At 39.5% G+C, this 63,052-nt stretch overlaps 1 protein-coding gene across 2 annotated transcripts; it reads left to right on the top strand.

Moving 5' to 3' along the window:
- Nucleotides 1–23,421: 23,421 nt before the first annotated feature.
- On the top strand, nt 23,422–42,689 carry axin2 (axin 2 (conductin, axil)). Of its 2 annotated transcripts, none has more exons than XM_079842876.1 (11): nt 23,422–23,638; nt 24,778–25,694; nt 29,071–29,211; nt 31,742–31,844; nt 33,629–33,769; nt 34,510–34,985; nt 35,081–35,248; nt 36,396–36,608; nt 36,697–36,777; nt 37,524–37,691; nt 41,375–42,689. In XM_079842876.1, the coding sequence occupies exons 2-11, from the start codon at nt 24,865–24,867 to the stop codon at nt 41,499–41,501; spliced, it is 2,448 nt and encodes an 815-aa protein (XP_079699002.1). In that variant the 5' UTR covers nt 23,422–23,638; nt 24,778–24,864; the 3' UTR covers nt 41,502–42,689. The 2 variants fall into 2 exon arrangements, with proteins under 2 accessions (XP_079699002.1, XP_079699003.1); XM_079842877.1 differs by lacking the exon at nt 23,422–23,638 and adding an exon at nt 23,734–23,988.
- The last annotated feature ends 20,363 nt before the right edge of the window (nt 42,690–63,052 follow it).

Below are 63,052 nucleotides of genomic sequence, written 5' to 3'. Positions count from 1 at the left end.
AATTAAAATCATTAAAAAGCCCTTCTTAAACTGGCTATTTCATGAGTAGAAACATAACTTTTTCCAGCCAGCCACCTCCAGCATTTTTGTATAATTTTCACAAAACTTTCATGACCTCCAGAATATTTAGTTTGTATGCGAACATGCAATATATCAAGAAAAAAGACTGCTTTTAAACAAAATAATGATTCTAGCTTCATGCTTTCTTTTTTTGTAAGTAGAGTAAGTTTCATGAAAAAAAGCACTTTATATACTTTGCTATATTACTGCAACAATGGAGCTGCGAACTTCACATACTTTTGAAAATCCAGCATTTAGTTGATCCTGTAAGCGCTCATTGTCACAGTTGTAAACACAACGGCGTTCTTCTTCCACAAGGGAGTTTGGCATCGCGGCATTTGTTTCTAGGCAGACTGTTAAAGAACGTGACATACGTCTCGCGGACATCCTGTAGAATTCAACCAATCAGACCATGACTTCAAAAATCCGGAAGTGTTTCCATTTAAGTGTGCCGTATACATCAGACGTTCAGCCAACGGTCCGTGCGAGTGACGTCTGAGGCTGAGACTACACCTAAACCTACCTAACTCCACCCCCTGGATCCGGAAATTTCCATCAATTGCAGGGAAAGAGTTAAATAAGAAAACAAATAATGAGCTCCAAACTCATACGTTCCTGCATCTTCAGGGTGTAACCTGCAAACACAAAGATGTCCCAAAAAAGACTCTGGCTGCATCAAGACCATCCTAAACTTAAATGGATTTGAGCTTGACGGGTTTATGCAGTGTCAGTCTCGTTCTGTAAACGCCTCACAAAACTTTGGGTGTGTTCAGAACTGTCCAATAGAAAATCAATTTTGTCTCACTCATTTTTTAATTCAATGAAATGAATTGTGTTGCATGGAAGGAAAAAGTAATAGGTTTGAAACAACATAAGCGAGAGAAAGTTATGACCGAATGTTTGATATGAGTTCATCTCATATATCTAATAGCTCTCACTATAAAAACATGGGATTTGTAAAAGTAATGGGACTACTAGAGGCATTGACTTTTCTCTCTCTATTGCTTCCCACTCATCTGTTACTGTACAGCACAGAACGCCAAGACAGCGGGATATCTGTTAAACAATAACACAGGAACTCTCTGCGGCCTCCATCATGCTCCAATCTTGCCCCGTACCGCAGTCACCAAGTCCATCCAAACAAGAGGTCACATATTTAACGTGACCGCGCTCTACGGGACTCCACAATGGATCCCGACTGCAGCCAGAACCAAAGCTATTTTCAACCTTATCAATATTTTTCATCTTTGGAGTATTGGGAGGATCAAAGGTTTTTCCGCACACTGTCTCTGTCTTATCTGCTGATCAGGAGGGTGTAGCGCTGTGTGCCATTACCTCATAAAGTCAGATTACAGCCCATGGAATATCCCGTATATCCCGGCCCTGGAACAGGAGGTGGCAGTTGGGTTTCCATACCTGTTGACATTATAGGAAACTAGCTAGCATTCACTTTGGTCAAAGTTAGGGTTTGTGTTTGGAAAGCCCGTCTAATGCTGCCTTCAAGTGATATCAGAATGATCGTGTTTATGGAGATGAACGCACCTATACTTTATTGCCCTCCTCAGGGAAATTGTTGTGGACTGCATGTTGCTTCATAGCCATATAACAGACACAGAGACAAATAGAAAAATACTGATAACAATAGTAATGCTGAAATTGGCTCACCCTGGGTATTTTCTTGCTTACAGTTCCCCCGTGACCAGTGACAAGACGAGAATGGATTTGAGCAATTTAACAATCTCTCTTTAATGGACAAAGACTGACAAAGAGCTTTTTTTGCATTAATGCAACAAAATGAAGAGCAGATAAATTGTATTTAACTGATGCTTTATCTGCATATTTGTGCGTGCGTGCGTGCGTGTGATAGAGAACAAATGTGCGATTGCAATTAAATTAAAAATACAACTTAAAAGCGATTTATGCCCAAGGATATTACCAATTAACTGCCATGTTTCTTGATGTGAAAGTTTGACTGTACTAAAGCATAAAAAATACTATAATATGTTTGCAGATATTTAGGAAAAATTCAATTAAATTCGCCTACTGATTTCTCTGAAAAACAATGCTCCAGCCAGTTATTCTGCTTTGAAATGTGTGTTCCGTGTCTGAATGTCTGTTTTTGTTTTGGTCTGTTTGATCCCGCCCGCTGCCAATTTACCCAATAGAGGGTCTGCATTGACGTCACTTTCCCGCCGGAACACGCCCCCTCAGCCGGACTGAGGGGCAGAAGAGCTGCTGATTTAATAGGATTTAATGTGAAAACGTGAGTAAAACAAATGGTGATCAGTTTAAACTAAAGGTTGGACTCCATATAGTGTTCCTTACAACTAACCAAAGATCCAGTGATCCATGGATATTGACATGCAGCCAGGAATCGTGTTTTCCTGACATTTATATGAGTCTGATTTCAACACCGGGGAAATACATAAAGCAAATTTGCCTGTGAACACTTTATATAAATACAATATAGGTAGGTCTAAATCCGGGTGATCATTTTTATCAATGTTATATATATCGTCATATCGTCCAGCCTTATAGTTTTTGTCAGTGTTTAAAACTGTGTTTTAAAAAATGTAAAAACATCCAATTATGCAGAAAGATGGTAAATATTTAATTGATGAGTTGTCAATACAATGTAGGATATGATTTTACCCCAAAATTCAACATGTTGACACAAAATGATAACTGCAAATCCACGTTTCACTGCCTGGAATCCAGTTGTTTCTCAATTGCAGCGATCCGTTTGCGTCTCTTTTCTATAGTGTTCAACAGTCTGTAAAAATACACCTCTTTTTCTTTTTAAATCTATTTGTGCTGTCAATCTAATGTGTTTTGTATGTTTTTCGCAGCATTCACGCTGAAAACTAATGTTGCCACTCATTGGGTGTAACCGCAGTCACTCTGGTCGACGGTGGCATCACGCACAGTATTTCAACAGCCCGGGTTGCCAGTTGGTGGAAAACACATCGGACAGAGATTCAACCCAACCTAAAACGCCTTGGCATCCATCTAAAAAAGTAAATGATCAGAGGCATATTAAAACACTGATTTGCTTACAGTGTGTAAGTCTCCTCGCCTTCCATTGTAAATTGCAACTGTTCCTGTTGCGTGTCCTCAATCTGGCAACCCGTGTGAGGGCTGGTGAATAACTCTCCAATATTTTGAATTTGGAGTGCAATACCCATTTCAACCACTAGCTGTCAATATCACATACTGCACCTTTAGGGCCCTATTTTATCGATCTGAGCTCATGGTCTGAAGCGCATGGCTAAGGTGCATTCAGGGTGTGTCCGAATCCACTTTTGCTAGTTTAACGACGAAAAAAGGCACATGATCAAAAAGGGTTGTCCTTAGTCTCTTAATGAGTCATGGGTATGTTTTGGGTGTAACGTGCAATAAACCAATCAGAATCTCATCTCCCATTCCCTTTAAAAGCCATTTCAACCACTAGCTGTCAATATTAGCTACATACTGCACCTTTAAAAATATATTTTAATCCATATTTTGATGAATTTATTGATGAACATGGATAAATCATTCATCATAAATACAGCAATATTCCACAAAAAATAAAAGTTGTCTATTTTGATTTCATAGAGACTTTAACGTGTCATGCATTATGTGTTCATCTATGCTTATTCTGTAGTGACTTTAAGGCAGCATGACTTTAAATCATGACTTTAATAAGATAATTAAGCTGTAATTGTGAATGTTTCCTGTATTTTTCCATATTTTGTGTACTGCAAGGACACCATATTTTGTGTAACCAACGATAGGTTTGTGAGGCTGATGCACAACCTTCTCTCTTCAAATAGTTGCATTAAATCTATGCCAGTAAGGATAAAAGAGGACAATAAATACGATATTCTCGTCAAAGTCATGCCATGATGGCAATTTCTGAATTTGTAGTCATAAAATCCCCATGAGGACAGTAAAAAAGTAACTCCAGCCATTATTTGGCTCAGTCGAGCAAATAAAACAAGAAAACAGACGTGTGATGGCATGTTTCATTTGGATCTGAACCAAATATGATCTAAGTTAATGAACTATTCATGCTTTCTCTTTATAGTTGAATATTTCTCATGCATCCCTCAACATCAATTCATCCGCCTTTTTATTAAAGAATAATATATTCATGTAACTTTCACTTAAACTGATTGCCATCCAGGTTTCCAATTATTGTCATTTAACAGCTGAAAGGTGAAACTACACCAGTGTTTTGTTGATGTTTTTATGAGTCGGATCATTTGGAAAGATTCTCACAAAGAAAATATTATTTTGTGGTGTGGTGTCAGTCCCACCCTTATTTAGGGCTTTAGGTGGCTCAGTGGGTCCCGGCTCAGCCAGGAGACCTTTTTCTGTGTGGCCCCGGTTTCCCCGACAAGCCAAAGACCTGCAGCGTAGCTCAAATGGAGACACCAAATAGTCTGTCGGTATAAATATGTGTGTTTTGTGTGTGAGCCCTGCGATGGACTGGCCATCCATTCAGGGTGTTTCCCCACCCTTAGGCCCAAGACGCTGAGTTAGGCTCTAGCCCCCTCTGACCCTAAGGATAAAGCAGTTTAGATTATGGATGGATGGACACCCTCAATCTCTCACACAGTAAAATCCCCAGAGTTAAATTAACACTGCTCAGAGAACATTTGGTCCCACTCTACAGAGTGTTAAAGTAACACTGAATCAGTGTTAAAGTTAATGAGATAATTGAGAGATTAATTAAGTGATGATTGGCCATTAGTGATGAACACCTGATGATAATGAGTAGAATCACTGAAGGAAAGAGAAAAAGAAAAACACAAGAACTACGAATGACTATAAAAAAGACATTAAATCTCTGAAGATCTCAGCAGAGGAGGATTAAACAACTCCACAAACAGCATTACCAGCTTCACACATTACTAACCAGACTGACTTTATTTCTGTCAGACGTCTCTTATTGAGAATTAACAGATTTTTTGTTTGATTCTGTTGTGAAAATTGTTAGTTTTTAATGTGACCATCATGGTGATCAGTGTTTTCTTTAGTTGGGCAGTTTGATGACGTTTTAACGTTAGTGTTTCTCTGGCTGCTGTAACTGAGTTTGTTATGGCAAGAAAAGCAAGAGTAAACACAATCAGATGCTGTCGGCTGCTCGATGTCGAGAATATGATCATTGTATAATGATTTAATTCATTGATTTTACGACTGAGTTTGAGCAATATCCTATTAACTTTTTTTATTGTGATTTTAGAGAAGATCCAACACTGTTTTAATCAGAAAAGCTGAATAAATTTTGAAATCGATTGTACACTAATCACTTCTAACTCCTGCGAGGTGAACTCACACACAGACATCAAGAATCTGCCTATGAATCTCAACAATGGTGACATGCTTCATGCCACAATGCATTCTGGGAGCCATAGATGAGTTTTGCGTGATGCACCCAGAATGCATTGTGGCATGTCACCATTGTTAAGATTCATAGGCTGATTCTTGATGTCTATGTGTGAGTAAAACTCGCAGGAGTTAGAAGTGCTTATTGTGTGATGTGTTAGTAAACCGCAGTACAAATCTTATGTAAAAATGTTTTGATAATTGTTTAGTTTCTCTGATGATAACATTGCTGGATCTTCTGCCCTAGAATCACAAGTCTCCTATAATCAATGACTTTCAGGGGATCAGCAAATAAGGCACTATATGATGATCAGGGCCGTGCAGAGAGTTCGTCAGGGGCAGGGGCTCAAATGTAAAAAAGGGGCAATATGTAAATATATATATATATATGTAAATATATATATAAATATGTAAATATTTATATATATATAATATATAATAATATTTATACATAACATATATATTATATATATATATATATATATATATATATATATATATATATATATATATATATATATATATATATATATATATATATATATATATATATATATATATGTTTATATATCCTTATGCTCATCAAGCCTACATTTATTTAATCAAAAATACAGAAAAAAACAGTAGCCTAATATTGTGAAATATTATTACATTGTGTTCTTTTTAACTTTTTATTAATCAAAGAATCTTGAAAAGAGTATCACAGTTTCCACCATTGACATTAAATCCTCATATTAGAATGATTTCTGAATGATCATGTGACACTGAAGAGTGGATAATATTCAAAAATAGTATAATAAAGTCCTTTCACGTAACCATTTCGCCAGTCTACACTTCACATAGCCTAATAGTAGATGCCGGTGGCACTTGGGTTTTGTTAACTTTGATAGTTTCATGAAATAGTAAATTATGTATCAATATAGGCTACATAAATACAAGTGAAATTAACACTACTTACCATTAATGCGACTTTTGATGCTGTGGTTTTGTGCAGGAATTTGTTTGTCTGTCAAAATCCATTTTGTCAGTGATGCAATTTATAAAATGAGCCAAACCGCAGGAAATTGTTCCACAAACGTTAGTTTGTCTGTCCATGTAATTTTCAACCGATTTATGAATAAGAACAGAAAATTACCGCTTCACATCGCCCAATGGAATTTGAACTTGCTTTGCCAGATCACGATTGGTTGGTGTAAAGCCTATACATGACAAACGGACATTGGTGAATTGTGTAATACTTTAAAATATATAGCTAATATATAGCTTTGTAATTAAATCAACACATTAGCTCTGATTATGGATGAAAAAAAAATATTGGTTTACTTTTTTCCCGTGAGGCCACACACTCTCTGAAAGGACCATATTTGGCGCGAGAGCCGCTTCCGAACAGTGGAAAATCAGCTGTCAATCAAAACGCACGCGACCCATAGCAACGCGACGGCAACGCCTCAACAGAAATTGTCCGACTTTTGAGCCGTCCGTTACTATTGTATGCATTTTCATGTTATAATAATCACATTTATTTAGTTTTATTGACCACGATATTATCATTGATATTTGTCTGAGAGGGGCACTTTTGATTCATTTTGAAAAAGGGCAGGGGCTCGAGCACCCAAAGCCCCCCCCTCTGCACGTGCCTGATGATGATAACAACTGTATCATAAACAACAAGCGTCAAGATTTTCTTGCCATTTTCACCGTAACGAACAGTTACAGCAGCCAGAGAAAATCTTATGTTAGTAAGTCAAGGGTCAAGAGCCCAATTAAAGCAAACACTAATCACAATAATGGTAACTTCAAACAACTTTAATTTTCAATAAAACATCAACATCTAAACCTCAATAAGAGCTTCTGTAGTCGTCTGATAGAAATAAAGTCTGTCTGGTTAGTAATGTGTGAAGCTGGTAATGCTGTTTGTGGAGTTGTTTAATCCTCCTCTGCTGAGATCTTCAGAGATTTAATGTCTTTTTTATATTCAGTCGTAGTTCTTGTGTTTTTCTTTTTCTCTTTCCTTCAGTGATTCTACTCATTATCATCAGGTGTTCATCACTAATGGCCAATCATCACTTAATTAATCTCTCAATTATCTCATTAACTTTAACACTGATTCAGTGTTACTTTAACACTCTGTAGAGTGGGACCAAATGTTCTCTGAGCAGTGTTAATTTAACTCTGGGGATTTTACTGTGCAGTCTGTTTGTAATATGTGTCTGACTTTAACACAGATGTACACTGATCAGGCATAAGATTATGACCACCTTCCTAATATTCTGTTGGTCCCCCTTTTGCTAACAAAAACAGTCCTGCCCCGGTTCACCACTGTTCCTTCCTTGGAGCACTTTTGATAGATACTGACCACTGCAGACCGGGAACACCCCACAAGAGCTGCAGTTTTGGAGATGATCTGACCCAGTCGTCTAGCCATCACAATTTGGCCCTTGTCAAACTCACTCAAATCCTTACGCTTGCCCATTTTTCCTGCTTCTAACATGTTCACTTGCTGCCAAATATATCCCACCCACTAACACGTGCCGCGATGAAGAGATAATCACTGTTATTCACTTCACCGGTCATAATGTTATGCCTGCTTGGTGTATTTCTTGTAGAACTGAATGGGTTTGAATTTGAACAATTACGTGAACAAAAGACTGGAGCCACAGGATATTAGAGAGATAGCTAGAATAGGAAAGTCATGTATTTCTAATTCTCGCTTATAATTCTCGTATACATACTCTTTCAGTCCTGACATGAGTTTGATGGACTGAACATGATAACATTATGTGTGAGCAAGCCAGCAGTTCTGTCACACCAAATCAAGAAACTACAAAAGAACAATTAAAATGATAAGAATTAGTCTATAAGTCTGAGATCCTTGATCAAATCGATTTACTCAAAACTGCATTAGAAAATGGCATGTGACACACTAAAAAGTGTGAAAGTGGTTCATCACACTAGTCTCGGGCTAAAACACAAAGGAGGGCTCATAATTGTCATCTGCCACTCACATGGATCATATTTAGGAGATTAAGGGTTGATTCTTAGTTTGGCCTACTCTTAAAGGGATAGGAACAGTGGTGAACCGGCGACAGGGTCATGGGCGGCTCATTGATGTATGTGGGGAGCGAAGGCTGGCCCGATAAAAATGACGAGCTCCTGTTGCTCATATTGCTCAAGAAGCTGGTTCTGATTGAAAGGTGTCAGAATACACAGTGCATCTCAGTTTGTTGCGTATGGGGCTGCATAGTCGAGACCAGTCAGGGTGCCCATGCTGACCCCTGTCCACCACCGAAAGCACCAACAGTGGGCACATGAGCATCAGAACTGGACCACAGAGCAATGGAAGAAGGTGGCCTGGTCTGATGAATCACGTTTTCTTTTACATCACGTGGATGGCCGGGTGCGTGTGCATCGCTTACCTGGGGAACACATGACACCAGGATGCACTCTGGGAAGAAGGGAAGCCGGCTGAGGCAGTGTGATGCTTTGGGCAATGTTCTTTTTTGGGGATTTCTAGGCATTGCATTTCATGTTGCGTTTTTATTCAACTTGATATCAACTTTTGTGCTTATTCTGGGCGAATCTGAGTGTCCTGCGGCGCTGATAGAGTCTCATGAACGCAGTCGAGTACAGAAGACCAATGGCCAAGGTCAGGATTTTAGTTAAATAATACATTAAATATTGTTTGTTTTTCACCAAACCCTATCGTATACCCTCAGAACACCTAAAATATACAACACGTCACATGGGATCATTCTGTAATACTTTTGCGTCTTTTTTTCTTTTCTTTTTAAGCTTGATACTGGCCGCTATTCACTGCCATTATAGGGATGAGCTTTTTATTCAGAGTTTTGTTGTTTGCTTGTGTTACTTCCAACACCAGCGTGTTGTCTACAGGGCTACATAGACTTCTTGAAGTGTGGTATTATAAGTGAACCTGCCATTGCAGCCTAACAACGGCAGTCTGAGTGTAAATGTGTGTGACAATCTCTTCTGTTCCTCTGTCTCTCTGTCAGAATAGATTCTGTTCCATGTACACAGGACAGGTTTCCTTTTTTTCCGCTCTGTTTGTGTTGGGCCAGACAAGTTCACAGTTGTCTGTTTCCCATCGTTAATATTGATGTGTTGCATTATGAGTCTGACAGTCATAGCACTCTTGTGAAAGTGGAGTGTCTGTCTGCTGTTGTCAGTATGAGCGGCGTATATAAAATGACCATGTTTTTACATTACTGTTTGATAATGCTGAGGCAATGAGCCACATCATGTAGCTGGTTCACGTAATTACCCAGTTGAGGACACTTTTATAGACAAGCCTATTTAAATGAACGTGATGTCAATTCCATCTTCCCACAATGCCTTTCTGTCCGGATGTTACTATACAGTGCAGAGAACACATTGAAAATATGACATTCAAAGTAATTTAAAATGAACAGAATGCTTTGAAAAAAAAATTCACAAACGGACAACTCAATTAAATTCTTAAATTCATGCACATTTTCAATTCATGCCATTTTTGTATGGAACTGTGTAAAAAAAAGTCTTCATTAATTAATTTGTAAGTAATTTGTGGGATAAAAATGATTGCCGTCTTACTGCCTCTAGTGTTCATTTCAGCTGGAAACTGTAGGGAACGTAAAGGTGCTTTTTATTTTTAGTTTTACAGAAATGTAGCCATGCAGGGTCACATTTTTTCCAACAAGGTTGATTAATTTATTTACTTACTTACTTATTTTGTGGGGGTGGACCATCACTACAACACACACTGTGTTCTGGAATTGATCCCGGTAACATTAGGGTCTAGTACCGACATCATTTTTTGCATTGACGCAGAAAGCTCATTTGACAGCAACTTTCTGGACTCAAAGCGCACTATGAATGTAGATCAGAGTCGGCATGAAATAAAAATTCATCCTGTCTATTTTCCTATCTACATGTTATAGATGTTATTGTGAAAGATTCATCCGTGTATATGTTTGTCATAAGCATGTCCTTTTGTTTGTCTGTATAGCTATAAAGATTAATAGACCCAAAACTGACTGATCTTGACTGTGGCCATAACCCTTCCTCTCCCCCAGACAAATTAAGAAACAAAGAGGATGGGGAAGAACCTTTAGGATGTCTTCATCTTCTGCCCACCACTGACAGAGGAAATGAAAATCATTTCTACAGATGTGCTCCCTTTCATGGCCAAAAAGGGATTAGAGAAAACATCAGACATTGTTTCTATGTATTGTTTGACTTTAAAGTCATGCGCAAAATGGGATTAAAACAAAACAAAAAAATGCAGATAAATAACCTTCAGTACCCCACCCCTCCTCGGCAGAAGACTAAACCAGCTTCAAATAGCAACCGTGTTCGTGACAGTGTCCCACTGCTGCTATCACCTCAAAGGCCATTTTCTTCAAATCTTCCGTTTCTAACAAGATCCTCTTAAAAGCCCATAACAAGCAGCTGAATTGTTGCTCTCTTCATCTGGAGAGCTGTAAGACACCATGTCTAACTTCAAAGTCCATCTTAACGCCACACTTTAATTGTATCTTCTCCGACACCCTGCATGCCATCTGATTCTGCTGACTGCACTTATTGCACTTAACACTAAGAGTTCTTTCTCTTTTTGGGTCCAGTCATCCCTTTATTTGAGCCATGTACACTTAAAGGGTTAGTTTACCCAAAAAATGAAAATCCTCTCATCATTTACTCGCACTCATGTTGTTCCAAAGACTTTTGTTCATCTTCGGAACACAAATGAATCTTTTTGATGAAATCCAAGAGCTTTCTGTCCCTCCATTGACAGCTACGCAACTACAACGACATTTCAAATAGTTAATAAAGAGATCATAAAACTAATCCATATATGAATTGCATTGTTTAGTCAAAATTTTCTATAGAGACCAGATCACTTTAAATGATGAACCTCATTGGTTCTTGCTGAAGCTCAAACGTGCTGTGTAACACGAGAATGAACCTGATTGGTTCTTGCTGAAGCTCAAACGTGATGCGTAACACGAGAATGAACCTCATTGGTTCTTGCTGAAGCTCAAACATAATGCGTAACACGACAATGAACCTCATTGGTTTCTTGCTGAAGCTCAAATGTGATGCGTAACACGAGAATGAACCTCATTGTTTCTTGAGGAAGCTCAAATATGATGCGTAACATGGGAATGAACCTCATTGTTTCTTGAGGAAGCTCAAATATGATGCGTAACATGGGAATGAACCTCATTGTTTCTTGAGGAAGCTCAAACGTGATGCGTAACACGAGAATTAACCTCATTGGTTCTTGCTGAAGCTCAAACGTGATGCGTAACACGAGAATGAACCTCATTGGTTCTTGAGGAAGCTCAAACATGATGCGTAACATGGGAATGAACCTCATTGGTTCTTGAGGAAGCTCAAACGTGATGCATAACACGAGAATTAACCTCATAGGTTCTTGCTGAAGCTCAAATGTGATCCGTAACACGAGAATGAACCTCATTGGTTCTTGAGGAAGCTCAAATGTGATGCGTAACACAAGAATGAACCTCATTGGTTCTTGAGGAAGCTCAAACGTGATGCGTAACACGAGAATGAGCCTCATTGGTTGTTGCTGAAGCTCAAACGTGATGCGTAACACGAGAATGAACCTCACTGGTTCTTAAGGAAGTTCAAATGCGATGCGTAACACGGGAATGAACCTCATTGGTTCTTGAGGAAGCTCAAATGTGATGCGTAACATGAGAATGAACCTCATTGGTTGTTGCTGAAGCTCAAACGCGATGCGTTACACGAGAATGAACCTCATTGGTTCTTAAGGAAGTTCAAACGCGATGCGTAACACAAGAATGAACCTCATTGGTTCTTGAGGAAGTTCAAATGTGATGCGTAACACAGGAATGAACCTCATTGGTTCTTGCTGAAGCTCAAACGTGATGCGTAACACGAGAATTAACCTCATTGGTTCTTGCTGAAGCTCAAATGTGATGCGTAACACAAGAATGAACCTCACTGGTTCTTAAGGATGTTCAAACGTGATGCGTAACACAAGAATGAACCTCACTGGTTCTTAAGGATGTTCAAACGCGATGCGTAACACGACAATGAACCTCATTGGTTCTTGCTGAAGCTCAAACGTGATGCGTTGCACGACAATGAACCTCATTGGTTCTTGCTGAAGCTCAAACGTGATGCGTTGCACGACAATGAACCTCATTGGTTCTTGCTGAAGCTCAAACGTGATGCGTTGCACGACAATGAACCTCATTGGTTCTTGCTGAAGCTCAAACGTGATGCGTAAAACGACAATGAACCTCATTGGTTCTTGCTGAAGCTCAAACGTGATGCGTAACACAAGAATTAACCTCATTGGTTCTTGCTGAAGCTCAAATGTGATGCGTAACACAAGAATGAACCTCATTGGTTCTTGAGGATGTTCAAATTCGATGCGTAACACGGGAATGAACCTCATTGGTTCTTGAGGAAGCTCAAATGTGATGCGTAACACAAGAATGAACCTCACTGGTTCTTAAGGATGTTCAAACGCGATGCGTAACACGTCAATGAACTTCATTGGTTCTTGCTGAAGCTCAAACATGATGCGCATGTAGCAAGTGGCTGATTTGTAATGACTACGCCACCCCGAAAACGGGGAATTTATCAAAAAGATCACGCAAATAAGCTCCACTTGGAAAGGGCAAGAGGCGTGAGTTTCCGTTTAAACAGATATCTTTATTAAAGTTAAAAAGAGTTTACAAAATTTAAAATCCCAAACACAGCATTTAATTGTTGTAGTCAGATGGAAAAGAAAACAAAACAAATTAACCAATGCAAGGGAGGCTGAGGCTTCCTTTATGAGAAGCGGGCTAGTATGGTACACCCAGTGCACAAAAGAAATCTCACCAATCAAAATCACATCCACAAAGAATCACTGCAAATAATGACCAGAAATAGTGACACAGCAATAAATGACAACCCGTACTAAAGTGAAGCCTGTGTAACCCAACACCAGCCCGCTCCCAAGGAACACTCAGCTCCTGCAAAACACAGAAAAGAATTACATTAAAAGACAAACAAACCAGAATCAAAATACTGAACAAATCGTACAATACTCAAATTAGCAAAACGTAAAAGTATTAATTAAAGAAGGCAGCGTATACTGTCACAGCAGCAAAGATCAAACTCAGAACTGATCACGGCTCAAGATTGCAATATCACCGAGATCATTGATACCGCATAGCGGTAATCACTCCAATTAATAGTGACTGTTAACAAAACAGTCAAAATCACAAAAGGAACTGAGAGTTGGTGACAGTAATACAAAATAACTCAATACAAATAACAAAAACAAATTAAACCAACCAAAATAACGACCACAACAAAAATAAACAAATATCCAGCCCACTTAGCAACTGGACTAGAAGTGTTTGATGACCCAAAGCAGCAGCGCGGCCCAGAGCGCGGATTGGAGAGAGAGAGGAGGGGAGAGAAGGCGCAATGCCTTAACGAGGACCCTAAACGTAAACATTTATTACACTTTCACCTTAAAACATACACGATTTACAAGGGAGAAACAAACTACTCACTTTATAATTAGACGATGGGACACTCACAACCACACACACACACACACAGTCATACTGTAGCTCCTTTAGTTGGTGGGTGAACAGCTGGTGCACCGACCTGTCTACTGTGCTGCCCGGACGCGCAGGTGGGCACCCTGTAAACACACCACGCTAAAACGCATAACTATAGGAAACTCAAACTTCTCACAACACCGAATGTACAACATTAAAACGGACCTGAGGGTAAGCAGTACACCACGCACACACAAAGCTCTGGCGGACCAACATCACACTAAAGTAAAGATCGCATGATATCACTACATAGCATTCAACTCTAACAACAAAGCTACATTGCTACAAACACATACCTACGATCCACAACAGTGCAAGGAAAAAGGGGCGGGCCTTCGATCAAATGCACTCCAGGGGGCATGAACAACAAACTTATATGCAAAAGCGGAGAGGCACCAAATTGGCCACGTACTTATTGATGGTGACGTTTCAAACACGTCACAAGCATCACTACACGTAACACGACAATGAACCTCATTGGTTCTTGCTGAAGCTCAAACGTGATGCGTAACACGAGAATGAACCTCATTGGTTCTTGCTGAAGCTCAAATGTGATGCATAACACAAGAATGAACCTCATTGGTTCTTGCTGAAGCTCAAACGTGATGCGTAACACGAGAATGAACCTCATTGGTTCTTGCTGAAGCTCAAACGTGATGCGTAACACGAGAATGAACCTCATTGGTTCTTGAGGAAGCTCAAACGTGATGCGTAACACGAGAATGAACCTCATTGGTTCTTGAGGAAGCTCAAACGTGATGCGTAACACGAGAATGAACCTCATTGGTTCTTGAGGAAGCTCAAACGTGATGCGTAACACGAGAATGAACCTCATTGGTTCTTGCTGAAGCTCAAACGTGATGCGTAACACGAGAATGAACCTCATTGGTTCTTGCTGAAGCTCAAACGTGATGCGTAACACGAGAATGAACCTCATTGGTTCTTGAGGAAGCTCAAACGTGATGCGTAACACGAGAATGAACCTCATTGGTTCTTGAGGAAGCTCAAACGTGATGCGTAACACGAGAATTAACCTCATTGGTTCTTGCTGAAGCTCAAACGTGATGTGTAACATGAAAATGAACCTCATTGGTTCTTGTGCTTGAGCTTACGTTCACGATTTCTGATGTGTGCGTCGATGAATGTTTATAAGCGAATAAAAATCTAAATTCAAACTTGTGAACAATAAAGTGATCATGTCTCTTCAGAAAATTTTGACTAAACTGCTCAATTCATATGGATTTTATGATCTGTTTATGAACTTTTTGAAGCAACAAAGTGTCAGTTGTGTTCCTGTCTATGGAGGGACCGAGAGCTCTCAGATTTATTAAAAACATAATTTGCGTTCTGAAGATGAACAAAAGTCTTGCGGGTTTAGAGCGACACTAGGGTGAGTAAATGAGTAAATGAGTAAATGAACTAGCCCTAAAGGGATAATTCACCCATAAATAAAAATCTGTCATTATTTATTCATTCTCATGTCGCTCCTAAACCCGTAAGACTTTCTCTTGCTGACAATACCAAAATGTTAGATCGTATGGATCAGATTAATCATATCCAACCCCGGACACCAAATCCCTTCCAGAAGATATCCTGTTTCGTCTCGTATCCAAAACTTTATTAATCAGCGTGAGAGTTTGACTGAGAAAGCCTGGAAAGAGCAGAAGCAGGAGATGAAGTGATGATAACAATAAGAGTTTATTGAATAATCTTAGTTGCGTATGTTTCCGGGCTCAGACTTCATCTGACCACTACAAATCCAACAAATGTCATTGTGTATACCAAACCAGTTCTACACAAAAGGAGACGTTTAGCAGAATGAGCCCAGATGGTCTTGTCCATTACACAAAAAAGTCACACAAACAAAGCTAACCTACAAATGCAAAACACTATAATGATTTTTTTTTATTCTTTTGAACTACATCTGGGCCAAACTCGCCAGTCACATAGATTATAATCTCAGAGACCTGATTTTGACTAAATGTGTAGTTACCGTGGTATGCCACAACACTTGAATAGATTTGAATATGCAGAAGTGTGAATGCGGCTTCAGTGAAAACTTTGATCTGTTCCTCACACAAAGCTTTCAACATAACTTCAGAAGACTTGGGAGACATTGTAATAACTATTTTGTTATACTTTTATGGTTCTTTTTAGAGCTTGACAAACCCTGCTCACTTTATCCTTTGTGCATCATAAAGGACATTTTGCAGTCTTTTTCAGTTTTGATTTGTTTTGTTGATAATTTTCCTGTATTAATGCTAACTACATACATTTTGGCACAGGTGTGTATTTTTATTGGAATTATACTATTTTACCCCCATTTCCTTTATTAACTCTATTTTACACTATAACACAAAATAATTCCTCTCAAGCCTGTTTGGACTGAAATGTCCCCTTAGAAACCAACTGTTTTTTGTTTTTTTTTTATCCCAGGTCCATTTACCTATAGCATGATGCAATCTTTGTTTATAGGCTTTCATTCTGTTGGCAAGGCTTCAAATTTAGAATTTTTACCAGATGGTGCCATTTTCTCAGGTTAGGCCTATAAAGCAAATACTCACTTTATTCCTGTTTTTCTGCTTCTGCATATTATAGAGCCAGTTGGAAAAATTATGCAGCTATAATTGTGTGGGTGTGTTGGTATGGATATCAGAGTGTGGTGTGTATGCGTTTAATAAAAAAAATGGTGTGTGTGTGCTTGTATTTGAGAAAAATAACTCAACTGCAAATCACTAATCCAAACACTGTGTGTACCAGTGGAGTTTTGCTGGCATCCAATAGGGAAAATATGGCGCATTCGTCCAAACAAAATCTGACTGAAAGCTATTTTTTTGAGATTTCAACCTCAAATTTGGAACACAAATTTTTTAGATTTATGATTTTCTTGCAGTTTTAGAATTCAACATGTTTAATAAAATATATATTTTATATAAAATATTATTCATAAATCATTTTCATAATCTCTATAACTTTTCTGACTTTGGCAATAGTCTGCCAAAAGGTCTTCTTTAAAATGAGACCAAACTTAAGTCCATGCTTCCAATATTAAATTGTTTTATGACAGTTTTTAGACATGGACATTTTGTGTGTAACTTTTTATTTAAATTGATGCACAAGGGTTATGTTTTCATTGTGAAACACAATGATGATAAATGGTATCAAAACTATTTCAAAACCTAATTTAGAGTTTGCGTTCTCAAGCCACCAAACACTGTAGCCATGCAACTGAACAACCAGAACGTGTTAAAAAAAATCTATTTTGGTTGAAAATGGTGTTGTGTAAGTCGCCCCAAAGTAAATACCTAATGATTTTTTACAACGGAAATGAATCAATCAAAAACCTACTTTAGCTGGACAATAACTTTTTTCTAGAGCTGCTGTACAGCCACAACAATATCTCTTCCATTGATCTCCTATTATCACTGTCAAGCTGCTTTGAAACAATTGTGAAAAAGCGCTATATAAATGAAGGTGACTTGACTTCATTGTATGGGAAAGAGCAGCTTGGAAATGCTTCTTAACATCAGTCATATGGGTTTGGAAAGACATGGGATGAGTAAATGATGGCAGAACTTTCATATCTGGATGCACATTATCTTTAATGATATTGTCCCAGACCGGTCTTGTTTATTTGCCTAAGCCATCATTTCCTCCAAAAGCATGGTCGTTGCTCTGTGCATGCCATGCAAATCATGATCTGTTTCATTTTCTTTTGCCTCCCTACGTCTATGCCTTCCTCCTCCCCCACATTCACACACATTCACAAAGTGGACATTCACACTTCACTCCTGGTGGACGTCTGTGATAATTGCCATAAGCCTCCTACTTGCTTTCATTTTCCATTGTTCTCCCTTAAGTCTTTGCTCTGGCTTGTGATAAAGGGATAATCACTTCAAAGCAAACTGCTGAGAGTTTAGCCCTGAGCTGAAAGAGCAGGCAGACAATACAGTCATTGAGAGCAGTTACTGATCACAGCGTTCATCACGGAGCAGCAGACGCTCTTAGACGCACTCAGTTTAGGCCGTCCAAAATGAATACTCAGCAACTAGCAAACAGGAATTATATATAAATAAAATGGCTTAGGCCATTGGTGGTTCACTTTAAAAAGGTACTTATAAAGTGGGTACAGATTCCACTGAAAATTGATTAACAGTAATAACATTTTCTTCTTTATAAGTTATTAAACAGGTTTTGCTGGGTCTAATTTGCAGTGTTGTCCATGAATCTCTGTAAATGGTTTGATTGTGCCTGGACAATGATTTCCTGTCGTTAGGATTAGAATAGAGCATCAGAATGGATGTTTTATTTGTGGACTTTTTCCACTATGGACAAAACATTTGATAAATTGTGAAAGATTGCCCGTGAAGATGTGCTAAAAATGTGTCCTTTTCTAAAACGTACTTTATGTTCTGCTCACCATTGTATGACAGCAATGTACACAGAGCTTCACATCTGCTCTTTAAATTCCTCTCATTTAGCACTAATGCATGTATTTTATAATATCCTGCTCCTTAAAGTGAATGTAGAACATCAAAGGAAGCGCTCAAGCCTTTGAAGTATCATAAGTGGAATCAGTGGAACGTCCTCCCTCACTAGTTCAAAATGCAGGACAAGCTTTTCTGGTAGTTTCACTTTTTTAGTTGAGAAGGACTTCTAACTATACTGCTACTGTAAAGTAACCTACTTCGAACTTTTGTGCTGTTATAACTAACCTCGTCGGGTCTTAAAGTAGTTGATACAAAAATGTATTTCTTTTCGTCATTTACGAATTCCCCCGCCCTTATGTTGTTCAAAACCTGTGAGTGTTTCTTTCTTCTGCTGAACACAAAAGAAGAAATTGTAGCGACTAAGGAATGCCGTTGTCTTTCGTTGTATAGTATTGCATTGTATTGTATAGAAAAACAACGCTAAGACATTTTTCAAAATACACTAAAAAATGCTGGGTTGGGTTGAAAATGGAAAAACCCAGCGACTGGGTTGTTTTAATCCAGCGATTGGGTTAAATGTTTGCCCAACGTGCTGGGAAGTTTTATTTAACCCAACTATTGTTTAAAAAATACTATATGACTGGCTTAAAATGAACCCAAAGTGTGTTGGGAACTAAAAATCAGACAAATGATTACTAGAGGCAACAATAATAATCAACGGATGAACATTTATTAATAAGCATTATTGTTTAATTATTATTCATTGAACTTATTAATAATGTTCATTTATTAAACACATTGATAAATGTTCATTTACAACATATTTTTTGGGTTAATTTTAAGCCAGCTATATAGTAATTTTTAAACAATAGTTGGGTTAATATAAATGACCCAGCAGGTTGGGCAAACATTTAACCCAACCGCTGGGTTAAAAGAACCCAATTGCTGGGTTTGTCCATTTTCAACCCAACTAGGGTTGTTTTTTAGTGTAGATCTTCTTTTGTGTCATACAGATTTGGAACAACATGATATGATGATATGAATTTTTGTGTGAACCATCCCTTATGAAAATAAACCATGGTTTTACTACAAAAAAAACGTGGTTATTATAGTTAAACCATGGTAACCAAAAATAGACCCTGGCTTTGCTACTCTAACCATAGTTTAACCATGTGGTAAAACTGGTGTTATATAAATGGTTATCAATTAGCCAAAAAAACTACACTTTTACTATAATAAAACCATGGTTAATTTTTGCAAGGGCCCTTTAATCATCAAGTCATGTCTGCATTAGGGTTTTTCTCTTTAAAGGATTTGTTCACTTCAAAATGAAAATATCCTGATAATTTACTCACCCCCATCTCATCCAAGATGTTCATGTCTTTCTTTCTTCAGTTGAAAAGAAATTAAGTTTTTTGAGGAAAACATTCCAGGATTTTTCTCCACATAATGGACTTCAATGGCAACCAACGGTTGAAGGTCCAAATCAATGCAGTTTCAAAGGAAGGGCTTCAGAGGCTCTGCACGATGGAATAGGCTCTTATCTAGACAGACCATCGGCCAAAAAATAAACATTTATATACTTTTTAACCTCAAATGCTCGACTTCTGTGTTCACGGCATATGACATCACGTCGGAAAGGTCACGTGGGATGTAGGTGGGAATACCGACCCAGTGCCGAAAAACTCCATCTCATGTTCTCCTCCAACTTCAAAATTGTCCGACATCAGTGTTTTGTACAGGGTGTTTGTTTTAGTCTTTGCACATTCGTTTTAACACTGGCCTTTCCAACGTCATCTTGACGTCATACGTCGTGCCAATGCAGAATACAGAAGTCGTGCATTTGAGGTTAAAATGTATATAAATGTTCATTTTTCTTGAAAATGACCAATGGTTTGTCTAGATAAGGCCCTATTCCTCGCCTGGGATCGTGCAGAGCCTCTGAAGCCCTTCCTTTGAAACTGCATTGATTTGGACCTTCAACCGTTGATTGCCATTGAAGTCCAGGAATGTTCTGGAATGTTTTCTTCAAAAAACTTAATTTCTTTTCAACTGAAGAAAGAAAGACATGAACATCTTGGATGAGATGGGGGTGAGTAAATTATCAGGAAATGTCCATTTTGAAGTGAACTAATCCTTTAATTCGTCATAACAGCACTTGAAACTCAGCACTGAGTTTTGTATAGATTTTAGAACAGTGGTTATGGATTTATAAAATTAGTAAATCAATGTCAAGAGACCATTTTGTTAATAACATTTAAGCAAACACAAAGTGGCATTCATTAACGTTTGAGGTGTGACTGTGTCTTTTAAGTTGTAGAAAGATAACCACTGACATTATTTAACTCATAAGTCGAAAACTGCCATTATTTAAAAGCCCAAAGGATTCCAACGGGCTTCAATAAGGCTTATTCTCCTCAGGTTTTGGGATTGCAAACTTTACAGCTCTATTTCGTTTAATTCTTAGGTCCATATCAGACAAAGAAATTAAAAGAATAACATAGTAACATACATTAACAACAAACATTATTTAAGACATACAAACTTGCATTCCAGTGCTTCCAGAACCAGGAGGAATACCTTGTATCGCTTAATGTTGGATCGTTTATGCCCAGTATGATTGTATTTCTTGAGTCACTTAATCGACACATAAAATATCATTCCTTAACACAGCGTGCAAAGTAGGAACATCACTGAGACAGCAGAGAGTGACTAGCGCACTGTAGAGCAGTTTGTATGTTTAGGGCTACTGTAGAAACATGGCGGCGCAAAATAGCGACTGTAAGGGGACCTGCGGTGTATGAAGATAGAAATGCCTCATTCTAAGGTAATAAAAACATAACGACTCATTATGTAAGGTCTTTATACTCTGAAAACATAGTTATGTATCGTATGTTGCATTTTCTGTCAATAGATCCTCATAAATATTACACACTACACCTTTAATACTTGGTCACCTAAATAATATGAGGGAAATGTTTGCTTAAGAGCCTCTTTAGTTTTAACAATCATAACCACACTCTTTTTTTGTATTAAATTGTAGTAGAATACATCAAATGATTAATAAGACTATCACCTATTACCATGGGCGTCGGAAGCAAAAAAATTTGGGTGGGTCCTCTCTCAGAATTTTTTTTTTACTGGAGTAGATGCCTTGTTTGCTAAACGTCTTGTTGGGTAAGACAAAATCACGGAAATCCCAGTATCTTTGAGAGTGGCAATAGTGTAGAGGTAAGATACAAGTTTTGACGCAAATCAAACCTCGGTTCGAATCCGCCTTTTGCCGAACTCATTCTACTCCCTTTTCCCATCACATATCAGATCGGAAAGGCATTTATTTTCAATAAAAATGAAGAAATTATTAGAAAAGTGGAAATAAAGCATCTAACAAGTCTTTATCGGTTAGGGGTAGGTAAACAGACGTGCTGAATTAGAGACGATAAAAGTGAGTGGGTCCAATATCATTGATCGTAAAAAGTGGGTGGGTCCTGTCCCACCCACATACAATGGTTCAGACGCCCATGCCTATTACACCTCCGGTCTTAACTCAATTTAAAGGTGAACTATGTAGGATTTTTGCAGAAAAACATCCAGAAATCACTAGGCCAGTGTTATATATTTTGTTCAGTTGAGTACTTAGAATATCCCAAATGTTTTCAACTATTTGTTAATCGTGAGAAAATGGCTATTTTAACCAAGGAGCCGGGACGTGTGAGCTATGCGTTTGAGGGAGTCGCCTGTCGATTGCGTCATATCTGCGTCACCCTCGGTCTCCGGTTTTATTCAGTGAAACACTTTACTCTCACTGCATTGTGAACAAGTGTCATAGCAGCCGCTGAGCGAACGTCATAACTTCCTTTTCAACACACTCAGATATATCTAATACGATAAACAGAGCTGCGTTACCTCACACTCAGCACTGGAGAAGAGGAAGTGCCGCCGGCAACTGTGTCATAATAAAAGTCCCGCCGGCGACTATAACATAATAACAGTCCCGCTCTTCAATCGCTCCTGCGGCCTTGCTCAGCTCCACAACACTTGCTCCTGCTCTGCTTCAGACTACAGTAATGTTAATAATCGCATCCATGAACATGATTTCTGCCCGAGTCCTATCCTGACTGTTTCCCACCGGCTGTGAGGTGAAGACCACATGTCCCGAGATTCTGCGCTCAAACGTGGCGTCATCAAACTACGCCTTTGTTTTGAACAGGCGACCTCTAGTGGACGGAAAAGTTACATAGTGTAGCTTTAACTCAATAGAAAGATCATCCATATACAAATTAAAAAGAAGAGGTGACAATATTCCACCTTGCCAAACCCCATTTGTCATATAAAAGGGTGCTGATAGATGGCAACGAGGGGGTTAACTGTGAATATGGCAACGAAGAGGTTAACAGTGAATATGGCAATGAAGAGGTTAACTGTGAATATGGCAATGAAGAGGTTAACTGTGAATATGGCAATGAAGAGGTTAACTATGAATATGGTAGTGAAGGGGTTAACTGTGAATATGGCAACGAAGGGGTTAACTGTGAATATGGTAGTAGTGAAGGGGTTAACTGTGAGTCCTCAGAGGAAAAAGCGGCCTGTGTCTTTAAAGTTTCTGTAGCAACAGCAGGATCGCGGCGCTGCAGATCACTTACTCCTGACGCTCCACAGCTCGAGGGGAGTCGGCTCAAGATCTCTCTGCTTTGATAAGGTCCTTGCGCCTCGGTTGAAACTTTTTCATCACGGACTTTTGTGAACGGGCACTATACGGCGACTCATTAAGCACATTCGGGTCAGAAGCATCGAAAGGGCTTATAGAAAATAAATATGTGCGTTTAGACCTTTTTGGAGCGATCTGTGATGTTTTAAAGCGGGACTGAGAGGAATAGTGCTATATGTATCTTTCGGGACCGTGCGGTCGGCTGCGCTCTTTGATGTCCGCTCTTAAACCCTGAGCTCAGTCCACACTGGAATAAGAGAGCAGAGCGCATTCAAACACACACTATACAGGGGTCTAGTGTGCGCTTTACTGGAGGAAGTGTGCGTTTATAACCTCAAATCTGCGTTTGACACTAAACAACATCAGAGGACTGCGTGCAATTGGATATATTTTGGATTATATTTGTTCTATTGTTGGAAAACTGGGACTTTGGGGACTGAACTCATGGATGGATGGTGAGTTAGAGCAGTGTGTGTTCGTGTTCGTGTGTGTGTGTGTGTGTGCTCTCCCAGCGCTGGCCCCATGCTATTGCTTTGATGTGCTGTTTACCGACTTTGAAGTCATGTGTCGCCGCGAAATGAAGCATTTCTCACAGACATCGCGTTAAAACGCGCGTATTCGGTTTGGGTTGTTATTGTGTTGTTTTGAGGTTAGATTAGAGTCTCTTGACTGTGTTTAAAGAGCATTCATGGTGGTGTTATGGGACTCATCGCACACTTTTGATTTTCTTGAGGGGTTTGAAGTTGAATGCAGTATGTTTTTTGGTTTATTTCCCACGGAATTGATTCGATCTCTCTTTATACCGGTAAGGAAATACTTTACGCGTTTCTTTTTAATGCTTTAAAACTGAACGAATAGTTTAGAGACGCATCTTAATGTGTTTTTAGCCTTGTGTGTGTGCCATATTAGATATATAATGCATTTGAGAACCTTTGGCATCAAAAGTGTAGATTCTACTTTGCTATATTGATGTTGTTTTTTAAATAATTGTATGTAGTTTTTAATATGCATTACGCAATTATACTTTCTTGGTGGTATCTAGGCTAGTACAAGTTTCTGTACTGTATGTACTGTAAGTAAGCATGCTTTTGATTAAATGTGTTTGCGTTTCATTGCGATTCGATTTCCGCGTAACGAGTCCAAATTTCTGCAACATATATTTATCGGCATAATCAAACATTGTGAACAGTAAAGTGAAAATCTGTTTTCTTGTGTCGCCGTTTTGAGTTTCTTGTTATTTGGAGTTTAGACAGTTATAGGTGTTTTTTTTTTCATGGAATTGAGGATGTGATGTTTAATCGTTTTATTTTTCTTAAAAATTGACAAACTGATTGGCTAAGCGCAGTTTTCTTTGTGTTTTTTCTCTCTCGTTTTTTGATACAGATGCAGAAAAAAAATAATGCAAACCGTTTTTTTTTTTAAAAAGTTCTAAATAATAATGCATTGAATTGAAACCAGGTCGCTTTGATTGTATTCGACGAAGCCGATTGTACACCGCAAGCGCGCACAATGTAGATATGTGTGTGTCTGAAGTGACTCTTTTGAAGTTTTGGGGCGGATCTGGTTTTGATGAGATCAATACTTTGTGTTTCAGAGAGAAGCTCCCCTGCTGATTTAAGAGAGAGAGGAGATTACAGCTGAGCTTCACACTGAAGGCTTTGCTGCTGGAGCTGCAAGAGCCATGAATAGGACACTAACAGATCCTATGGTCAGTAGCTTCAGAGAAGATGACCCACGTCCACCGGTCCCAGGGGAAGAGGGTGAGACGACATGCCACCATCCCAGCAAACTGGCCATGATGAGACCGAAGGATCCTGTGAAAACCATTATGGCTGATCCTCGCTGTTCTACAGCCAGGAGGGATGAGGATGGACTCGGGGAACCTGAGGGCAGCGCGTCCCCGGACTCCCCTCTTGCCCGGTGGACCAAATCTTTGCATTTCCTTCTTGGGGACCAGGATGGTGCTCAACTTTTCCGGGCATATCTTGAACGCGAGAAATGTGAGGACACTTTAGATTTTTGGTTCGCCTGCAATGGTTTCAGGCAAATGGACCTCAAGGATACCAAAACGCACCGAGTTGCCAAAGCCATTTACAAGCGGTATATTGAGAACAACAGTGTTGTGGCCAAGCAGCTTAAACCTGCCACTAAGACCTTTATTAGGGATAATATTAAGCGTCAGCAGATTGACTCCGCAATGTTTGATCAGGCTCAAATGGAGATCCAGACGGCCATGGAGGAGAACGCCTATCAGATGTTCTTGACCTCAGACATATACCTTGAGTATGTCAGAACCGGGTGCGAGAACCCCAGTCATGTGAATCCCAATGGACTAGGAGGCCTAAAACTGGTGTGCGGATACTTGCCGATGCCGACTCTAAACGAAGAGGAAGAATGGAGTTGTAATGACTTTAAAGCCAAAACTTTGGCCACTGTAGTGGGTCTGTCTGCCAACACGCTACGGTCACCACCTTCCCTTCGTGCAGCGGAAGCATTGGAGAAAAGCTACAGGTAAGACATCCAAACAAACTCTTTTGCACTCTTTTGCACTAAAAGTATAAGTTCCTACTGCTTTTTGCTGCCTAGTGATTAAAGACCCAGTGTGGGTTGAAACATCACAAAGAATGTTTAATCTATGAGCTATCACTGTCCTTGAGCAAGACACTAACTCTTAGGTTACTCCAGAAGGATTAATTCTTTGCATGAGTGTCACTTTGGATGAATTGATCAGGTTTGTGGGAAATTAATAAATTGTTAATGAGTGTATTATACCGTTTCATGTTGCTATTTCACTTGAATTCTTGCTTTAAACATGAGAGGCCCTTTCTCGCAAGTTTGGGGCGGTTTGCTCTCACCTGGCTTGCATTACGCCGAGAGAGAGAGAGAGAAAGAGAGAGAGAGAAGGGGGAAAAAACATCAATAGAGCAGCTCTTCCTTTCATGTAAATATTGTCTAGCACCAGGCCCTCTGCTGGCTCCACACTGTTTCCTCCGCTTTGAAATTCTTCCGCCGTTAGAGGATCATCTTCAAGGATCAAGGCTAGTTCACAATGCAAAATTGGTTTCAGCCGTCAAATAAGATAAAACAAGTGGCACACATCAAAAATGTCACTGATTCAAAAAGGAAACTGTTTTATTAACAATAACAAAACGTACCAAACTCACAAGATTTCGCTTATTTTGATTGAAAATAACACCAGCTCTGTTAATGCATGTAATGTGTGTTTGACACCTTTAGATGTCTTGACGAGCGGTTGGATTGGTTGTTCAAAGTATATTTTCTGGGTTTGATGAATTAATATCCGTCACAGCACTTGAGGTTGTAAATGAGGTGACCCATCAAGGTGTGGTGCCAGACAAATGTTTATCCGTCTCATTGGGAGTGTGATCTTGAAGAAGGTGACAGAATGTTTCATCCCTGCTTATCTTTGTCTGGTTGTTTATGTAGGAGATGATTAAGAACCAGGCGAGAGTAAGCAAAGTCTTTTTTGATGCTATTCCCTGATTTCTGTTTGAAGAATGCTCCTTGAGCAGTCTGTTTTTCCTCTCTCTCTCGGGGCACTTTTTTTTTGTTCATCTGAAGCATGTGGAACTTATTTCTTTTCTCTTTCTGCCTTTCTGAATCGAGTTATTCACAAAACAACACGCTGCAGCGGCTCCTCTGTGAGTCACAGAGACCGTGGCCTTCATCTCCTCCGCTTCTTATTTACCACCGTTCTCCTCTGATTTCAACTGCCTCTCCTCGCACTTTTATCTAGGAAAAAACCCCGACGGATGGAGAATAAGCACACTTTTTGAGTGAGCGGAAAAGAAGGACAGAGGGGGGGCGAGGCACCTCATGAAAGAAAGCATGAATGAGGGGGTGAGCGAGGGAAGAATGTGAACCCAGCTGTGCTAAATACCTGACTCTGAGCGAGAGCTTCCAAAGGTCAGGTTTGAGTTGGGGCCGTAGGCTATAGTCCTGCTGGGTCTCCCCTCACAGCGCTGCTGGCAGTAGGCATTCTCATAAAGAGGAGGCCCTCCTTCCCCCTTCTTCTCTTCTTTCTTTCCGCTCTCTCATGTTCTTTATTTCTCTCTCACTCTCTCTCGGTCCGACTCAGGTTCTCTACCTCCTCCTCCTCCTCCTCCTCTTCCAGTGGAGCAGGAATGTGTCACAGCAGGAGAGAGGGGTATGGAGAGCGAGAGAGATCGGACGAAGGGAGGGGTGGGTATGTGGAGGAGGTGCCCTAGCAGAGGAAACAGCACAAGAGAAGGAATGACATGAAACGGGAAAGTTTGGAAGGGGGAGGTAAAGTGAGGAACGGGGTGCCTGGCCCAGACAAAAGGCCCCAGATATGCTCCACTGAGGGGAAGTGGCATTGGCAATTCACACAGATGTGCTGCTCACTTAACTTTCCCCCTGATCAGCCCTCACCGGGCTGCCCCAGGGGGGAGGTGGGGCAAGGGAGATGAAAGGGAAGAGGAGAGAAAAGACAAACTGAGCTTGAGTTCCTCCCCCCCACCATCAAGAAAAAAGACTAGTAAAAATAGCTGGACCCTTTTCACAAACATAAGGGGAGGCAATGGTGGAAGCTTTTTTATTTTGCTCCAAATGGCAAAACTAATATGTGACCCGGGACCACAAAAGTCTCACGGGTATATTTGTAACAATACATTGTATGGATCAAAATTATCCATTTTTCTTTTATGCCAAAAATCATTGGGATATTAAGATCATGTTCCATGAAGATATTTTGTCAATTTCCTACCATAAATATATATAAAAAAAATATTATTAGTAGTAATATGCGTTGCTAAGGACTTCATTTGGACAACTTTAAAGGCGATATTCTCAATATTACGATGATTAAATAGTTGCCAATATTGTCCTATCATACATCAATGGAAAGCTTATTTATTCGGCTTTCAGATGATGCAAAATCTCCATTAAAAAAAAATGTGACCCTTATGACTGGCTTTGTGGTCCAGGGTCACATATTTGGATGATATCGGAACATTTTTATTTTTATTTTCTTATTTATCCGATGTTTTAATCCAGCCAGAATTATAGTCTACGCAAGTGCATAACACACTTTCTTGCTTTACTGTGGTGGTGGTGGTGGTGGTAACATCCCCTGAGGTCAAGATGGCAAACCTTCAAATGTCTGTCCCATTAACTGGATGCGTCACCTTTTTTTTAAGGTGGCAAAAGTTAGTTAAGCTATGCTAAGTTTATAGCTAGCTAAATTCCCTCTTCAAACTGTTGCTCTGCCATGACACTAGTTTTCCTGAAAGAGAAAACGTCTCTACGTTATGCAGTTCTCTTTAGGGCAAGACTGAGAATGCAGAGGAACACATTTATGACCCAGTCATAACAGTCAATTTTTTGAAATTGAGATTCATACATAATCTGAAAGATGACTAAAAAAGCTTTCCATTGATGTATGGTTTGTTAGGATAGGAGCCGAGATACAACTATTTGAAAAATCTGGAATCTGAGGGTGCAAAAACATCTAAATATTGAGAAAATCGCCTTTAATGTTGTCCAAATAAGTCCTTAGCAACGCATTACTACTACTAATACATTTTTGATATATTTACGGTAGGAAATGTACTAAATATCGTCATGGAACATGATCTTAATATCCTAATGATTTTTGGCATAAAAGAAAAATTGATAATTTTATATACCCGTGAGACTTGGTTTTGTCTGGTTTTGTGCTTCAAGGTCACGTTTCGGGAAGCGATACACTTTTGGGATCAGTCCCTTTCGAGTAACCTGGGGTTAAGTGTCTTGCTCACTTGTGAATTCATGAATTAACCAAGCAACCTTCCAGTTACCAGCCTTGAGATTTAACAACTACACCATCCTTTCAACTAAAAACCAAAATATATTGTGTCCCCTGTAGGTCCTACAGACGCAGTGACCCTGGAAATCCCTATCGTGTTGCGTCCGGTTATAGTTTTGCCCCTGCCACCAGTGCCAATGACAGTGAGGTCTCCAGCGATGCCCTGACAGATGACTCTATGTCCATGACAGACAGTAGTGTGTAAGTGTGTCTCATATCAACCAAAGAAAATGTTTGAGCATCATATACCAATTTGAACGGGATACCTTGAGATATGCATAGTACAGTGCATCTTTAAACTGTGGTCATCTCCCTCGGGCTGTTAGCAGACATTAAGCATTTAGTCATGGTAATGTGATGGTACACATTCAGGTGATACATTGGCATTTAAATGCGTTTATGAGATGTTTTAATGCATTGCTAGAGGGGCTTTGAATGGACCCAAGAGAAGACCCCTCAGATAATGTGCTTCCTCTATCCGTTAATTAAAGCTAATGTTTGCAAATTCATCAACAGGAAATGACACTGGCTAGTTTGTCCTCCTGTTTTGCTCGGGTTTTTCTCCTACATGGCTTTGATCTTCAAGGGCTTTCTTTTCAGACTTTGCACAACATAGTCACCAAAGACATAGTCATTATTTATTGGTTTTGCCATTGTCCCAGGAAAAAAGGGAGGGGTTAACTCGCCATGTGGACTATAAGACACTCATCGAGGTGCTTTGGCAGTAAATTAAAGGAATCCCAACTCGCAGGGAGGTTTGGTATGAGCCCACCGCGGCTGGAATGGAAGGATTCGGTTTCAGCCAGGCCTTTGAGAGGTTAGCCATTTCTGGAGCACAAGAGCAGGTCACCTGGGATTAGGGTGTTTGGGACCCCCATCCCCCAGACACTCACGTACACCACCCATTCAACCCCACCTCCGCCTGAAAGCAGCCCCCCCCCCCCTCTGTGTTTGTGGCAGAGGCAATTGTGCGAGTGCATAGCTAAGTGCAGAGAGTGAGAAATAAAGTGCATGCTGGATGAAAGGCTTAACTGAATCGCTTTCAGCCCATTGTTAGGCCCCGGGAGCTTAGAGGGATAAGAGGGTGGCTGGCTGCTTTGAAAATTACTTGCACAAGTGAATAGGAGATTCCCATAAAGCACAGCCAGCCTGTGACACCCCAAAGCCCAGAACAGAGAAAGTGTCTGTGGACAGTGGGCTGATTGAACCAAAGATTAATATTTTGATAGGTGCAACCATTCAGTACTTGAATGTGCAACAGCTTTTTCTGTGACTCGTCCTCATACTAAACTCATTTCCCGTTTGAAGTATGTCTTTAATAGTAGAAACTGCAGACTTCAGGGTGAAATGAAACTTTATCAAACGTTTACTCCTGTCCAATGATTTTACCCATTTTTAGCCTTTGCATTTCTAATTTTATTTTTATTCACGCCACTTTGAAGTAGCATACGCAGTGGGAAAAACAGCCTATGTGCTCTTTATTTAATATAGAAACTGCAGACATTAATTCAAATTAATGAGTGAAACAACTTTTTCAAACGTTTACTTGTTCTGAATTTTTTGATCTCCATGCTCCTGTCCAATGATTTTACCCATTTTTAGCCATTACATTTCTTATTTAATTTTTTGTCCCTATTCACGTCACTTTGAAATATGTCTTTAATAGTAGAAACTGCAGCAAAGATTACGATATTAATTCAAATTGAGTGAATCTAAACGTTACCAAACATTTTCTGAAAACACACATTTTTACTGTGTTTTCTTTTTTTATCTCCATGCCACTGTCCAATGATTTTACCCTTATTTAGCCATTGCATTTCTTATTTTATTTTTGGTCTCTATTTGCGCCACTTTGAAGTGGCATACGCAGTGGGAAAAACAGCCTCTGTGTTCTTTATTTGGAGGCTGATTTGATTGGAATAGCTGCGTTTTTATTTGAGTTAAAAGGCACGGCGTTAAATCAGAATCTGAATTCCAGATAAAGGGAGGGAGGGAGCGAGGGAGGGGAGGAGAAGTGGGGGAAATTTTGCTTATATCTTATTTATGGATTTACTTGGACGCTAGGGAATGCCGCTGCGCCGACTTCAAACATTACCTTATCTTACAAACCAGCCTTTTGATGTGCGCAAGATCAGAGGCTGACTGCCGAGCGCTTGCCAAATGAAGATTGGAGCGACGGCTTTATGCGCATGACTGTGAGCTTTCAAAGACGTGCTGGAAACTGCATTTGGGCTAGGTCATACACTTCAGAGTCAGAACAGAGCAAAGGAAACCGGCCTGGATGAGAAAGATGTCTGGCTTTAGAGGCAAGAAAGGGCGAGATTGAAGAGGTGGAGGTTTAGGAACATTCTACCATGGATTTAGATGGATTAAGAATGTTTATGGAAACACAAGCCGTCTTTTTATTGTAATTGGTAACGTCATATAGATGTCAAAAGCGCTTGATTGTGCGTTGGCATTAGTGGCAACATTTGTTTTGCTGCCCTTTGGGTTTGAGCGTGCCCCCAGGAGAAAGACCTGGAGGAAGAGTGTGGGTTCTGGATGATGACACTGAATGGGGCTTGTGGTTTTAGTTTGGGTGTGTGAGTGTTTTCTGGGCCATTACTTCAACAACAAACTAAGTGTTGATCTGTACCGGTTTTGAGTTTCTTTGAAACCCTCTATTGTGCATGTATGTTTGTGTATGAGTATGGACAGTGAATAACCTTCATCGTTCTCTGTGTCCTGATAGAGATGCCATCCCTCCTTACAAGCTGGGAAGTAAAAAACAATTACAGCGAGAGATGCAGCGCAACATGAGGATGAACGGCCAAGTGTCTCTACCTCCGTTCCCTGTAAGTGTCCTTGCCATTCTTCTCAACTACACACATAACTCCAACATCACCCCCAATTAAAAAGCATTACCCTCTCATGCTTGTGGACCGTTCGTGTTGTGTTGTGCTCTTTCTCGGATAATGACTCTTAATAAACTGCCACACCGCACTAAATGAGTCTGTTTTATCCCGGGGCACCAAAATCAACTGTCTATCTCTGAGAGCGCTTTGATCAGTGGATGAATGGGGCTGACTTCAAGGGAAGTGACAACTTCCAACTGAGCTGCACCCTTTTTAGTCCTCCAACTGCACCCTCCATCCCCCTCTCCCTCGTTTCCTCCCTGAAAGCGGAAAAAAAAGAGATGGTCAGTTTGTGTTTGGAAAGAGGTTTTTGGAAAGACAACTTGTTAATCAAGTCAAAAAAACCTGTATCCACACTCCTGTATTACGCTCCTTTTTGTTTCTTTCAGGTCACTCTTTGTGCACTTTTACTCCCAAAAATGATTCAGACAGCAGATATAATGTTTTACTAGTGGGTACAGGACACTATAGTTCATTTATGTAAGTGAGGATAGCAAAATACACTGTGACATATTATACCCAAAAATTATTCATACAGTGACTACCATTAAAATGTAAAACAAATGTGGGTCCAAAATGATTCAGATACTTTGACCTGAGCATGTTTTGCTGAGGTGTTTTTTCTTTAATTGCTAATGTGACTTTTGACACCACAGACTGAACAAAATGAAGCATTGCTTGGTTATTGGTTGAGCTAAATTGGTATTTCTAATCCAAATTGGAAAATCGAATTGTTTTCTTAAATTTAACAGCTGCTTGGTTGATTTCTATCTGACATTATCAAGATTAATTTGTTCTTGTCATATTTTATTACCAACTATAGTGAATAAAACCATAGTGATCATGTGAGATGTTGAAGGCGTCTGAAAGCCTTTTGGTTTGACTGTCCATGCAATTTCAAGTTCTGTTGAAAAAACGTCCCATTTTCTGTGTCGTCTCTCTCTCTTTCTCTTTCCTTCCTTGTAATATTTCCCTTCTGATTTGGTGATGACTGGCTGCCTCTCCCAGGATGTTACTTTTTAGGCGGCAGGGGCCCGGAGCTGCTGCAAGTCTCACCAGCAACTCGTTTCGCTTTCTTCTCTCTTTCGTCTTTCCCTTCATCTTCACAAAGAGACGGAAAGCCAAATCAAGAAAGGCAGGGCACAAAATAATAATAAAAATAATAAGAAAGTGATAGAAAATCCTTGTGTGAGACGCACACATGGGGAAGGAGGATAATGTGGCTACTGTAGCTCAAAGGTGCCCGCTGTCGTTGGGGGGGAATAAATTACCTCTGTGCTTCTGATCTCCCACCGCTTGACTCCTCTAGTGGCGGCGCACATCTCGCCATCTTACTTTCTCTTCTTTTAATCCCCCTCTCTTTCCTTTTTTCTTTGCCTCCCTCCTTTTTCCCCCTGTCGATATGTGACTTTTATTGCTAGATGTAAAGCCAGTGTCCCTGCCGCCCCTGGTGAGCGTTTGATATTTGACGAGGGCTCTTTGAAGCTGCCTCACTTCACAGGCCGGGCTGATGGCTTGGTTGCACTACAGAGGGAACAAGCCGAGGCTCCTTAGAGCGTGACCAACTGCTCATGCCGGCAGCGGCCCATGCCAGTGGTGTGGGGCATGTGTTTGTGTGTGCATTGGATGGGCAGTGGTCTTATGCAGGGCGGGCAGCTGTAGAAATCAAACCCTCCTGTCCTGTCTGGTCTTCTGCTAATCTGTATCTCTCTCTGGTTGTGCAGAGGACGCGGCGGCCACCTAAGGAGATGACTCCTGTGGAGCCAGCAGCCTTTGCAGCACAGCTGATAGCCAGACTGGAGCGTCTGAAGCGGGAACAGGAAACCATGAGCTCCCTGGAGGAGAGACTTCAACAGATTCAGGAGGTTTGTATTGCTGCAATTCTCTAAAAATTGAAGAGCATTTTAAACATTACTTCCCGCGGCTGAACAGCAGCGGACGAAACTGTGGCTCGTCTGCAAACAATGTGACGCACAACCTGAACGAGTACTGATTTACTTCTACAGGAAGTAGAGCCGCAATATCAAAAGTCCGCCCACACTCTCGCAGATGCAGAACGACTCATTATGTCGGTGTGAAATAAACAGTTATGGAAATGTAGAAATTCAATTTCCTCCTGAAAATCCCGAAAAAAGTCTGTTAGTACCTCATTGTCTACTTCACTCAGAGAAGCTGTCAATCATGACGTCACACCCCCGTTTTTATAGCATCAAATAACTTAAACCGAACTTATTTAAAAAACAAACACTTGAAATGAAATCAGTGATTTAAAAACTAAACCAACAAAAAAACAAATATTTTTAAGTGTAATTTGATTGTTTAGTTTGTCCCACGTCTCATCGCATTACACGGAGAGGGTGGGGTTTATGAGCTATACTGGGTCTCACCACCAGGGGGTGATCGAAATGCTTTAGCTTCACTTTTCAGGACTCGTGCGGCACACTTAATTTGTCGGCGATTTCGCAAAACCTGTCGGTGAGGCTAAAATTGTGCACTCGGCATCACACTTCACTGTACATTTTGAGTTGTTTCCGTAAACAGTTGACCTAAATTGGCTGTTTGTAAGTATTTCTTTGTAAAACTGCATTTCTGTGTGCGTTTATAGGAAGAGGAGCGGGATGAATCGGAGGTGTCTGGAAGCAGTGCATCCCACTCTCTGCCTTTGCTCCCTCCTGGCTCTTGCGAGGAGGACCCCCAGGCCATCCTGGATGAGCACCTTTCCAGAGTCCTCAAGACACCTGGCTGTCAGTCTCCAGGAATGCTTCGGCATTCCCCACGCTCCCGCTCTCCTGAACAGCGCCCCCTGCCTCGGGGAGGTCCCAGCACCAGGTCGCAGTCTGGCTCTGTGAATGGATACGTGCCAGCCAAGACCTTCATCTCCAGACAGTCAACCAAGCACATCCATCACCACTACATCCATCACCACGCTGGGCCCAAAAGCAAGGAGCAGATCGAGGCAGAGGCGACCCAGCGGGTGCAGTGCCTGTGCCATGGGGCTTCAGAATGCGGCTCCACCCCCTACATTCGCAGCCGGAGTCTGGGCAGAGAGCAGTGTGGCAGCCCTTCAGAAGTGGCCTTAGGGTAAACTCTAGACTTTAGGCTTTTTTTCATTGCTTTTTAATTGTGGCATCCTGGTGTCAATACATCAACTTCTTATTTTCTTTTCCTGCTTTTAGGCATTGCAGCTCTTTATCCAAGCGTTTGTGTAAATCTGGAGAGGAGGTGAACACGGAAGGGTTGGAGGGAAGTCTCCTCCAGCTGCCAACTGACAGTACAGACCGCTCCCAAAACGTATGGCAGTGGATCCTGGAGAGCGACCGACAGACCAAGCACAAGCCCCACAGGTCTGTCTTGCAACTCTATGGTCATGTGTATGTTGTAACTTTCGTTCTCCTGAAAAATGTTGTTCTACTACCGATGTTTAGTTAGGATTAGAGAGCGAGCGTTCTCTTTTTGTTGCTGAATTGAGCAATAGTTTTGAAGATATAGGTTTACTATCTGGCCTCTGCTTACCTTGATTCCTGTGAGTCTTTAGGAGCTTTCGCACCGGAGGAACATATTCATAGTTCCTAAAACTATTGGCGGAAGTGCCCAGATTTTGGCATGTTCGCACTGCAGGAACTAGGAACGATTTTAGTTCTAGGAACTCCTTTTGGGGGGACTAATTTAGCCCCTATTTCAGAGTAGGGTCTAACCCAGCACAATAGGAACTACCAGTGACGTAAGTGTGCGCTGATTGGCCAAACGCACGCGAAACGCCAGTACATGCCATTTTTAAAAAGCTGTGTACACACAGATTTAGTTTATATATTTACTCCACTGATTAAAGATCATGTTCCATGAAGATATTTTGTAAATTTCCTACCGTAAATGTATCAGAAATGTATTATTATTAGGAATAGTAATATGCATTGCTAAGGACTTAATTTGGACAACTTTAAAGGCGATTTTCTCAATATTTCGATTTTTTTGCACCCCCAGATTCCAGATTTTCAAATAGTTGTATCTCGTCTCCTATCCTAACAAACAATACTTCAATGGAAAGCTTATTTATTCAGCTTTCAGATTATGTATACATCTCAATTTAAAAAAATTGACCCTTATGTCCGGTTTTGTGGTCCAGGGTCATGATTATGTATTTCTGCTCAGCGAGCGATATTGGGCATCAACCACATGGCAAACACGAACACTTTTTCATATGCTGTCAACTTTCTTTGTGTAACAGTTCTACCTAATAACGTATTAGACAGGTTTGGTAAACAGATCATAAACGAAAGAAGACGGAGAATGTACGTTCTCAGCGCCATCAAAATAAAAGTCATAATAAGCGTGGCTTACGTCACTTCAGAGTTCCTACTGCGAATTAAATCTGGAAAATGTAGAGGAACTTTTAGTTATCGGAGAACCACTCTGGTGGTTAGTTCCTATTACTAAGTTCTTAGAACTACTAGGTGCGGTTTACTTACGTTGTTGAATTGTCTGTTGTTACAGCACTCAAAATGTAAAGAAGTTGCACTGTTTGGATTCCACGCGCACGCACACCTGGGGAGGAGGCGGAAGCAGTGGGCATCTCCGTGCCCACCAGCCTGCACACCCCTTCGTTCAGGACCCCGCCATGCCACCCCTACCCCCTCCCAACACCCTAGCACAGCTGGAAGAAGCCCGCAGACGCCTGGAGGAAGTTTCCAAACCCTCTAAACAGAGGTACGAGTTCCCGTCAACAACTTTTTTAAGGTCTTTTTTTAATCTCTTGATTGATGTCAATATTGATTATATGGGTTCCACTTCACAGGCATTCAACATCAAGCCTTCAGAGAGACAAGAGTCACCCAGTGCCTGTTCAAAATGGCAGTTCAGTGCTTCAAACGGACGAGTATGTATCTCCTAATTGTTATCCTCCTCACACTCTTAATCATTGTTCGGTGATGATTGACACACACATACATGCAGCACGACAGTCATCAAATGCTTTGCTCTTGGTCTCTGGGCCTGGCTAGTATTTAAAGTGTGGAGCATTGGCCACCTGATGGCAAAAACATTTTACATTTTTAATTGGCTGACCTTCAGTCATAGTCTAAGGCTGGGATGCAATTTTCTCTTCCTTCTTATGTAGCACTACGAAGTGTAGAAAGGGGCCAACGGAGGGCATACATGAGCTGATAGTGACTGACAGTCTTCATTCATCTCTGACAGCATCACTTTGTTAAACTCAAAGCACTGCATTTGAATGAGCTATTGACTATTGAGTGAACTATTGACTAAAACACTGTTCTGTTGTTGTTGTTTTTGTTTTATTAGTGTTCTTAACCTAGACAAATATTAACCTTGTCGTGGACTAATATTTAAAGCGAACAATCTTGAACTTTGATAATTAGGGTTTAAAGTTCAAGTCATTAATCCTATATGAGCAACTGTAATTGTGATTATTGCCTTAGCAATCACCACTAATATGCTACCATCTAATAAAATCTTGATAAAAACAAGACACATGCAAAATATTTCCTGTTATGAATTTAAATGTTTTGCATGCTGCCTTGTGAGATCTTAAAGGCCTAGCTAACATGTTCCTCTGATGTGATTTATCATTACGTTTGTGTTAATCTGTGTTTGTCTTTGCAGACCAAAAGATCCCAAGAAGATGTCTGGTTGCCACAGTAGTTTGGGCTCAGAGACAGTGGTCACATACTTCTTTTGTGGTGAGGAAATCCCGTACCGCCGCATGATGAAAACACACAGCCTCACACTTGGACACTTCAAGGAACAACTACGGAAAAAAGGAAACTACAGGTATACTCTCAATTTCAACATTATTAAAGGCTGCTGAAGACTTTGAATTTATATACAGTCAAATCAAAAATTATTCAGACAGCAGATATAATGTTTTACTAGTGGGTGCAGGACACTATAGTTTATTTTGATCTCCTCACTTACATAAATGAAGGAAATTGTGACATATTATATCACCCAAAAATTATTCATACAGTGACTACCAGTAAAATTGATTGAGTAAAAACAGACTGAAAAGAATGAAGCATTGCTTGAGCTAAATTGGTATTATATTATTGTGTTCTTAAATTTAACAGCTGATTGGTTGATGATTGTAATCCATTACACACCTTTCTATCAAAGTTATCTGACATTATCAAGATACATTTTTCTGACACAGTTTAACTCTTTGAGTTCTTGTCATTATTTTATTACCAACTATAGCAAATAAACTGTGATAATGTGAGAAAAGGTGTCTGAAAACATTTTGGTTTGACTGTATAATGCTTTTGCAATTGCTTACTTTTAGCTCTCGCAAGCTATTTGTCGATGTGTTTTGACACCGGTTGTGTTGGTCTCTGCTAGACTGCGATGTTTACTGTAAGTTATTTACATTTGCAGCAAGTATGGAGTTAAGACGACAGGAAAGAGAGAGGGGTGGGCGCACAGAGACAGAAAGAATGAGGGAATTTTAACTGTAGCCGTTTGGTCACATCTGGTATTGATTTCATCTTAAGGCACATTTAATAAGCAGCTCTTTGAAGCCCAGGCCTTTCATTTGATGCACAAAGACTCGCACACATTTTTCAACAATTGTATCAAGCTACGTTGCTCTCATGCATTTGTGTGTGTTTACATAAGACTATCGTTGTTTTCGTTTTAATGATTATTTCTCATTTATATCAAAGACTCTTTGTTTTGGCCTTTATATTTGAATGGGGCATTGTTGCCAATGGTTTTCCATGTGCATGGTGGCCCATTTAAACAGTTGAGGAACTTTTCCTGGTAACTACACTGGTTATAGCTTTTGACCAAAATCTTTAATGCTCCACGTTGATCTATCTAGATGATCAACTCTGTTTAAAATAGTTTGCCCGAGGTCTGTATTCCATAGGAATATTGAGAAATTCCCAATGTTTAGGACCCCTCTCTGACCATGCACATTTTCAAGGAAAAGAGAATTCAAAGCTGATGGTTTTAATCGCAGAAAATGTGTGGAGTCGGGTCATTTCAACATGGCAGAAATTCAACAAAGAACAGTACTGCCAGAGTTGCCAGACAATATTGGTGCCAGATGTTGCGAAGAGAAAATCTTGCCATATAAAACATGTTCCAATGGAAAGACTTCTTTCTCTTTTTCTTTCTTTCTTCTTTTTTTTTTTTTTCAAACAAATAAGAGCCATGCTGCCCTTTTGAAGATTTTGCGGAGGAGGATGTAGCTTATTCTCCAGAAATAAGGATGTAATTATGTGCCATGTATTCTAGTTTGTCCCTCATTTATGAAGTTGGGCAGTGGGAAAACAATGGATTGTTTCCGACATATTGAAAGAAGAAAAGAAACTTTGTTCTCGTTGGTTGTTGTTTTGAGTCATGGTTATTCCTGTGTGTGTTTTATGTGCACTGTTTCTATGACTTGGTGGTGTTTGCTTGTAAAAACCTAGCATGCACCGCAGCGCAATTTAGTAAGAGGGGGCATTTTCCATTACAAAGCCAATTACTGAGGCAAACCTCACCACTCCCTCCCCTCCCACTGTTTTCTCTTCCTTCTGGAGGAGGCAGAGATCATTAGTGCATCAGAGGTGGAGGGAAAGAGACAAATCGGACAATAGAAACGAGGCAAAGAGGCTATCCATCAAGGTCAAACACTAGATTAAGCTCAGACTCATCCTCATCACAATGTGGCAATGAATAAAGTTAGTGTAGACTCCTCGGCACCCAAAAATGTCAACCCTTGTGAAAGATCCCCGTCATTTGCTCACAGAGCTCCCAATTAGACACCAGAGGCCTGACCAGAGGTAGATGGGTGGTAGTGTTTAACAGACCCTCTAATTTAGGCTAAAGCACCTCTTTGTCCCCCAAATAGCGGAGTGCAACGCAGGATAGCATTAGTGTCTGATACATGAAATGGTCCAGCTTGACAGTGCGACCATTTCACTCGCATTTGTGACTTTGACAAACTATACTTTGGAGCATGTGTGAATAAACAATCCCTGCGTATCAGTTTTCTTAAATGTAAGATCATAAAAAGTCTTAAATGCTATAACAAGCATCTTAATGATCATTTAAAGGCGTCTTATATTGAGGATGGAAAAACATAAATCGTGATACTGCCTATTGTGATAATTAAACTTCAAAAGGCTATGATTTGAACAGCACACATTTATGCCAAGCCATTGCTTATGAATTAATGCTGATCATTTATGACAATGTTTACTTTTACAGTGTTTATAAAGGTTAAAAAGGTTATTTATAACACTAGGTCCTGCATAGAACTTTTAAAGCACGGTTCTTTATAGAAAGGGCCCTGGAGCACAAAACCAGTCATGCGTCTCACGGGTATATCTGCGGCAAAAGCCAACAATAAATTTTATGGGTCAAAATTATCTATTTTTCTTTTATACCAAAAATCATTAGGGTATTAAGATCATGTTCCATGAGGATATTTATTAAATGTCCTACCGTAAATATATATATAAAAAAATATTATTAGTAGTAATATGCATTGCTAAGGATTTCATTTGGACAACTTTTAAAGGAGATTTTCTCAATATTTAGATGTTTTTGCACCCCCAGATTCCAGATTTTCAAATAGTTGTATCTCGGCTCCTATCCTAATAAAACATACATCAATGGAAAGATGATTTATTCAGCTTTCAGATGATGTATACATGATATATTATACATGATGATATATTCAAAAAATGTACCCTTATGACTGGTTTTGTGTTGTGTTGTAATTGTTTATCTCCCTCATCTGAATGATCCTGCAATAATAAAGCATAGACATTTCAAAATAAGAATCCCGGTTTATTTCCGGCTTGTTCATTAAATAAAAGTCACGCCGTGTGTTTCTAATTTTCACCCCGGTCATTATTTGGTTACACAAACTGTCATTTATTTTAAAGTAAACTATTGTAGCTTCTGTCTGGGGTTCCTCGTCGCGGGAAGGAAGGAATAAGAACATTATTTGACACACACATTATTAAATATGTAGATTTTACTAATATCAGTGTTATTATAGTTGACAAAAACTAAAACCATAAAAAAAATCTTTACTTGAAATAAATAAATGTTAACTGACACGGTTTCATTAACCTGATGTACCAAACTAAAACTATACAGACATTAAAAAAAAAAAAAAAAGAATTACTAAAACTTTTAACTCAAATTAAAATGAAAGCAAAATTAAATGAACAAAAACTATACTATCTCAGAGAGACTAAAATAACACTAGTATGGCTAAATCTGTTTCAGTGTGTTTTATATATAAATGCAGAAATTGTTGCCCCCCTAAAGTTTCTAAATACGCTCCTACATTTTTCAACTTAGGAGCACAGGTGCACCTTGGGGGGGGGGGGAGTAAGCGTCAAGCCCTGCATAGGCTTGGAAGACAGAAATGTGTTGTTTTCTGTAATGGAACAATGTGTTTTGACCTATAGATGCTTGTATAGCAGTTTGTTGACCGTACATTTGCTCTGTTTCAGGTACTACTTCAAGAAGGCCAGTGATGAGTTCGAGTGTGGGGCTGTTTTTGAGGAGGTCTGGGACGACTGCACAGTTCTGCCCATGTATGAGGGCAAAATCCTCGGCAAAGTGGAGAGAATGGACTAAATGACGTGGACTTACCCAGCACTCAAAACTAACACGTTTTTATGAAGCTCAAGAAGTTTAGACGTACCAAGCTATTGAAGGAATACTAGCCAATGAAGTACAGAGGCATTCGAACCAGCAATGCATCGTGAGAAACCGTTCCTTTGCTTCGTGACAACGAATGACCAATGAAGATGCAGTCAACCACTTGCTTGTTTGGACTACAACATGCCAACGTTGGTGTGTTACCACCACACCATGAACTGCTGACCAGCATTTGTGATGAATATAGATGTGTATACATGTGTTGAATGCGAGAACGTGTGCATGAGAGGTGCTCATATGTACACAAAGTTATAATATGCTTCTGTCACAAGTTAAAGACTTTATTGCTATTTATTAAACTGTCATTCCCCTCATACCTGTGTTCAGATGATGGACAAGCTGCTTATTTGATAGATTGGGAGATCTTTCCAATGTGTTATACATGCATGGACTGATGTCTAGAGTCACCTTAACTCAACAGACTGTACCAGGAATCTTCTCTTCTGGCCAATGAGAACGAACTGTGCTTCAGACCAGCACGCCTCTCCAAACCTCTCTGCTGATTGGGTGGACATTTCTATCTTTAACGCCCAGCCATAGTCATTGCATCTTTAGTGCCTTTGGTTTAAGGTCCAGACATTGCACAGGAACCAATAGCCTTCAAAAGAAAATAGGAAGTCATACTATTTCAGAAAACTTAACTGAAATTCAGCATGGTCTGGCAGATCAGAGAGTGTGCATGGAAAGGGTTAATGTCCTGTGTAAACGTCGAATGGAAAGACCTGGAGTAGCCGTTTTGAAACCGCCGAGCTCCAGGGCAAAATGCATTGGCATGAGCAGATAAGAACATGCCATCGCTAGTGTATTATACAGTACCTGTGCCTACATGGATACCATGCTGTGTGCTGCCCTGTTTCAGGGTGTGAATATTCCCTTGCTTTTCTGAGGGGTTTATGTTTAAAATAAGTTTTTTATGCTTTGGATATCTTGTAATCATGACATTACTTTTCAGTGTTTTCCTCCCCCCCTCCCCAATTTTGTTTGTGTTCCACTTAAAATGTAAATTATGCATTATATAGAGCTCCATTTTAAAGACAACTTGGTACTTTAATTATTGTAATTATGAAGAGATGTAGCCTTTATTAAAATTATATTTTTTAAATGAACACCCGGATGTTTGTGTGCTTACTGTGTGTTTGAGGTGATTTTAATTTTTTCACTTGTTAGGGCCCAAACCCTCAAAACGGCTAAGGCCCTATTGTTTTTCTAAGGATTATTATTATTTAAAAAAAATTCCTGACGACTTGGGCACTTTTGGGGCCCTTACCATGCTCGAAAACTCTTGAACGGGGTCCAAAAACTTGGTCCATATATCATATATATCATATCAGACGCTTGCATATATTAGTATAAAAATCAGTACATTTATAGACCTCATCGGGCCAAACAACTTTTGTGCTCTAAGTTATACGTCAGCCCAACAGGAAGTCCGTTATTATGGGTTGTTTGGAAAACAAATGCTCTGGAATTTGATATACTTCTCTTAGGCGATACATCTGATCGCCACCAAACTCGGTCAGCATGAAGTCAAGACATTGAGGTTGCTAAATTGAAAGCAGATTTTTGATATTTCAAACAGTTTGTCTGTTCAATTCATTGGTTGAAATGAATTTATTGCGAAAAAAGGGAAACAGGAAGTGTGTTATAACTTCAGCAGACATTGGCTGAATCTGAAGTTGCCCCCTATTTCCTTAAATCTTCACTCACTTGTATTCATTCACTTCTTCAAGTGAACTATATTAGTGGATTAATGTAGGGAATAGTGAATGAGGGTTTAGGGGGCAATTTTGGATTCAGCCCTAGACTGATTTTGAGGCCGATCACATGGGTGTGACTATTGTGAGTCAAAGTTATAGTGCCACCAACTGGCAGCAGGAAGTGTCACTTTCAAAATCACCCTCTTATTTATACCCGATTTGCTTCAAAGTTAATCAGTATAATGTCAAAACATGGCAGATGTAGACCTTTGAAGCAATTCTTGATAGCTTAAATACTGTTGCCATGGCAACACATCAAACTATAATATCACTTTTGGGTGCTTTTGAGGCTCTTAGAATGCTTCAAAATGCATGAAACCCGAAACACAACAGAGATGCCCAGTAGACAAGGCAAAGCCTTAGAAACGGGTGTGGTGGAGGGGCTCTGTAGCGCCACCTTTTGACAAAATATAACCTTAATAGATTGTTCTAATCGAGCCGGACAACTTTCCAATTTACAGTCATTAGCTCCGACCAACAGGAAGTCAGATATTTTGGTTCGAATTTTTTTGAAAAATCAGGCTCTGAATTTTAAACTTCTACTCTTTTTACAGTAACCTGGTTTAAATGCATATTGGCCATCGTGCACAGTTGCCCTGAAGCCAATGGGGTGGTAGTGCCACCGGGCTTGGGCCCATCATCGGTGCTTGCAGCTACACCGTTTTCACGGTATGCATTGGTCAGTATTGGCTCGTTTCCACTGAGCGGTACGGTACGGAAAAGTCAGGGTTCCCCCTCGTCCTGGAAAACCTGGAAAATTGATGACAAATTTTCCAGTCCTGGAAAACACACGAAAAATTTGAGAAAATTTAAAATATCCTGGAAAAATATATATTTTTTAAAGTTTGTTTTTTCTTTAGCTGAGAACAAAGAGTTCATCACTGGCCCAAAACAATTAACGTTACCGGATACTGGATGCAGAAAGTGCGATGTTCAGGAATGCTCAGTTTTGACACACGAGAGTAGTTTTCAATGATGATGTTTAGTCTTCTGTTGCCACTTGCAGCAGTTTGCTAATGTTATTAACTGCTCAAATGTGTGCAGTGAATGTTAACTGGTAAGCTACTTATTTCAGTAACTTGCTAACTAATAATTTTTAATGCGATATAAGCTTAATAAGAGATTCATTGGGCAGTGTAGCCAGCTTCAGATTGATTGAAACTCACAATTGTGTGTTATAAAGTCAGAATTGTGTGATATAAACTTGCAATTGTCTGATATAAACTCACAATTGTGTGATATAAACTCATAATTGTGTGATATAAACTCATAATTGTGTGATATAAACTCGAAATTATGTGATATAAACTCGCAATGTGTTATAAAGTCAAAATTGTGATATACACTTGCAATTGTGTTATAAAGTAAAAATTGTGTGATATAAACTTGCAATTGTGATATAAAGTCAGAAATGCGTGATATAAACTCGCAATTGTTATAAAGTCAGAATTGTGTGATATAAACTCACAATTGTGTGATATAAACTCGCAATGTGTTATAAAGTCAAAATTGTGATATAAACTCGCAATTGTGTTATGAAGTCAGAAATGCATGATATAAACTCGCAATGTGTTATAAAGTCAAAATTGTGATATAAACTCGCAATTGTGTTATGAAGTCAGAAATGCATGATATAAACTTGCAATGGTGTGATATAAACTCATAATTGTGTGATATAAACTCATAATTGTGTTATAAAGTCAAAACTGTGATATAAACTCGTAATTGTGTGATAAAGTGAAAATTGCGAATTGTGAATTTTTTATTTTTTATTGTGAGTTTATATCTTGCAATTCTTACAACTTTTCTCAGAATTGTGAGATATAAACTCGCAATTGGGAGTTATAAAGTCCAATTTTGAGTTTATATCTTGCAATTCTGACTTTATAAGTCGCAGTTGCAAGATAAAAAGTCAGAATAGGGAGATAAAAAGTCAGAATAGGGAGATAAAAAGTCACAATTATCTTTTTTATTTTTTAATCTGTGGTGAAAACAAGCTTCCATCCAGAGTCATGATGTATGAATAAGAGTTCATTTGAATAATCTGTATGCCTTTAAAAGACTTAGAGAGCAATATATTACTTTAGGGCATGATCCTTATCTTCTATTCTCGGCGTAGTAAAATTTCAACTGTCCTAGAAAATGATCGCTGAAAAAGAGTGAAACCTGACCGTTCAGTACGGTACGCAATATTTGCGTTTTCCATTGTCAGAAGTTGTGAATGGTACTCGTACCATACCACTTTTTTGGCACCCTTCCGTTGGGATGCCGAGCACAGTTGTCCGGTATTAAAGGGTGGAGCTAGACTCAATGCAGAATGTTGATTTGTTGACAGAGAATGGCCACTTGCATGTGCTTTTTCAGCTGTTTTTTCCCCTGCAGGCTCAAAAAAAGCGTGTCTTCTTCTTGTGACAAACAGCCAAATGCAGAGAAGCAAGAACAAGATCTGCTGTATGTCGTCCACTGTTGTTTACTGTGTCGATTTCTTCTTTGCGCGAGATTGACATCAATCGCTACACCACGCCTATCATAAGTGTACTGTTGGCGGTGGAATCAAGCCAAGTGTATTCAAACAAGTGTATTCAAACCCATAATGAGGCCCACACTAAAACTGTGTCTGCAAAAGTACACTGTAAAAAAAATTCAGGTCTCCAACTGAAAATTTTCTAGTGACCGATCACATCTAAATTTTTCAGTTGGCCAAATTGAATTTCTGTGAATTGATGCAATTTAATTCACAGAAATTTTATTTGGCCAACTAAAAAATTTAGATGTGATCGGTCACTAGAAAATTTTCAATTGGAGATCTAATATTTTTTTACAGTGTATGCAGAATGCTCAACAACACCCGTCTTGGATATTCATTTGATGACAATACTCATTTGGAAAAGCTTTCCGTCTCACCCTACACTCTCAGAATTTTTTTACAAAAGCTCTCACTGGGGCGGTACCTTTTCAAAAGGTACACCTTTGTACCTAAAGAGAGCGTATTAGTCCCTCAAAGGTACTGGTTCCAAAAGTGTACATGTTAGTACCTAAATGGTACATATTAGAACCTTTTTGAAGGGTACCGTCCCAGTGACAGTTTTTTTCTGAGAGTGTAGTGTAACCTATTCCACACATTTTCCAAAAAATGCTAAAGTCTTCATATTCATTTTGAGCCTGTTCATGATATTAACCAGGATTTTCACGGGTCTTAATTTGACCTTCCACAATTAAATGCCTTAAAAATGTCTTGAATTGGAGCGGAAAATCTTAAATTCTATATCATGGCAATAAATTAGGGCCCTGATTTCTGCGACGCTGAAAACATGGATAGAACATCGCAGAAACACAGAATTTGAGCAAAAATAAAACATCCTGAAAATGTATTTTTTTGTTAAACTTTTCATAAATTGCTGATAAATTGTCTGTTTCATGATTTTAATTAATTAGTCATGCTTTTTGATTGATAGAATTTAGTTTTACCATTAAAACATAAAAAATTTAATAGAATAAACTAAATAAAAAACATAAAAAATTGCATGAACTGCAAAAAATGTATATCTACCTCAGGATTCTTGTTTTCCTGTACGAATATCTAAACATCCTTACATCAAGATACATTTACTTGACATGCAAAATTAAGAAATTAAGCCTTTTTTTTCTGAGAAATTGAACAAAATTAAGTGAGTTTATAAGCATAAACTCACTTAATTTTGTTCAATTTCTCAGAAACAAGAAAAAAATATCTGTCAATGCGTATGAAAATTGCTTGCATTTGAAATAAGTAGATTTTTATGAACACTGGCAGATGTGCTTGTTCTTGTTTTAATCATAAAATCACTTTTACAAGATTTCTTATCTCAAACTTTAAGCTGTAAAATACATTAAAACGTTATGGAGATTTATATTTAACATATTGACGTGTTATGTTGCCTTAAATGTATTCCTTAAAAAGGTCTTTAAACCTGCAGAAACCCTGTTAATGTTACGAAGGCAATGCTTTACCAGTTGATCTCAGTATTCATGGCATTAGACTGTTCTGAGACCAGTTTTAGGGAATCTAACGGGAAGTTTGGTAAGGACACGATGAATGATAGCATGAGGATACCATAAAGAGACTCCCTGATTGGCTGTTAATCCCATCCATTAAAGTGCAGGCGGGGTTCCTGCTGGTTGGGGGTAACTCTGTGGCTGTTTGTACACCACAGAAGGCTTTGTTCATGGATCATTCCCCCCGTCAGCTCCCTCCAGCCCTGCCCCAGCACCTCCATGCTTAATTAAAATCTCACCCCCTGTAGCTCCTTCCATGAGAAACCAACTCCAAGGTGAAGGCCTTTCCCAGAAAACCCCTATTGCTTCCTCCAATGCTTTCCTCAAGCTCTAGAACAGCCCATTATGAGAGAGGGAGGGAGGGATTCAGACATCAGGTGGGTTTTTTTGTCTCCATTTTGACAGACAATGCAATTTGTTGCCAGAGTGGGAATAGTTATATCTGGCTGCCTTAGTTCAGTATTTCAAGTGGAGGGAGGAGGTTTAATGCTTTTCTGGAGTGCCTCTTCACACTTGGACCAGGCCCTGGCCTTTACCTCTGCCCTGGGAGATCGCCAGGGCCTGCCAGGGCAGCTGATTTTTCCTGGGGCTAATTGGAGGATTAAAATGCCCCTGGAAGCACCACTGGCCCAGCATGCTCAGAGACAATGCTGCGGCATAATGAAGTACTTCAGACCCCAGTGAGAAATCCCAGCCATATTTGTTCCCATTATCAGCCTTTAATTTGCTCCCTCGTAGAAAATTAATAAATGCAGCAGTAATTTGGCCACTAGAGCCCTGTTTGTGTGAGCGTGCACAAGCTTGGAGATAGGTTGGCGTGCTAAGTGTTTTTTCTTTGAATAACAAATACAGCCTGGCAGAGATCAGAGCATGCATGACCCTTGACTTGTCACTTCCCTTCTCCTAATTGTCCTTCATTCCAGTGAGCTCTATTTTAAAGTTTCCTGTGCTTTGATCGTGAAACCATCTAGGAAACTCTTAGCCGTATTTCCCCGAACGGCCATGACCTTCCCGCCTAAATGCGGCCGTAACAACATCCCTGCCGTGCTGTGGTGGACATTGCAGGTGCCATCTGCCACCGCAGGGAGAGTTTAACACCGGCTGACTTATGCAGTCTTCACGTGCTATCGGAAATGTCCTACTTCCCACTTCAGAAGTCGTGATTACATGTTGCATTCAAGTGCTTTGTTGTCTTTTTTTGTGAATTTTGTGTTTTTGCAGATTTCCCATTCATTCCCTATGGGGGTCATTTTTGACCGAAGAGCACAAGTGGGAGTATTTTTTTTACGATCACTTAGCATGCTCAAATCATGCCTTCAATTTTTTTTTGTGTTAACATACCTAATGCTAGAAAAGTCACCAAGTTTCATATTTTTCAGATGAAGCTGTGATTTAAAAAAAATCAAAATGTGGTTCATAGGCTCAGTTTTTCATAGGTGTGTGTGTGTATAAGTGTGCGTGTGTGTGTGTGTGTGTGTGAGTGGATGTGTCAATATCACACTTTTGATGTTTTAGAGTGTCACCCCTTTACTGCTGTGTACTATGTACTTTTTTCAGCATTGTGGCCGATTTGTAGATTCTACACACAAATATTCAGTGAATTGTTGTGTTTTTGCAGATTTCCCATTCATTTCCTATGGTCGGTCATTTATGACCGAAGACAATGAACACTACTTTTTTTCCCCCGACCAATTAGCATGCTCCCATGACCCCAATTTTTTTGTGTGTTTACATACCTAATGCTAGAAAAGTCACCAAGTTTCATATCATTCCGATGAAGCTGTGATTTTTAACATTTCAAAACAGAAAATTTTCCGGTCAGAAACGACCGAAGAGCACGAGAGGGTTAAATCAATCAGTGCCAAATGTCGGTACCTGAGAACGCATCTGGTGATATAGACCAGTGTCTGTGAATATTAAAACGCAAAAAGACTATTTAAATATGAATCCTGCATGTTCTGCATGTCTCTGTGTGAATGAATGGCGCAGACACAGTTTAATTTACCTGAATGTGTGTTTCCATCTCATATGAGGACATGAGCGCATGAACTTCATCTCCAGAGCATTTTACCGTTTTATTTGAGAAAATCTACCGTTTTGTGCTTCAGCGCCACCAAGTCGTGTTTAACTGTAACTTCAGCAGCTCCAGGCACGTGAACAAAAGCGCCAATCTCCTTGGTCGGCCAGTTTTTAACATGGTGCGTCAAACCAAAAAAACAAACCCGAGGTGTTTTTTTTAAAAGGACGCTTTTACGCCTGACGTTTTGCGCATCGGTGCACACTCACATTGGCGCCATTTGTTTAGTCACAAGGCATTAAACGTCGGCGATAAACACGTGCGATAATCGCCCCAGTGTGAACACGCCTTAAAACTCAGTCAAAAACAGTTGTTTAATTAAATTAAAAGATAAATTAAATTAATGTTTTATGTCTTCATTTGATCACCAGAAAATATACAACACTGAATTTTTGGGAAATCTTTTCATAGAAATGAAATTTAAAAAATATATACATTAAAATGATTGTTTTTATGAATTCAATTAATTAAGTAGTTAGTAGCCTACTATTTACTAGTAAATATTACAGTAAACAAACATCAGAGACAATGTCAGACAGCGACCAAGGCAGCTCTGGCATAATGTCAATAACACTTCTATAAATGACTTACAGTTTCTGCACAGTTATTAATGTAAACATCCCTAAAGTATCGAAAAAAGGTGCCGGTTAAAATGTGAACGGTACCCAACCCTGTAGGGTCGCAACGATAGACTATAGTCGCAACGATAGATTGATGATATCAGTGCTCTCACTTCTCATGGCACAAAGCGTAGCACGTGGGAGGCAGCACAGTAACCATATCAGGCGGTGTGTGCCAGGGGCTCGCTCTGAGCAGCGCTAACTGTTTCATTCACTTCTTTGTGTGGGGTGGTAATTGGCATTAAGCGCTACTCTGGCGGCTTTAACCAGCTTCTGTGTGTGTGAAAGGGAGAGAAAGAGACAGCTAAAGCTGCCTTAGTTCACTTCCCAGCCAACATTAGCTCGCATGGCAGGCCAGGGCTATTGTGCTGCTTCACTTTTGTTACACTTAAGAGAGGGACTCCAAACCGGTTCTGCCAAAAAAAAAAAAAAATGGGTCTCTGTTGATAGATTTATTTGCCAGGTAAAAACGTTCGGCTGTGAAAACGTGGGAGAAACAGAAGGGTGTGTGTGTGGGAGGAGGGTTAAAGGATAAATGAGGAAGAAAAAAGAAGGAAAAGAGAGCGACAGAGACTGAGACATGGGCTATTGCCAAGAGACACATCAAAGCGCTCCCTTGATGTTTATTTTGAATGGGCACTAATGGTTTCTGAAGGCAAAGAATTGCAGCAGGAAGACGAAAAGAAAGAGCGAGAGACACAGACAGAAGTATGGAGCCAGGCAGCAATCCTGTGAGGGCACAAATATTCTCATCTTGTGTCTGTAAAAGGAACAGCAGGGTGTGGTGATGGTGGAGATGCGAAGACCAGGTTATGATTACATCCACCCATGTTCTTGATGCACTGCTTTGAGCCTTTGCCGCTATGCTTGTCTTTGTTTTTTATAGTTGATCTGCCATGTATGAGTGTTTTTCCGGACCTTCTCATTTTCTTTCTGATTTTGAATTCAGCCATTTTTAAAGACACCAAACTTTTTACTTGACCAATATTTGCATGCTACAAATGTTACACCTGGCATATGAACAAGTGTTGTGATGGCTAAATGAAGAAATGCGTGCATGTTCTGGAAGTAGATCAAATGAAGCAACAAAAAAAAAACATGTGAATCTGTGAATAGCAGACGGACGACTCTTGAATGTCTTCACTTGCTGTAGTTCCCCATGATGGTTTGCCTGCTTCAGGGGAGACTTTTATGTCATATCACTTTTAAATAATATCCAAATATCTTTGCCTGAACATACTAAACTGAAGTTAATACAAGAGCAAGAATAAAACAACAACAACAACAACAAAGTAAATATATGTGACCTTGGACCACAAAACCAATCATAAGTCTCACGGGTATATTTGTGGCAATAGCCAACAATACATTGAATGGGTCAAAATTATCCATTTTTCTTTTATTTCAAAAATCATTAGGATATTCCATGAAGATATTTAGTAAATGTCCTACTGTAAATATATCAAAAATGTATTATTAGTGGCATATGCATTGATAAGGACTTCATTTGGACAACTTTAAAGGAGATTTTCTCAATATTTAGATTTTTTTGCACCCTCAGATTCCAGATTTTCAAATAGTTGTATCTCAGCTCCTACACTCAAAAAAATTATTCTAGCTCTTTGTTCAGATTATTTAAATAAAATAAGTTGAAACAACACAAATCTTTAGTTTTTTACTTAATTGTAATTTACATTCAATTGAATTACATTAAGTTAAATTAAATTTGTAAAATGTTAAGCTAACACTTGTGTTGGGACTACATGATCCATTTCTGTTACATTGACTGAAACTGGGCAGTGGATTCATAGTTCCCAGCATGCTTTGCATAGGGATGGATCAGGAGAGTAAATGTTGAAATTAAGTGCTGTGTAATGTGTTTTTTAATAAAGGGAAAGACCAGTTAATGTCTGATGTTCAGTTATATTTGACATTTAAAAGAGTTTATGTTATATAGATGTTTGAGGTTACCATTATCGTGAAGTGTAGACCTTGTGGTTAGGCTGTGGGTTGCTGCGTGAAAGAAATCAGTGCCAGTGATGAGAATTTATTTACATGATCAACATACGCATGCTACAAACTTTACATCTGGCATATGAACAAGTGTTGTGATTACTAATAGTTTTTATATCCATAAATACAACAATTTAATTTGAGGGTCAGCACAACACATTTGCACGGTCACATGGTCATCAGGTCTACCCCTTGCAGTCAATTGATCATGGCATATGTGTGTGTGCATAACATCTACCTTCAACCTAACCAGAAGTTCAACTCTTCACCACAATGGTAACCTAAAATATATATATATATATTTTGAACATTTACAACAGTTTGTAGAATATATATATATATATATATATATATATATATATATATATATATATATATATATATATATATATATATATATATATATATATATATATATATATATATATATATATATATATATATATATTATACAAACTGTTGTAAATGTTCAAAATAACAAAACATTAAACATTTTAAACTCTAACAGGTCTTTCCATTTTCTTAAAAACAGAAAACTCACGCAACTCTACACTCTACACAAAGGCATCAGTCTGAACAGCAACAGCACTAGTTGGCTCAACAAGAGTGAATTATGTTCAGGAAACATTCACAGAATACGTCAAATGAAACTGGTGTGTGATCTCATTCACTTAGGATGAATTTTACTCATCAGTGCAATTAACCCACTTAAAGTTAAAATAAATAAGTTCAACTGTGTGGAAATAGGTGTCATAATTGTATTAAGTTAGACCAAGAAGCTTTTTTTTTTTTTTTTTTTGTGTGTGTGTGTGTACCCTAACAAACCATACATCAATGGAAAGCTTATTTATTCAGCTTTCAGATGATGTATACATCTTAATATCCAAAAATTGACCCTTATGACTGGTTTTGTGGTTCAGGGTCACAAATAAGTAAGGGATGTTAAAAATCTTGGTTAATTTTACTCCCGGTTAATATGACTATGGAAATGGAAAGTCAAGTTGACATTGCATTATGGGACAGTAGCTATTCCGATGCAGTGGGACATACAAATTTTGGTAAATGTAGTAAACCATCCTTGTATGCCATTCCTACAAAAGATCCGCGCACAGTATACATGCCATATTTGCAGAAACTGTATATTTGTACGCTATTCTAAACATGGATGAATTATAGTTTTCAAAAAATCTTACTAATGAGAGCAACATCATTTGTAAGTATGTTTAAAAAGCAAAAACTATTTGTGCTAATAGGAAGCAGATCCTCCGCAGAATGCTAGTTAACATATCTCTCTCTCTCTCTCTCTCCTTCTGTCTCTCTCGGAGCACCTGACTGAGTGGATAGCTTCAGTACAATTCTTATACTGCCTTTTATATTGAAAGGTCATCACGATATTGTTAAAATACCACTTTCTGCACTTTCATCATGAAAGGTCATGCTGTATACCTGAAGAGCAGCTTGGAGTCGTTAAAGGTAAGCGACTGTGCCTGCTGCCATTGTCGAGTCAAGTGTTCCCTTGAGCAAGTCTTTCTTCATTTCTTTCTTCTAGACTTCAGGAGAAAACCGTCCTTTTTGAAAATCAGCCTGGAAACTGGGGTGGAGGAGGAAGTCCGTGGAGCAACTATATAATTTGTAATCATAGATAGTATGTAAACTTACACACTAAAAAATGCTGGGTTAAAAACAATCCAAGTTGGGTTGAAAATGCTGCTCTTCAGGTATTCAGCGTGACCTTTCACGATAAAAGTGCAGAAAGTGGTATTTTAACAATATCGTGATGACCTTTCATAAATGTTTATTGTTTAATTATTATTCATTAAACTTATTTATAAATAGTAATTTATTAAACATTAATAAAAGTTAATTCCCAACATATTTTGGGTTCATTTTAAGCCAGCTATATAATACACTCTAAAAAAAATGCTGGGTTAAAAACAACCCAAGTTGGGTTGAAAATGGACAAAAATTGGGTTAAAGGGTTAGTTCACCCAAAAATGAAAATTATGTCATTAATGACTCACCCTCATGTCGTTCCACACCCGTAAGATCTCCGTTCATCTTCAGAACACATTTTGAAAATGAATGTACGGTATACTGTCCATGTCCAGAAAGGTAACAAAAACATTATCAAAGTAGTCCATGTGACTTCCGCGTTCACGACTCCGCAGTGACGCTGCTGACGTGTTATCTGGTGTGCCCAAGCGTCAGCAGCGTCACTGCGGAGTCGTGAACGCAGATTGACAACAAACTGGAAGAGAAGACAATGCTGAATAAAGTCGTAGTTTTTGTTATTTTTGGACCAAAATGTATTTTCGATGCTTCAAAAAGTTAAAACTAACCCACTGATGTCACATGGACTACTTTGATAATGTTTTTGTTACCTTTCTGGACATAGACAGTATACCGTACATACATTTTCAATGAAGGGACAGAAAGCTCTCGGACTAATGCTGCGTTCCAGGCAGGTTTTTGAGCCCGTAAGTTACAACTTCAAACCACGACTCACGACTTTGTAGCGTTCCAGGCAAAGTCACGCCAAACTGCCTGAGCGCAAGGAATCGTGTGGTAGCTAGATGTAAACAAAGCATGGCGGACTGTATGAGGCTTATTCTAAATTTACAATCATTTCTATCACCAAAGGTGCTTACTTGCTTATTTGACTGAAATGGAGGGGAAAAACAGCGCATATGGCAAGAGAAGCTTTTATACCTTTTATTTAACGTAAATTGTATATTTGTTTAATAAACACTGCATTCGTACGGGGCTGTCATAGTTGTTTCGCGAGCTATGTGACGTCAGATCTCGTAACTGGGAGTACATCGATCTAGTACGAGTTCACGGGTGGGAAGTCATGGGTTTGACTGCCGTTCCAGTGCACTTTCACGGGTAGAAGGTTGGAAAAACACGGATTACGGTTTGCCTAAAACGCGGCATAAATCCAAAATATCTTAAACTGTGTTCTAAAGATGAACGGAGATCTTACGGGTGTGGAACGACATGAGGGTGAGTAATTTTCGTTTTTGGGTGAACTTTAACCCAATTTTTGTCCATTTTCAACCCGACTTGGGTTGTTTTTAACCCAGCATTTTTTAGAGTGTAAGGCCGTGACTCACCAAACTGACATCAATGAACAAGTGGCGTCAAAAGCCGACTGTTGCCTTGTGTCGCCTGCATCTGGGTAAAAAGTTTAGCTGGAATACACCGCAAAGACTACATCCAACAGCCAACTTGCACGTGTGAGAAGAGATAATACCAGCAGGTGGCAGTAGTCTATATTCACCGTTCAAAGAGGGAAACTGAAACTAATCATAGACCGTAAAACAATATGGACGTAGTGTCCGTGATGTCACCCGTAGGTTTCTCAAGAGCATTTTTGAAGCCTAAAGTCGGCCGTCGCCATCTTGGCAGCGTGTCACTCCCGGATAATTGAAAATGGGCGTGACGAGGCGTGATGTGGGCGGAGCTGAGGTGCCTGGTTGCTGAAACCACAGCCACCTAGCTTGACCATAGTGGCACTCCACCTGTCACTCAAGTGGCCACGCCCTTAATTATGCAGAGATTTAAGACTTAAAGCCCCAATTATTTCCCCTGAAACGGCTCCAGCTGTTAGCAGCTCCTCCCCTTTTTGGAAACAGCCAACAGCGTTTCGTTAAAAGCACAGTTTGACTAAAGCCTTTCTGTTTGGTAAAGCCAGAGTTTCCTCCTAATCTCTAACCGTTTATCATCATAATCTCCTCCATATCGCTTTGAAATACAGCACTCTGTGCAGAATTTAAATGGGTCCGATATGTTTTGTTGTATGCACAGAATCGCGCATATGATCCGCGCTGCACTCTCGAGTCTCTAGTCAACGGCTCTGGTCTAGACTATGTGTGTGCGCTGCAGCGGTGCGCGTGAAAGTAACGTGAAACCAGACTTAATTCGCCTCAACTGAAAGCATATTAACACTGTCTGAATCGTTTCCCATCACATGTATAGTGCACTATGTGCCATTCACCATGTACAAAATAGTATTGGTGTGAACAGCTGACTGATTTCGGTAACACTTTATTTTGATAGACGTTCTACTAACTATAAGTAACTTTGCAACTACATGTCAACTAACTGTCATTAGAGTATTTGTAGACTGACTGCTTAATATTTACTAAAACTTTATTTTGTTGGTCCCCCAACAGACATTCTACTGACTATATGTAACTTGGCAACTACAATTCAACTTATTCTACTAACCCGGACCCTAACACCTAACCATAACCTACCAGTCTACTGACAGTCAACTAATACTCTAATGACAGTTAGTTGATATGTAGTTGCAAAGTTACTTATAGTTAGTAGAATGTTTAAAGTGGACTATCGAAATAAAGTGTAACCCTGATTTCAGCCGCAGCTCCATTTTATATGGTAGGAGGCCCCCTACACCTATTTATAGTGTTGGGGGCGGGAGCTTCAGATTCTAGACCATTTGATTGGATAGACGATGTGATGAGAAGCTGAAGTCTGCGATGACGTCATCAAAATCTGTGATCCATTTTAACGGAAGTGAGAGACTGTGAGTTTGGAATGCTTATATCTCCTAAATGCAAATGTTGTCATTGTTTTGGAACACACCAGCTTATTCATAACCTTAAGACTAACATAGTCATACTAAAAGCTAAAAAACTTCATTTTGATTTCAGGGCTTTAATATAATTTAAACGAATGAGTTATAAAAAAAAATGCACCCCACTCACAGTTGTAATGAAGGGCAAAATTAGCCGTATAGACCAAAACCACTTTTTGTACCAGGCTGTAAATATGTTTTTTTTCTGCTGTAAACATGTGCATTTTAACATGGGGGCGATACAGATTTGAATCCCTTTTGGAGCCTGTATGAATTGCAGTCACTAAGGTTTCAGCGCCATAGAGAAACATTGGAAGATACAAAGTTCTCAATGGTGTTTATGCTACAAAAATTGTAAAACGATGTGCCTGGGGTACTGTAACACGGATTCCAGGTATCCTGAGAGGATTTTCTGCTTGTCAAACTCTTATTAAGTTACAATTCAAGTCAGTGAGTCCATGCTAATGTACAAACCTAAATAGCTAACTGTTCTTACGTAAAAAAACACATAAATGAAGATCAACATTTCAGTGCCTCTCCATATTAAACTTGTTAAATCTTACCCTGTGGTACATGAACAGTGTTGAACATCTGCAATCGTGATGACCGATCGTGATCTGTAAACTCTCTCTTCCAAATTAATCTTGTTACATACCATGTTTATTTTAAAATCTTTTATATATCCCTCGATGGCATATTTAAGTCCCACTTGAATGCTCCTTGACGAGAGGTGGTCCTTCTGTGTCCAAAATTGTTAAAAAAACATCTTGGGATAAGGTTTTCACACTGACAGTTGTCATTGTAAGACAGTTAGCAACTCCATTTGTTTGTTTGAGGTAGGAAGGAACAGTAACTAAGGGGGGCGGGGCTTACCGATTAGTGTGTCCCAAATCGTAGTATGTTGAAAAGAGTCTTCCAAAGATACCCGGATGGTCTACTATTTCCCTTTAGAATCCGAAGTGCAGATCCATGCACACTCTAACGCAAGTTACCCACAACCCATTGCAAGTTGGATGAAGATTTGATTAGAACTACAAACACAAATAAAAAACTACAAACATGGTGGAGGTGCGAGTTCGACGGTTAAGTAGAGAGGTTTAGATAAAAGGGGTTTGAGTGATTAATAATCAGTATCTAACTGGATGAAAATATATTTATGTAATGTTATCCACAATATATTTCATCTGCAACAGCACTGTGAACTTTTGTAATGATACATTTGGTCATTAACTTCTAAATGCATTTCTCTCCGAAACGAAGCAACAGAGCTGTCCATTAAAGACGCAATTATGACGAAGTTTGTCCCAAAGCTACTCACTCAAAAGTATGTACTTTTTCTACACAAAAACAGTACATACTTTTAGGGCATAGTATAAGTAGGCAAACTGGGACGCAGCACAGGACTGCGGATATACAAACAACAAATGCTTACCATTTTGAATATGAATCATGTTGATCATTTGGTCTTCAATTTCTTTATTCCAGGCGGCCATTTTGTAATGAAAATGTTTCCGTAGTAGAATGCTCAGATATAAAATTAGACGTTTTTTGCTTGCTTTCATCACTCACATTGTTCTTCTTGGGCAATGGCAATACCAAATAAATTATCTTTATTGTCCACACACTCTCTGGACATCACAGGATCTCTATTTGCCTGGCTTGAGTGAGACCACACAGGTAGGCTCTTTCAGGGTATCTTGGGGGAAGAGATCTCCTTAATCACATCAGCTAAATAATGGGGTACACAACCGCAATGGGCTGAGACATGGCATCTCCATCAACTGTAAATATAGGACAGGGTAGAAACAGTGCTGGGATGCTCCACCTCATTGAGCCAGAAAACATTATGTTGAAAGAAAACTGTCATCCGTGTTTAAGTTTGTCCTATGATTTTGGTGCCCAGTTTCAATTAAAAGTGAAATCAGTTCTCTTTAAGCCTATGCCTGTTTACTTCCCTCTGCCGAAAGATCAGTGCGATTGTTGTCGATTGTCATTTCCTCTTTTTGTTTCGTCTTTCTTTCCATGGCCTAATTTTTTTGTTGTTGTTTTATTGCTTTTTTATCTCTCTCCCTCAGCTCTGCAAGGGTATGGGTACATGGTTGAGGGGTCACGGGCTTAGAGGGGAAGAGTACATGTGCAAATTTTTATGGCTAACCACATGTGTTTTTAGATATCTGGGCCTCTATTTCTCATGGAAAGGCGGTTGGGGGTAGTGTGGGGAGGGGATGGGTTACGGGTAGGTTGGGGGACACTGGTGGGTGGGAGGGGGTTAGTTGGTGTGGGAGAGAAAAACATGTGTTTCTTGTTTGAAGGGTTAAGATGAAGCAGCCATGTTTCTTCCCTGTGAAGTGCAACGGAAATCCAAACATCCCCTCAATGATTAAACAGTATGGCTTCTGCAACGCCCTCATATGAGGAACAACAAAATACACCATACACCATCATGTGATGGCGGCATAAACACAATAATGTTCAGGGTAGTGGGGGAAGGAGATGCAATGTTCTTGGTATGTGGAAAACATAAGTGATTAAGAGATTTGTAAACCTTCCAATACCCCTCTTGGCCCTCATGTGGTCATATTTCAGAGTTGGCAATCCACCGGCCATAACGGACACTGCAGACTGGGCACCTGGGAGCCTTAAAATATAAAAATCTGAAGTAAGCTACACAGACAGTTCTACTGCTGGAATCTCAAAACCTTGACAAACATGTAGCCCCCATCTTCCATTGCTTGGGCAAACAGTTACTCCCACAACTAACTCATGCCAGAATTTGACATGCTCAAAAAAAAAAAGGTCACAAGTGCCACAAAGCCACAATGTTTACACTCTTCATTTCTCCTTTCTTGTATCTGCACATTAAACAAAGTATTTTAGCATCCAAAGAATTACCCACAATTAATTAATCAAGTAATGTGACAAAAATGTCTTAGATGGGAAAATTTAGATGGGAACTTAAAAAAGTTTGCCTAATTATCCAACCTTGGGGTTGTGTTTAGTCAAAGACTAAGGGCCATAATTTAGCGATCTGAGCGCATGGTCTGAAGTGCAGGTGCACTTAGGTCTGAATCCACTTTTGCCAGTTTAACGATGGGGAAAACGGCCTGCGTGCCCGGCACATGGTCCAAAAGTGTTGTGCCTAGTCTCTTAATGAGTCATGGGTGTGGTTAGGGCGTAATCATTTTTGCGCGATACTGTCTGCAACAATAACGAGGAGATGCAAGCAGCGCTGCTTTTGGTAGTTATGTATTGGTTTAATAAAGAGGTCATTAACAAAACAGCGGAAAAGAGACGAGCACTGATACTAAAGCGTATTCTGAAAGCTCGTAAAGCTAGATTTAAAATAAGACAACTTATGTTATTATCAGCTATTACGGACATTGACCATGAGATGGCTGAGACGAATGGGCACCATCAGACAGAAAGAGCAAGACTGATATTTACTGAACGCAGAACGAACCTCGCAAAAGACTTTTAAAAATGCCAGTTGAAATAAATTGCTGCGTGAGTTCAACCAATCAGCATGTTCAGCGCCCAAGTCCCACCCCCGAAAGTTCCCAAACTTTGAAAAAGTTCTACCCCGGGAGCAGGGCCGTTTGGAGGGGGAAATATTTACCCGGAACTTCATTTAGACCCTGGTTCCTGTGGTCGAAACACACCAAGTACCACCCCAAAGTTCCTAGTTCCTGGGGAAAGTTATGACATTTTTTTCTTTAACAACGCTTGCCATTGTACTATTCTTTGAAACGACTCAGGCGACTCGGAGTAATTGTTCTATAAACCATCGGGAAACATCGGTGAGAAGAAGTAAGGTACACACGTGACGATGTTTACTTTAGTGTAAAACCCCAGTAAACCTTGAGATTATTACTTATGACATTAGAACAAAATATATGGATAGGAGAACACAAACTAAATTAACGATCTCTTAAACATTTTCTAATTTCACTAAACATTTTCATTTCATTTTGTGAACATTTTTATTAAACATGGACCTTTATTTCCATTAACCCCTTAACTGTCACCCCCCTTTTTGACAATAGATGTGAAAATGCTCTATTGAAACTTAAATGGCTGTAATTATGCTTTTGAATATAAACCTAAATTTGGTCTCGTTTTAAAGAAGACACTCGGCAGATTATTGACTGAAGTGAAAGCACTTCAAAAAAGGTAAATATGTCTATAAATTTACTGTAAATGAAAAATACTGTACTAAATATTTTTTATTTTATATAATATATATATATTTTACAAAATAATTTTTACTCTAACATTAATATAAAAGCCATATGTCTGACCAAGTTGTGTTCCAAATTTTAAGTTGATATCACAAAAATGTAAGTTCCCATGTGATTGTGTTTAGGCGCTATACCAAAAATAGCTGCTGGGTGTCTTCCACATTCCAAATTTATTGTTCACATGAAAAGCATTCTACTAAATGTCTGTCCAAATATCACTTCTATCACAAAACAGCCACTGAATAGAGAATCTTGAGACTCAAACCTTTCTGACGATATGTGTTTTGTCAAGATTAGAAAAGGTTTTGATTATAAAGTATTTATACATTTTCAACTATATATCCAAATAAATCTTTTATACTAAATATCCAAATAAATCTAATTAGTAAACTAAATTAACCATATAAACTAAATTACTGATCTAATGATGAGTTGATAATTGAAATAAACTGATGACATTACCGTTTTCTCCGGAACGGCTGTACGGCCGAATAAAATTCTGTTGCATTATTTTCCTGTTTAAGACTGTGAAGCTGCTTTGAAACAATCTGCATTGTAAAAAGCGCTATATAAATAAAGTTGACTTAACTTGACTATTTAGAATACATTTTGTATTATGAATGAAACCTGACACCGCTCATTAGGGGAGGAGCCTGCTAGAAGAATTTAGTGTACCGTTTCCATGGTAACGCAACATCCAATTTCAAATCAGTTTTCATAGGATGAATTTTGAGTTCGTAAGCTTTCCAATGATACCTAATTTATAATGATTACTAAAATATTTTATACAAAAAAGGCAATTAAAAAAAGAGTGCCAAGCCTCCCGCTAGCGGGACGGTAACAGTTAAGGGCTTCTTTCTGCTATTGTAGGCTCATTTTGTAAATATAAGCAACCAATTTAGACACGTGCAAACTGGGTGCCCGTGTGGTGAGCTGTACTGCTCGGGCAGATTTGCCTCGACCCCTGGCCTCAAACCACCCAATTTTGTTGTGCACACCGCCAAGCAAAATGGGGTCTCTCCCTCTCAACGCTCATGACCGCCCATGTTGCGATGACGTCATTTTTGCCACGCGCACCTCCGCGCTTGTGCAGACACAGCGAGTATAAACCAAGATTAATAATCAGAGTGTAAGCGCGTTGTGCACCGCCTACAGGCGCATATTTTTAACACACCCTTTAAACAACACAAAAAAAATCCTGCACTATTGACTTTAGAGCAGGTTTATGTTGGTCAATGGCGCAGTCGATTTCAGTTCCTCAAAATAGCAACGCTCCAACAATGCCCCTGAACACACCTGGTTTTCAGACCAGATGCCCATGGGCGAACAGATGCGCGCCAGTGCATTTGCTATTTAAACAACGTGGAGCTAAGCGTGAAAATGATAACTGCGTCGGGCTGAAGCTAGCATAAAACACTTGCGTCACTCCTGGCGCCGCATTGCGCCGGGTGTGTGATAGGGCCTTATATCTATCTTGAATGCCTCACTTTGGACAATTACAGCACAGACTCCTTGATGGGTTAGTGGAGTTTCTCTTTGGATGGTTATGTTTATAGTGTGTGAGGTAATGTGGAACACTGTTCCAAACTTCTCCTTCACCGACATTCCACTAGAGCCGTCCAGCTCTTCTGCTGGCTAAGAATCAGAAGCAGGAAACAGCAGGAATCCACGGCACTGATCAACCACTCCCATCACTACTGCGTCCAGACCTGCCACTGAGAACAGCCGGCTTGGAGAGAGATCACACGATCCTTCTCACCTCGCATGACGAGTTCTTTACAGAGTGAATGCTCCAGTACACAAAGGGAGGGCGAGAGGGGAAAAGATTTGCGAGGGTGGTCAATGCTCAGAAATAGTGATTTGAAGCGAATGCGAGGCCCATATGCAACAGAAGAATGAGGCAGAGATAAAGGGAAAAGCACTGGGTGTAAGGGTGACCACTTTGCAGTGGAAGTGATAGGGGATGATGATAATGGTTAGTAGAGGGAGAGAAAGAGCCCCCCCCCCCCAAAAAAATAGCTGTTTTTGCTCAGCTCTCACTAGTGGGCTGGTGTAAACAAACCAAGTGCTCATTGCCAGCGTTTGATCTTGTGAACTGTAAAATCTTCCTTGCAAAAACACGAAAAT

Source organism: Gobio gobio (genome assembly GCF_949357685.1).
Source record: "Gobio gobio genome assembly, chromosome: 1".
Lineage (NCBI taxonomy): Eukaryota > Metazoa > Chordata > Actinopteri > Cypriniformes > Gobionidae > Gobio > Gobio gobio.
The sequence above is the reverse complement of the archived record's forward strand: the minus strand, read 5'-3'. Positions and strand labels throughout refer to the sequence as shown.

Excerpts from the sequence above, each read along its gene's own strand:
- axin2 (XM_079842876.1), top strand. The coding sequence starts at position 24,865 with ATGAATAGGACACTAACAGATCCTATGGTCAGTAGCTTCAGAGAAGAT. Across the intron at positions 34,986-35,080 it reads CCTTCAGAAGTGGCCTTAGG|GCATTGCAGCTCTTTATCCA; the intron begins GTAAACTCTAGA and ends TCCTGCTTTTAG. Across the intron at positions 36,609-36,696 it reads TCCAAACCCTCTAAACAGAG|GCATTCAACATCAAGCCTTC; the intron begins GTACGAGTTCCC and ends TCCACTTCACAG.